Raw genomic sequence first — 72,089 nt, forward strand, 5'->3', positions numbered from 1 at the left:
GTAGTAATCACTAGGAAACGATTGGCATGCCAATAGGATTAGTATGTGCGCTTGTATGGGATTTTCACTTCGGTGCCTCTGTTTGCACTTCAGCGCCTCTGTATACACTTCGATGTCCTGTTCGCACTACGGTGCCCCTTTTTGCACATTTGTGCCTCTGTCTACACTTCGGTGCTCCTGTTATGCATCTATGATGCCTCTGGTGTGGTGTAGTTACTTGAGTATCTGAGTCAAGTTATTAGTTTATCGGGCTAAATGTTAATGGAATTTACAAAATTATTTATGTGCTTAAAGGCTAATGTATAGTCAAGATATTAGTAAATGTTAAATGTTCAATGAACTACTTGATCATATGTGAGTATAATTATATTGATGATTATACGGTTACAGATAGAAATTTATGCAGAAATATGAATGAGTTTGGATTGAATTATTATAGTACAGGAAGCATACGATGAACCATTTTCAGTACTAATCCTGTAAGTGCTTCGTAAATGAATAACAGGTATGATTAACCTATTTATTTAGTTTTCACATTGTTTAGTGAAAGTAAGTGATTCTGGGATGATATGTTTATATGAAACTTTGAAATTAAAGATGAATTACAGAATGATTATATGTTAAATGTGTAAGTGTTATGGTAAGAAGAAATGTTTAAGTGAAATGGTTATATGAAATGCTTATAAGGAAAAATATATATATGTATATGCAAGGCTACACCAATTATCCATGAGAGGTGTAGTGAATAGAAAACGAAAGTTAGCTTAATATATAATGAAAATTATGCTTAGTTGTTTATTCTAATATGTTCAGTAGTTAAGTTTCCTTTATACGAACTTACTAAGGATTATTGTTTACATTAGTTGTTTTCTTTTCCTGTAGATCATCAGAAGGCTCGATCGGTTCTAATCTCGTCGGAGCTCCATAAAACTATTCATTCGTTATATTGGTAGTTTTTTATTACTTTGGTTATGGTTCTAAGTGGCATGTATAAGGTTGAATATCTATTTGGTATGTTGTTGGTTGTGCCAAGCCTTGGTGTGCCTTACTGCTTTTATTAATCGTTGTGCATGGTTCTTTTGAATTTAGGAAGGAAATGAATAAACTTATGATGTTAAATTGATTTTATGATTAGTGTTTGAAATGTGGTGCCTAGGAATGGTACATTGGTTAGAAGCTTTAGGTTGATTGTTTAACATGTTTAAGAGTGTATTAAGAGTGTTTTGATCATAGGAATGTATGTGTTATTGGTGTACTTTGTTGGGAAATATTTGGTATTGAATTGAATTGAATTAGGGTTTAAATGGTGAGTACATGAATTGGGACACGAGCTGTCACATGACCGTGTGTCACACATGGCCACACCACACGGTCGTGTGTCTCAAGTTAGTGGGTTACACGGGCTAACACACAGTGTAACACTCTTAACCCGTATTCGTCACTAGAATAGGGTTACGTATCATTACCGTAAAAATAGAACATTAAATTATTCGATTCATTCATCAATGCAAACATAATCTAATTACATTCAATCACATTCATAACGTCCCTTAATCGAGCACTTGAGGCTCTAAAAATACTTTAAAAACAATCCGAGACTAAATTGGAAACATTTGGAAAGTTTAAGAAAAAGTCAAAAAATTTGGACTGCAAGTGTCACACGGCCGTATGGCCAGGCCGTGTAACAATCAAAATAAGGACACACAGTCGTGTCCCAGCCCATGTCCTTACCGTGTAACTTTCTAAGTTGGGTCACAGGGCCAAGCCACACGCTCGTGTGCCAGGTCGTGTAACTCTCGAAACAAACACGCACGCCTATGTGCTAGGCTGTGTAACATTCTATCTTGCATGTAATGGAACCTACAAGGGACACATGACCATGTCGCCAGGCCATGTGTCACACACAGCTGAGTCACACACTTGTGTCTCAGTCCGTGTGGACATGAATTTGCCCAAAATTAAGTCATTCTCAACACCAAATCATGCAACCACCTAAAGACCTTTTGTACATATAATCAAGGCATTAAAACATGACCAAAACCTACATGAAATGACCAATTCAATAGTTTAAGATCATTCAACCAATATGTCATACAAGGCACTTCAATTGCAAATGTAACACCCCAAACCCAGCCTGGACGTTATGGCCGAATCTGGAGATGTCACATAGTAGTGTGTTTGAAATCCGTAGCTTGTGTTGGGAAACCATAACTTTGCTAAATACATTTTCCGTTTAGAGTTCTTTCATTATTAGTTATTAATTTTAATATCGTGTTAATTAATCATTCGAAAGCTTTCGAAATGTTTAATCTATGCGGAAGCTTTTTAAAACAGATTTCTTAATCGTGAGTATTTTGTTAAAACGTTTGGTTCTTTTGAAAACTCGAGTTTTCCTAAAACTAGTAGTTATAAATTGAAAATCCCAAATTTAAGAAAAAATTCCTTAGAGGCCATATTTACAATAAAATTCCCAAATAAAATTTAAAATCATAATTAAGTACGAAACAGAGTCCAATAAGGTTGTGTGGCCACCGTTAAGTCCTACGCCGCACCGATCTGCCTAAGCCTAGGGATTACCTGTACAGCCCCACTTTTCGGCTTTTCGCCGTTTTCCATTTACAGTGTTACGGTTACACACTTGCTTCAATTTTGACGTCCAAAAACTCCCAAGCACACCTATACCTAAAATCGAAAATAAATACTAGGTTAATCATTTAAACCATCGAATTTATCTAAATCTCGAAGCAAAGTGATCATCTTTTGAATGATAAGCCATTACCTTATATTGAGTAGCAGGAATTCCCCGTCTTCAGAATGTTGGCGAGCGATAAAAAGCCCTTCGATAAACCCCTAAAACCAAAAGAATCCATATTAACACTTGCCCAAATCCTAGTTTAAAGTTAATCAAAATTAAAATTACTGGAAATGCGAAGAGAACGATGCACAGAAGTGAGTAGAAATAAAAAGGACCGGAAAAGGGAAAGGTAGCAAGGCGAAGGTTCGGCTAGGGAAAGAATAGGGAAACGTTAAGAGACTCTCAGCAAGAAGGGAAGAAATCGAAAGTTGAGAAGAAAACCAATACCACCTTATTTCACTTACTAAACAGACGGAAACGAAGGTTGCCACAAATGAATCGGTGCGGGGAGGAATTGAGGAATGAAAACGGTAGAGATGGGAAAAGAAATCTTTAGGAAGATGGAGAGAAAACTGACTCTCTTTTTTTCAAAAAGAAAAGAAATGATCAGATTTTGGATATTTTCCCCATAACCTCTAATTTCCTCAAACTTACCCCTAAATTCGCTCCCACACTTCCCTAGACCCCTCAAACACTCCTTAACCATCCACTACTTCCCCACACACCTCAAACACTTAGCATTTTACCACACCTAAAACTCCTACACTACACAAGCAGCAGAAATAAATCCCATTTGCACAAGCAGGGGTTGAAACTTCAGACCTCTTGCTCTTTAGCTCTCCACTTAACCACCGGACCAGCAGACCCATTCTGACATATTTTACCAACATTTAATTATAAGCCTACTGACTGGTGATAGGGCTTTTTTCAGAAGAATACAAAAAATTTCCCAAGATAAGGCTTGAACATAAGACCCCTCACACACACCCAGAGCACTTAACCACTGAAGAAGATACACAATTGTGTCATAAATATATGGAAACAAATATACAAAATTTAGGGCATTACAGCAAACATTCAAACATACCTAAACGTGTATACTTTACTACATTTTAGTCATACACATCTAGTTCAATATCATCTCAAAAACATACCATTTCTTGGTCATATCTAAACCAATTCATCACATACCATTATGGCCATTCAAACAAGCATTATAACATAGGCACATTAACACATACAAATATGACACCAAAAGTACCAAAAGGGGTATCAACCAAAACAACTAATACATTCAAGATCATACTTAACTATTTAAATATCCCAAAACATTATTATCAACATTCAAGCCTATTACATGCCATATAATCTGAAATAAATGTTCCGAAAACTACCGAATTATGTTGGATAGTGTGACTTGAGTGCCGATCCGATCGTCCAACCTTTTGAGTATCTACAAGAACATTAAATAACATAAGTAAGCTCAATGAATCTTAGTAAGTTCGACGTATTAAAATGATTAATCTTACCAAAGTAAACACAACAATTCAAAAAATGACAATTCAACCATGAAGGTTCCCTATCATCCACAATCTCAACCGATAAATCACAAACGTTCAATTCAATACTCAAATATATAACAAATCCATCAAATTCATTAAACAAATTACCTTAATGAGATTTTCAATTTTAAGAATGACTTACGGATAGGAGTACATTTTCAATCCAACCAAAACACATCAGATGCTCACACGAGCCAATCTCTCCGAAACACACCAATACTCATAAGAGCTAGTCCTTTCGAAACGCACCAATGCTCATCAGAGCTAGTCCAACCGAGACACACTAAACAGAGAGTATAACACGAGAGTTCGCAACAAATTTTGAACCTTGGTTTACTTGGGAAATATATATACATCACTCCATAACCATTTCCACTCCAATCCCCTATAACACACCATATCACGACTGTACTCTATCCCGTGTTCAATCCAATCCAAACATAAAATTTAATAACATTTCTCAAATAATCATTCATTATCAACAATTCAATATATATATTTTACCATTTTATACTATTCAACAATTCATATAGATGTTAAATTTTAAAACGTACGAACTTACCAAGACTGAATTGTAACAGTTGCAGAAGTTCAAGGACTATTCTGTAATTTTTTTCCTTTTCTACGAGGATCTACTGGATCTTGATCCAAAATGTGAAATTCTAAATTATCAACTTCCATTTCACATTCCAATCTATTTTACAATTAATACCCTTTTATTTTTTGAATTTACACAATTACCTCAAAATTTTATAATTTTTGCAATTTAGTCTCCTAACTCAAAATTCATCAAATTAACCATTTTTCTCAAGTCAAAGTTATAGCCAAATGTACTAGGCCCTTATATAGTCCCTAATAAACATCCAATTCACTATAAAACCCTAAAATTTTGACATTTTTACAATGTAATCCCTAACTCAAAATCTCACAATAATCATTTTAAAAATCATCAAACAACATAAAGAAAGCTCCAAATACATGATATTCATAAAAAAATTAACATTCATCAATGGAAACTTTAAAAAAATTTAACAGAATAAAAAACGAAGATATGGACTAGCTGGACCTAGTTGCAACGATCTTAAAAACATAAAAATTACAAGAAATGTAAGAGAATCACTCACATGCAAATAAATTAGCTTAAACAATTCTCTAAGATTGGTTTTTGATAGATTCGACTATGGAGGAAACAAAAATGAAGAAGAAAGTCTTTTTTCTTTACTTAATTTTGTTTTAATTTTATTATAATTACAAAATTACCATCAAATGTTTAACATTTCTATCATTTTTAATGTTAGTGTTGTCCAAACAAATTAATTAAGGTTAAATTACCTCTTAGGTTCTTCCTCATTTAAATTTCAAGCTATTTAATCAACTATATGTTATAATTACTATGTTTTTCACATTTTATAATTTAATCCTTTTTACTCAATTAGCTAACTAAACGTCAATATTTCCAAACCAAATTTTAATACCACTCTAATGACTCCATAAATATTCTAAAAATAATATTTATGAGTCAATGCAATAGAAATTTATGGTCCCAAAACTACTATTCTGTCACCACTGAAAATCGGGTTGTTACATATGGCCTGCGACACGACCGTGTATGCCAAGTTAGTGAGTTACATGGTTAGACACACGGGTTGGGGCACGGCCGTGTGTTCTTACTTCCAATGTTCACACGGTCTGAGCTATGTCACACGGCCTGGCCACACGACCATGTGACCCCTGCTTTTCAACATTTCAAATTTTTCTAAAATTGTTTATTTTGTTTCGATTTAATCTTAGATTATTCCTAAACTATTTTTGGGGCCCCGTAAGCCCGATTCAAGGCCCATAATTGTATTCATACCATGAATAGATATTGTTTGTTATATGTTTGTAAATTAATTGTTTAACTGTTCTGAAATAAAGTAAAATGTTTTGTTTTCATCGGTAACACCCTATAACCTTAATCCGGCAACAAAGACAGGATAAAGGTGTTACATGGAATCTATATATGCATTCGCTAAAGGATGCCCTAATCAACTCAAGGATGAAAAAATGGAAAATTAAAGTTTTAAGGACCTCATGGAAGTTTCATTTTAGGGGCATAACGACTCACCCTAAGCTAACTCTTAAAATTTGTCTCTAAAAAGAAATTAGTTATATATGAATAAGTGGCCTATTGTATTAAAACTTGTACTAATTTTCTTGTTTAGACTAGACCTTAGTTCCTAAAAATTATTTTATTTTATTTCATTCTATTTTGTTTTATCTACTTGATTTCATTTCTTTCTTTAGTAAGTAACTTTAACTTTGAATTTTTAAAGAAGGCGAAAGGTGAAAATTGTTTGAAGTTGGAGACAACACAACGGTGTCGCGACACCATCGACAATTTTAAAATTTAGGGGTTAACAATTACATGGGTATCGTGATACCCACTTAGGGTATAACAATATCCTAGTCGGGTCAAAACAAAAATCAAATCTCATGCATGTGACTCGTGTGTTTTAAATATTTTAAACTTTAAAACACCCAAAGAACCCCCAAAACCATAAGTTTTCTTGCCCTAGTTGTTTTCCCTTTCACTCCCTCACCTATTTCCCTTAAAGAAATCTTACTCATCTTTTCCAAAATCTTTTTCAAGTTTGCTTCTTGTCACACTTTTGCTGAGTTTTGTCTTTGTTGGACTGCAACAACGGTGCTGAACATCATCGCATAACTTGTAACTTTCAAACTTGGCCTAAACGTTATAGCCAAATTTCGAAAGCTACAACCGTCATAAGTAAAAGGTTTTCAAATCGCTAAATTCATTTTTCAAAAAACATGGTTTAGTTTAAATAAAAATATCGTCATAAAAATCTTTATTAAAACATGTTTAAAATAAATAAATGCTCTTAATAATTCAGAATATTACTTACTTGCTGATAGAATTTGATAAGAAAACTTGTCTTACTTATTTTCAAAAGTTATTTTGAAAAAAAAATCTATATCCAAAAATTTGCAGCGTATTAAATAAAATATTAGACTATTTTATTTCACAAATTATTTTTGTTTGATAAATCATGTTATGTATTAAAACCCAGTGATAAAAACATTTTAAATTCAAAGCTCATGCTTGCACCATAGTTAACATGTCAAAGTACTTAAAACATAATTTAAACAATCCAAAGTCCAAAACAGTCCCAAAAAAGTTTCAAAATACTTTATTTTAAATTAATTCGAGAATTTCCTTCAATTGTTGCATCCAAGTCCTATCCTTGAGTGTTATTTGAAAGTTTTAAGAAAACCAAAGGAGTGAGCTAATAAGCTCAGTGTAAGTTTTATATCAAGCTAAATAACAAAAACCACTTTAAATAGAACAAAATTATTTCCATTCATATATTAATCAAATATGCATACTTTTATGCACATGATTATGTCAATGCAAAGTTCTATAAAAATAAATATGCAAAATTTTCAAAACATCCTACCCATCACTGCTACACACTAAAAGAAGTTCCCCAAAACTTATCCATCCAAAACACGCCAGCACATATGTAGACAAATCCACCAAATTTGCAGACGTTGCCAAAACACATAATTGTGGTCAAGCCACCAAAATCGCAGTTAAGCTGCCAAATCACATGCATGGATAAACCACTAAAAATTGTAGATAATTAAACTATCACTTCTTCCTCCTTACAAAATAATCCCAACCCCATGAAATGCGACATAGCATGCAAACTCACTATCAATTCATTAGGCATGTTAAACGTGCAATCATATACAAATCAAATATCAATAGTCATGGTAAACCATGCTTTACAAAATGAACACATATAGGCCATGATGTCACATACCATGAGCTCAGAATAAAATCACATTTTAGCAATAAATAACATAACACATCAAAGATTTAAGTTTAAAACACATACCTTAAATCCACACAATCACATAACATGTTATTTTTGCTTCTAGATAGTATTTTAATAATATTTACTTTGTCATATAAATAACTTGATCAAAACCATTATTTCCACACATAACACTTGAATAAAACACATATCTTAATCTTGTCCAAAACGCGAATCCTAAACTAAATTGGAATATTTCAGTTCCAAATGAGTGGAAACTAAATTAGCACCTAACAAAATCAAATTGAAAATTAGAATCACTTATGTCAACTTGAAAGATATTGTCCAACAACCAATATTAACCAATTTACGCTACATACTTGAAAACAACACTTACCCTTAAACCTCTACCACCAAAACTCCAACTTGGATTCCCAAAAATATTATAATTCTCGAATTAAACCTTTTATCCAAAATGATCACTTGATTAAAGAATATTCAATTTTACTCCAAAAGCAATATAAAAAATAGAGCTTACTTCACCTTGTTACTTACACATTTATTTCCAAAGATCAGAAAGAATTGCTACTATTGTTGATGATCAAGGTTGTTATGAGGATCTAAGTATTGAAGAAAAAGAAAGAATAAATCAAATGGAATTATCATGAAAAACAAAATAAGATGAGTAGAATTGAAAATAAAAGAAATAGGAATAAAAAATACTTTTATTTGCCAATAGTTGGAAAAGATGGAAAATGATGAAGAACACTCCAAAAATGAATATAAAATTCGACAATATGAAGAAGAAAAGAGTCTATTAAATCTATGAGTAATGAGAATTATGTTATTTAGAAAAAAAAGAAAGAAAAATAAAGTATAGATGATATTCAAATGAGGAAAAAAGAAAGGAGAAGAGCTATAAAAGAAAACAGTTTTGAGGTGGTGCAGGGGTGGTGATACGGTGGTGTTATGGTGGAAAAGTGGTGGTTGGAAGTGATGGTATCAAATTGTTTAAACAAAAATAAAGTAAAGCAAAGAAAATAACAAGGAGGAGCAATCAATATGGGTGGCATAAGGTGGTGATCAAGGAGGAGAAAAGAGAGAAAAGATGAGTGAAAATTTCAAAGAAAATAAAAGATTGAGAGAAAGATGGGACGACACAAGCATAACCTTCCAACAAGGCATTCAAGTTGGAGACAAAAGATGTTAGAAAATTAACATCACTTAATTATGAAAGTTACACCATTGAAATTTGAATTATGGAGTTACAAAAAAATTAAAGTGGAAGTTACCATGCACATGAATGGACGGTTTTGCATGGAGAGAAAAGCTATTTTTGTTCAAAAAAAAGATGATAGCATGGAGACTTGAACTTCGTTCACTAAGGAGTTACTTAAGGTGCTTAACCACTAGGCCTCTACATAAGCTTGTTAATGATTTAACAAAAACAATTAGAATTTTGGGATGTGACAACCCATCACCATGCTCCCTAAATGTTACGATTTGTTTACTTCTATCTAGTAGTGTGCTAAATCTCTATTTCGTTCTTGGTATTTTGTGTACTTGTCCTTGTCACTTGTACAATGCCTTCTAGAAGACTAAGCTCAAAGGGTTCTCGTGATATATCAACGGAGTCCACAGAATGAAGCGATTGAAAGTTCGATCTCCTGAAAAAAATGAATTATTTTGAGAACTTCATGGGCAACCATTTATACAAGAATGTGGGTCCAACTCTGAGGATTATTTCAAAGAGGAGTTTTGAGGGCTTGTAAGATTCCAAAAATGGTGCAAATTTTGTCTCTAGCCTTAAGGGTTTGTGGACTCTTCGGTGGTGTTGGAATTTTACGCCAATCTAATTTTTTCTAGACCACACATAGTCATTGTAAGGGGTCATATGGTTGAAATTTCACCTTCAATAATTTCTGAGCTTTATAATGTCCCGCATTATGAGAATGATGATATCAAATTGCTTGAATTAAGAAACTTTCATAATTTTTATTTAGATGATATAATGATATATTTAACTGAAAGTGAAGGTGAATGGACATGGGACGAAGACACGAATCTACCACTCATGTTCGATATGACCCTATTAACTCATCTAGCTAAACTTTGGATACAATTCATTTGTACGAGAATTTATCCTTCTCTCAAGTCAAAAAATTTTGATCCTTTCCGTGCCATTTTATTAAATGATATTTAGCAGGAGAAATGTGTCTGTGTAGAGACTTGGATTTACAGATATATAATGCGTTGCATGGTACAATACGAGGCTGGGATATTTTTTCCATATTCAATCATTGATTTGTATCGACTTACTGAAGTCCCAATGGCACCACCTGAACATATTAATTGTCAAACTAAAAATCTAATAGGCAATCTGATGCGGTCCCAGCCGCATCATGTTACGACACAACTCAACGATATCGAGATTGGCCTAAACTCGAGGGGCCCAAGTTCAAAATGAAGCTTTTAATTTTATTTTGTTAATTTGGTTGCTAGAATAAGGACTTTAATTCATTTACTTTTGTGTCTTTAATTATGTTTTAGTTTTAATATCATTAATATGCATCTTTAATTAATGTCCTACATTATTAATTTACATCTCTTAACTATGACATGCATTATGTAACTCCCATGTTAGTTTAAGTCTGCATCATTAAATTAAGTCATGCATTAAGTAGCTCATTTGTTCATTTAGTCTGTATCCTAAACCTTGCATTTAAGCATCTTAGTTTTTTAATATGTTTGAGTTTGTTTATATAAGTATGTTATTTAATTGGCTGTTACATTTTAATACATAAATTAAAGTGTGTTTATTTTCATTTTAAATAAGGTGATTTAAGTTGCATGTTCAATTAATTTGTGTGAATGACTGTTATTAAATATGTTGTTTTTTAGTGTTTTAAGTTACTATTTAATCTTAAATATCTATTTTACAGGTGACTTTTCATATGATTAAATACTCTTCAAAGTGGGACAGTTTCAAAGCTTTTAAAAGAACATTAAGGAGGATGTTTAATGGACCAAAAGAGACTATTCAAGTATAAACGTTTTTGGAGTCTTAAGTCTTCATCATAGTGTCATTTAAGAGGATGTTACACAAGCTTTTATCATGTGGTTACAAGGGAGCTTAAGGGACATCAATCAAAGACATTAAGGATGCTTAAAGTCTTCATTAAGGAGAATTGACATGCCTTTTCAACTACTTCAAGTTCCAATGAAGAGACATGACTCATTGGCTTCTTTACATGAGTTTAATATGAAATTAAAGCTTGTAACTTTATTTAATTGTTGAAGGTGAAAGGTCACAAATAGGCATTTGAACAGTTAAAATAATGCCTATAAATAGTTTGTAAGAAGACATTGTTTGAGGTTAGATAACTTTTGCCAATTTGATTTATGAACATTATGTTCTTGAGTTAGTTTGTCTCCTCTCAAATTTTGTACAAGTCTCGTTGACTTATCTAGCATGCTAGTGGCGTCTTCCAACTTGTTTCTGAACTTATCACCATAAACTGGTATGGTGTTCACCAATCCACCATTCTGTAAATCCACCTTAACGACATAAGAAACAAGGTGACACTACGATATAGTGTTGAATCTTTCTTCCGTTAAGTTTGTTTTCCATCTCCACCAATTATCCCAAATTATCTATCATTTATTTCTTTTATTAAATCGAAACTACATCTTTCTAATCTTTCCATCCATTTCAAAAATCACTTCGTAAGCTTCCGTAAACCTTAAACAAATTTACACCTTTTTTACTACTAGAACTTCTCCTCGTCGACGATCGGGCAAACTTTATGAAACGACTCGACTTCCCGGGCTGGATCACATCACAATCCATTGTATAGGCAAATATAAGAGCTTCAGAAAGAATTAAATGGTGAAAGGGCCCAGAAGTATAGAGAAGAGGAAGAGTCACCGCGATCATCACTTAAAGAATCATGGATAAAGAAAAAGCTCTATCACCTCCTAATAAAGGTGGATGAGATAGTAGAATGGCGAAAGTACGGTTCCAAGATGATAGAGGCAATGAAACCATACGTCAAATGTTATGCGGGTAACTACAGGTTAGATGTCCCAACTTGGCCAGAAAAGCCACGGTTATGCAATGTTCAAGAAAGGTGTGGAAAAGAAAACCAAAAGAGCAATGGGAAGAAAATGAATAAAAAAATAAGAAAGAATGATTCAACCTCAAGCCAGGATGATATGGAGATAAAGTACACACTTGCGCATCTAACTAGAGGAGGAGTAGTGTTGAAAGGCTTAGGAGAGCAGTTGAGACGAGTTCTCAGGTGCACAGCGATAAAAAGCAAGGGGAAGCAACCATTGATCGAGGAGTCCAATTCTGACTCAAAATAGTTACATGTTTTCACATTTTATTTTTATTTATTTGTGTGACATGCAAACTCTTAAACTACACTATTTTTGGGACTTATTTTTTGTTTTATATTTCGTATTTTGGCTCTTTTAACCAATTTACATGATCCTTTACGTGCTATCAATAATTATATGTCATAAGTATGTACCTATAGTACAATTTCATAATGTCAAATACACTTTTGAATATCAATCAACAAATCTTCAATTTATACTCCCAATTAGCATGACTCAAACTTGAAGATTGCGCGTTCATATTGTGCAAATCAAATATGTTCATATGTGAATTATGATAAAGAAATATGTTCATATGTGAAAGATTTGGACGTTATGTTCACATGAATCAAATATGTTCATATGTGAATTATGATAAAGAAAGCCTATAACTTATTTGTGCAAATCAATTGAAAATGAGCCTTGGGGGCGAAAGGAATACGAGTGAGACGATAGACTCCAAAAAGGAATTGAATGGTAAATTAAAAGGTAAATGAGATGACTTAATGTCATTGACATGTGTGTATAGATGTTGAATTCATGATTGAATATGAATGATAAATGGCTTATTGAAAGGTAAATGGCAAAGGAATTGAATTGGTTAAAAATGATAAATGTTGAGTAGATTAGTTTTTCATTGCTATAAGAATGCTCATATGTACATAATATAATGAATTGTGTTGAATTATAAGATATGTATTGGTAGATATTGAGATTATGCATATTATGCTAAATTGCAAATGTTATGTTATAATATATTGAATCATGAAAGTACCACTAAGCTTTAACGCTTAGCACACAGTTTTGTTTATTCTGTGCGCAAGTATAGGTATTCTCGAAGCCCCGAGAAGTGCAGTCAGCATTTAGATCATAGCTTTCAACTCAACTGAATTTGTATAGCTCTTTTTCTATTTTGGTCAAATGGCATGTACCTAGGATTATCTAGTCCTAAGTTGGAAATGGTCAAATTTTTTGTAAATAAGTTGTGAATATATGGATATGGTTTTGATCATGCATGGAAATGGTACAAATCATTTGGTAATTGAAAATTGAGCATGTCTTGTTTGTGTTGGATGATCAATTGGGTCCTTAAGGCCAATTATTGTTGATATATGTTAGCTTCAGAATATCTGAAATTGGGAGTTAGTAGATTGTCGAGGATGTCGTAACTTCACACCTTGAATGTCACGACACTAGCTCTCTTTGTCGCGACTCTCTTGTTTGATATCGTGACATTGAGCCTGTAATATTTTGATAACTTTACAATTTGGTCCTTAGGTTGGGAAGTTTGCTCACTGTCTTCAAAGTCACGACGTCAAACCCTGGATGTCGTGAAATCAACTTGGGATGTTTGGATAATGTTGTAGTTTAGTCCTCGTTCGACCTTAGGATAGCATTGAGCTTTCATAAGCTCATATATGACCTAGAAATGATTATATATCGTATATCACACATGTGATACTCGTATCTAAGTGTTTAATGATGGAATTTGAATATAGTTGATCATAGTTGCTTCAACAACGAATATGATATCCTGTAACTTGAACCCGATTATCGGGTTAGGTATGGAGTGTTGCAATTTAAAATAATAAAAATAAAATATTAATATTATTTTTTAATTAAATTATAAAATCATTTGTTATTATTAAAAGTTAAATGGCCCATTTAGGCGAAATGAACTCAAAGCTAAAAAAGTTTTGTGAAATCGGGCCTTGGCATGGCCTCACCCATAAACACCTCTAATGGCAATAAGGTCTCTCCAAAGTTTTAGCTATTTATTCAGTCGATATTAAATCATATTTGAACAAATAATTTTTTAATTTAATTCAAATAATTTATATATCAAAATTTTTTTAATTAAATTTAATTATAAAGCATATTAAATATTAGTGTAAAATAATTTTTAAATAATGAAACAAACTCTAAACCGATTCAAATTAAAATTTAAAAATTATTGTAATTTTTTTTTCAAAATAAACTATATAAAAATTTGATGACTTAATTTATTACATTTTTATTTTGTCAACATGGGATCCATTTTTATATAAAAACCTTTTAATATAGTGTATTTTAAAATATATATATAAATTTAATTTGAACCGATTTAGAATTTGTATCATTGTTTAAAAATTATTTTACACTAATATTTTATATACTTTATAATTGAATTTATATAAAAATATTTTTGATGGATAATTAATTTAATTTAAAATAAAACACTTGTTCAAATTTGATTTAATATAGACCGGACGAATAGCTTAAAGTTTAAAAAGACATTATCACCTTTCATGGAGTAAATACCACTTTTTTTAATTTTTAGAATTTTTTATATTTTTCATATTTCTAAAATTATTTTAAAAATTTAAAGAGTTTTTAATTTTTCACAATTTTTTGCAATTTTTTATTACAAGTATGGAAAAAAAAACTTTTGAATTTTAAAACTTTTTTTTGTAATTGTTTAAGTGCTTTTAAAGAGTAAGGACCAATTTAACAAAAAACTATAAATGTTGAAGGCTAAAGAAGTAGTTTTACCTATTTTTTTATAACAATCATATCAACAATTCTTACAATAAAATTAAATTATAGGGAATAAGTTTTAAATTTCAAAAGAGTACATAGACCTTTGGCATATTTAAACCACTAATCAATCAAAAAATTTATTTGCTTAGTAAATTTGTTTTAGTAGGTATTTTATACATATACGCATAAGCATGTTTTATCTTAAATGCATGCATAAAGTCTTTTTAAAGTCTTAGATTTTATTGAAATTGTTCAATGCTTCATTGGTATATCTCTTATTGAAATTCAATATGTTTATGTCTTGTTTAAGTGTTTATGCTTAATTTTTTCAAGGACTATTTTATTAAGGGAGAGTTCTATTTTGAAAATGACTAAACGGTTTAGAAGGAACTTTTTCAAAATGCAAATTTCTCTTAAATTTTTGTTATATAAAAAAGGGGATATTGTTAACTTTGATGTCTCAAGCTTTTGATATAACAACATTTAAAATAAATTTTATATGTATTGTATTTCCCAAGTCGTTTGGTGAAAATATGGTTGAAAATTTTATCAAACATTTTTAAAGCATTTTCAAATACTTGCAATGTATTCAAAAATGTGTTTTAAATGTGTTTTAACTTATTTAAATATTTTTGGGTTACTACCAAAATGTTCTAAGGTGTTTAAAATGTTTTTAAGGGACTTTGGTATGCAAATCTTGAGACATACGACTATATGTCTCGAGACATAAAAACTTTGAAGCAAAACTCTGGTTCAAGGGCTGCATATTTATTAGAGACATTGGTTAGTATGTCTAGAGACATGTCTCGAAACATAGCCTGCCAACGGTTATTTTACAGCCATATCTCGAGACATCTTGCCAAATCTCAAGACATACATTGCAAGAACAATTTTTAAGCCGGAAATTAATGCTTCCAATGGCTAAAATTCATCCGCAATGCCCATATTATTGAGAGACATATCCAAGCATCCTTAAGAGAGACATATCCAAGCATCAAACACAAAAGAATCAACTTAAAAAAAAATTTCTTCACTTCTCTTGTACATATTATTGAGAGTTTATTATAAAATCTCTTCTTACTCTCAAATCTTTGTATTTAGAGCTTCAATTTGCAAACACACACCTACTAGGGGTTCAGTGCTAGTTTGCTCATCTTCTCTTTGTTGTAAAGAACATATTTAAGGTTTTTGTGGTATAAAATATTAAGTAGATTGTAAAGGGTTTCTAGTTGAGCCAAAAAAGTTATAGGGATTTAGTTGAGCCATAAAAACTAAGAGAATGTTCTATCTTAGCCTTGTGAAAAAAATAAGGATTGTAAAGGCTATACCTTTTCCTTGAAATGTAACAATTCAAGTATAGTGAAATGAAAAATCATTGGTTGAGGTATACCAAGGTAGTGGAGGTAGGCAATTGGAGTTGAAGCACTAGAAATTGAATTGTCCAAGCTTTTCTTCCCTTTCCCCATCATTTAGAATAATTTTGCAAAGAATTTTAAAAAACTAATTCATCCCTTCTTGATATTTTGGACCTAATAATGGTCAACAATCTCCACCTTACCACGGCCTGAATAGTATGAGTCAGTGTTACACCCTTTCTCCAACAAATGGGCTTTATATGGAATAAAATTCTTTAAACAAAGCCATACAAAATCTTTCACTTTAGGAGGAAGGTAGGCGTTCCAAATATGCGACCAACTAGCAACAACAAGGTTTTGCTCAATATTCATAAAAGAATTCACAACAAGCACATAATCGGATTTGACCGTATAACTACCTTGGTGAAATGCCATACAAGATCAGGTAACTGAAGACTAAAGGGAATGATCATGACTCGAGCTACGTCAAATGGAACCAGAATGCCTTTAAGAAAAGATTTATCTCAAGCCCCTCATCACTTTGTAACAAATCTTTCACACTTATATCTTTTATGCCTAGTAGCGGGGAGGACATAACATAAAAATCTCGATCATCCATGAGCTAAGGGTTGTGAAACACTCTTGTACCATCGCCACCAAAGTGCCAACGTATACCCTTTAAGAGCAACCGTTTGGCAGCATGCAAGCTTCTTCAAATGAAGGAAGGATTATGCCTTTCAAACAACTCTAGAAAATTGCAACGAGGGGAAGTATTTTGCTTTGAACACCCTAGTCAATAGAGACTTCAGAGAAAACTTAATTGATTCCTAACCTTCAATTAAGACATTAATTATATGTAATTTTCTATTCAAACCTTAATTAAGTATGATTTTTCTACTAAGATATTAATTAAATTTTATTTATTTTACTAGTTTTTTTTGTATTTAAGCTTTATTTTTATGTTTTTTTTCCTAGCACTTAACTTGGGTAAGAAAAACTTGCTAAGCAATTTATTTAGGAGTAAACTATACGGTTGGTCACTCAACTCTCATAAGCTTTTATTTTCTTTTATTTTGGGCATCAAAAATAAAAGTTTGCAAAATTAGGCTCTGTTGTTAGATGCTTTTATCATTTTAGGGTGGGTTTGGATGGGTGGTGTGTTTACCTGCGATTAGTGTAAAAACAGCGGTGGCGGTGAGATTAGATACTGTAGCGATATTTTAGCGTGAGACAACAAATAAGCTAAATACACTGCACCGCACGGCACCCAATCGCCCATCCAAACCCACCCTTAGTCACCGTTGTCACAACTTTTATCATTTTAGTCACTTGTCATAAATTTGTCATTACATATACTCATTTCAGTCACCCAATTTTAGTAAATTTTCATTTTGATAACTCATTTTAATTTATAAAATTATACCAAAAAATATTTTTTTATAGAATTAATTTAAATTTTTAAAAAAATTATGGATTTTTACAAAGAATTAAGCTATTCAAATACTAAGATTAAAGTCACATTTTTCACCAATAACTCAATTCCATTTAAAAACTCATGTTTTCACGGTTTAAAAAAAAAACCTAACTAATTTTTGTAAAACCCTATTTTTCTCTTTGACTAAAAAGGTAAAAGAAATAAAAAAGATAAAATTATTTTTAATTGTAAAAATTTAAGTTTTTCTTATAAAACTCAAAAAAAAAATCTATAAAAACGCACGTAATTCCATATAAAATTCTTAAAAAGATTAAAGAAAGTTAAAAATAATGAGTGTATATAACAAAAATGATTAAAATGAAAATAACATATAATGATGGTTTTTTATTTTCGGTATCATGTTTATTTATTTATTTTTAGTATATTTAATTAAAGAAAAGACAAGAGGGAGACTCAAAGTGAAGCAGCGTCCCTTTGTACTCGTAGAGAAGTAGATAAAGGTTCACACAGTTTCCGTTTGTCTCTTTGTCTGCACGAAAAGAAGGAATCAACACAACACCAACCAACCATAAACCCTAGCTAGAACAAATCACCTTTTTCACCTTCTATCTTCTTCTCCATCCTCTCTCTGTCTCAATTCATTTCCGTTTGTGATGGCTTCTACATCTGCCTCGTGGTCTCCAAGCTCTCCTCAGCTCCGCTTGGCTTTCCGTTGCAGGAATTGCAGGGAACCACGTCCGCTTCTCCTGCTTGATTATCGTCGTCCTCGTCTGCTCTCGGTTTCACTAAGCCGGACTAAGGAACTGGAACGACGTCGTAATGTTGCTTCGCGGATTGTGTCGGACTCCACTGCTGGGGCGGATACTTTTTCCGGCTGGTCCGATTCGGATACTGTTGAAGATTCCATTGGCTCGGGAGGGAGAAGAAGGTTTGGAGGTATTTATCTATTATACCTTGCACAAACAAATGTTCTCACTACTTCTCTTGGCTGAATTTCGGCTGTCTATTTTGTTTTCAAGAGTTGAGTAGAAGAGAATAAGAAAATGTTAAAGCATTTCTTGCTTGCTATTTGGCTTCTTAATTATGTTTTCTGATTAAGTTTTTAATTATGTTTCCTTACACTAAATGCTAGTTTACTGTCTGTCAATCAAAGCTTTTTCATAGCAATGAAGCATATATGAATCATATGATATTTAGGCATTGAATTTGAGGCATAATCCCGAAAATAGCTTTCGGGGTTGTTTGGACTAATTAAAATAGTTGGTTCCATATGATGGACTAATAACAATTCGTAAGTAGTTTGCTTTTAGGAATTATGGGAGCTGGATCAGCTGGACTTGTGCTGGTAGCAGGGCTTTCCTTTGCAGCAATGTCCCTAAGTAATCGAAGCACTTCCAGTAAGTGGTCTCTTTCAATTTCACTTGGTTCTATTTTACCATGCTCTTCTATCTATTTATATTCTGTTAATTTTTTTGGTTTCTGTGTTTATTGGACTTAATTTAGATGAATTGACAACAATCCCCGAGAACTGGTGTTGAAAGATTATACCATTTGTTGACTGCAGGACCCAAACAGCAGTTGGAACCCTTAACAGCTCAACAGGAAGTTTCATTTGATAACGAGAGTGAACAAGCCAAAGAAAATGGAATTGAAACAGGAACACATAAGGATCTTTCGGCACCTACAGAATCCAATGGCACTTCTACTGAAAATAATCTTGATAATGACAATGGGACCTACTTAGTAAACAGTTCGACATCCAATGGCGATAGTGCCCGTAACACCAGTCCTATTCAAGAAGGCAGGCAAAATGTTTCATCTTTGGATGGGGAGTCAGTTTTCCTGGACACAACTCCAATATCACCTAATTTGCCTGAATCTGATGCTGTGGGTGTCTCTTCTGTTGCATCAAGCCTAAGAGAGTCAGATAGCAACCTTGACATTGGTTCACCTGAAGCAACTTCAGAGGTTGAAGACAAATTGATTAGTGTTCAAGAAACTATTGATACTAACTTGTCTGACCCAATAAACCTAGACAATGATCTCAACGAGGGAAAACTTGAAGGAAAAGAGAATTCCAGTATCTCAGTGGATTCTTCTTCTAGTTCCAATTCAATCAGTGATCCTTCAATTGTGGGTTTCTCAGTTAGTTCAGAGTTGGAACCAATTTTAGAACCTCAGGCTATACCTGAAGACAATCTGGAAACCATAGATTCCTCTCAAACTGAAGAAAACCTTGAGAGTCTCAAAATGTCACTGCCCTCGGTTGAAATAAAGAATGCATCTCTGGAAGATAATAAGTTAAATGAGAGTGAGTCATCTCAAACAACCCCTGTGTTGGCACCTGCTCATTCATTAACAATAGAGCAAAGCAAAATTGATTATGATGGGATGAAAGATGGCATACCAGATTTTGAATCACCAACTCATAGGAGTTCCTTCTCCCCAGTTGGTATACCTGCTCCATCTGCAGTTTCTGCAGATCTACAGGTTCACCCGGGAGAGGTTCTAGTTCCTGCAGTTGTTGATCAGTTTCAGGGGCAGGCACTTGCAGCTCTACAAGTTTTGAAGGTATTTAATTCTTACTGAGATATAGAATTATTAAAGTATTCGCCCTTGCAGATAATATGAGAACTCGTGACCTATTACTCATATATATGTATCTTTTCCAGGTTATTGAGGCTGAAGCTCTACCTGGTGATCTCTGTACACGTCGTGAGTATGCTCGGTGGTTAGTGGCAGCAAGCAATGCTCTTTCAAGGTATATATGCCTTCTTGTTACTCCCATGTATGGCAGTGTGAAGCCATCAGGAATTAGCATGTAATAGATACCTTTATGCTTGTAAATTTAATCCTTTTTGCTGCTTGCAGGAATGTAGTATCAAAAGTTTATCCTGCAATGTACGTTGAGAATGTTACTGAACTTGCATTTGATGACATCATACCTGAAGACCCTGATTTTTCATCGATTCAAGGTTAAGAAGTGGACTTTATATTCTTGGTCATATTGGTAGAGTAACTTTCTTTTTTGTTATAACTATTCTTGCTAATTGAGTTGCATGATTCAGGCTTGGCAGAGGCTGGACTTATCTCAAGCAAGCTTTCAAATCAAGAACTGCTCAATTACAATCGAGGCCCAGTTTACTTCTCTCCTGAAAGGTATTACTGTTCAGACTAAACTCATTTTGCAATATAAGCCTTGATATTTAGCTTGGTTAATGCTCAGAGGAGGATCCTCGTAGACCCCTCAAAAATTTTGGAAAATTGGTATTAGGCCCACCAAAATTTTGTAATTCTTATTAGGCATTTTAAAATTTTTGAAAATTTTAACTAAGTCTCAAAATTTTTAAAAATTCTTATTAAGCCTCTCAAAAATTCTTAAATTTTTTTATTTAAACCACAAATTTTTTGGAAATTCTGATTAAGCCCTTTAAAATGAAACCCCTAAATTTTTTAAAATTATAGCCACTATTAATGCTTTCTCCAATGTTAATTTCCCACTATTTTATTGCCCATCTGCAAGGCCTTTTTCCATCTGTATTCTCGATTACTTTCCCACTGTTTTCTTAACCCATTCTCATTATAACTTATTTGTAAAATGTTAATAGAATATATGCTTAGCCTGACTAAAACCTAAAATCATGAGTAAAATTGCATTGCAGTTTTACATTCATTATTAATTGCTTTATTTTAGATGCAAGGGTACTTTACTTCCTTTTTGTGGTTTGCTTCTTATTTTCTCTTTTTTTTTCTAGCCCTCTATCACGCCAGGATCTTGTAAGCTGGAAAATGGCTCTAGAGAAAAGACAACTCCCAGAAGCTGACCAAGAGGTCGCTTATATTTTGAGTTTGTTTATATGTTCATTTCATCTCTTTCTTGCATGTTATAGTGGGTATGTTATTAATTTTACTGTTTTGTTCATGTATAGATCCTCTACCAACTTTCTGGTTTTATAGACATTGATAAGATAAATCCAGATGCATGGCCTGCACTTGTAGCTGACTTGTCTACTGGAGAACCAGGAATAATAGCACTTGCTTTTGGTAAGTCATCTCAATGGTAATTACTTTCTCTAAGTTTCATCATATTTTTAATGATTATATGCCTTTGTTATTGTCATTATCCTGACAGGTTGTACAAGATTGTTCCAGCCAAATAAGCCTGTGACAAAGGCCCAAGCAGCTGTTGCTATTGCAACTGGTGAAGCTTCTGACCTAGTAAGTGAGGAGCTAGCACGTATTGAAGCTGAATCAGTGGCAGAAAATGCAGTATCTGCTCACAATGCTTTAGTAGCTGAAGTTGAGAAAGATGTTAATGCTAATTTTGAGAAAGAACTTTCGATGGAACGTGAAAAGATTGATGCTTTGGAAAAAATGGCTGAAGAGGCAAAGCGCGAGCTGGAAAGGTTAAGAACTGAGAGAGAGGAAGAGAATATGGTCTTAATGAAGGACCGTGCTGCTATTAGTGCTGAAACGGAAATTCTTTCAAGGTTAAGGCGTGAAGTGGAGGAGCAGTTGGAAAGCATGATAAATGACAAAGTAGAGATATCATATGAGAAGGAAAGAATTAGCAAACTACGAAAAGAAACAGAGGATGAAACCCAAGAGATTGTCAGGTTACAGCATGAGTTGGAGGTGGAAAGAAAAGCCTTATCAATGGCCAGGTAAGGAAATAAACTTTATTATCACATAGTTTTGAAACAGTACTTCAACAACTTAATCTGGAGGAATGACAAATGATTCTTCAAATATATATATTAGATGCTTCATTTCATGGAATAATATTTTCAAGGATACAGAGTGATAGGATATTTTTGTTCTCTTGTATCTTTGCAGCTAAATAAAATGTAAGATGAAACTTTGGTTAATTCTCATTTCCTGAGAATTTGCATTTATCAGATTTCAAATAGTCATGCACATCTGCTCAATCGATAAATGTCCCCTTTGTTACTAGGCAGAACTGGAAAAGATGCACCAGGCAAGATGATCAATGTTGAATGATTCCTGACATTGTATAAATTTGAAATCTCTGTTAAAGCTGTAAAAGTTTGACCTGTGCTAACTGCTAAATGATTCTATTAGGTAAAGTTCTAGAGTCGAGAAATACATTTGGCTTCTATATGGTGGTCAAATTAATGTTTCTGCGGCATTCCTTATATATCATGAATAGCTTTGGCTTTTCTTCTTTAGGGGTCACTGTAATATTCAGTAGGAGTTTCAGTTATTGCCTCTTGTTTGTCTTTTTCTTTCGTTTGCCCCTTTAGTTTTTCTTCTAGATGTATGCCTGTGCTTGTTCTCATTCAATTATTAAACTGATTACTCAATTATGGTACAAAACTTCCTATAATTCAGGGCATGGGCTGAGGATGAGGCGAAACGAGCAAGAGAACAGGCAAAAGCCCTGGAGGAGGCTAGGGAACAGTGGGAAAGACGGGGAGTCAAAGTGGTGGTTGACAATGACCTCCATGAAGAGAGTGTTGCAGGAGATACGTGGGTAAATGTAGGGAAGCAAGTTGCAGTTGAAGGAACTATTAGCAGGGGTGAAACGTTGGTGGGGAAGCTCAAGACATTGGCAAGTGAAGTAGAAGGCAAATCTAGAGAGTTCATCGATAAGATTGTCCAGAGGATCCAGTATTTGATTTCAGTGTTGCGAAAATGGGCCTCCGAGGCAGGTGCAAAGGCTGAAGAATTGAAAGATGGGGCTGTGTTGAAGGCAAGGGGATCAGTACAGGAGATGCAGCAAACCACAGCAGGATTTAGTTCGGCTGTTAAAGAAGGTGCAAAACGAGTGGCAGGAGATTGTCGGGAAGGAGTTGAGAAACTCACTCAGAGGTTCAGAACATAGCCTCCCCAAGAGGTTCGTCCCCTTCCTTTCTTTCTTGGACACCAATAAGTAAATTTTGCAGCAGAGAAGCATGTAATTCTTCTTCCGATCTCTGGTCATTAGATGGTACCTAGTTATCAATCCAATGATGTTTGTAAAATGTGTACTAATAATTTAAATCTATTTGTTGCTGCTGCCGCTTCCTGTTAAGGAATTCAACTTGGAAATGTCCTAGTGAAGCTCATAAAATAAGCTAGACGGATGAACTCGTATTTTTTATTTGGATAAGCTACACCAGACAATATCGATTTTAACAGTTCAATCATTAGTGACTTAAAAGATAACTTTATCATTCAGTGAGATTTTGTAGGTTTTTTATGTTAATGACCAAAACATAAATTTACAAATGGTTTAGTGATCAAAAGTGTGGTTTATCTTTCTTATAGGATATTATAACATTTTTGCCCAACTCCCAACTAAGTCTGTTTAGACCCAATGATGGGCAGCTTCTAAAGCGTTTGATTGATGTCTCATCCCCCCTCAACGGGGCTCATTAAGCTAAATGCAACACAAGACAATAAAATTTGAGACCACTAATCGATTTGGTTTAAATAAACGACGAAAGATGCTCTCTTGACTCAATGATGAACTTCCAAATCCATACGGCTAAGAAAACAAGGCAATACCCAACATGTCAAGGACATGCAACTAAACACAAAAATTTAGCATACATTATAAAATTAAACAAACGAGATTCAGTGCATAGTTTTCAGTCTCAAACCAATACGTTAAAACATATGCTAAACAAAGTTCTCTAATGAAATCATCAAGGTGACTTGTCACCAGAGAGCTTCACTTCTTCTTTTCTCCACCTCCAGGGTGAGCCCTGCAAGGAAAGGACCGAGTTTACTACCATTTTCAGAATGCAAATGCCCCCTCAAAACATAAGACAAGGAATACTTGCTTGTCCTCGGATATAAGATATTACCTCATCTTGCGGAGCACACTAGACATCTCCTCACGCTTCTTCTTTGCCCTTTTGTGAGTTCCCAACTTTCTTTTAGCAACCTTGAGCGCTCGTTTGTCCTTACCAACTTTCAGAAGCTCAGTAATCCTCTTCTCATATGGTGCAAAACCAGCAACTTCCCTAATCAAGTTCCTCACAAAATGGACTCTTTTGCTAGTTTTCTGAATTAATTAGATAAATCAGGGCCACGACTTCAAGCTAAGAAAACACCAACTATGAAACAGACTTCTCAAAAGAGAAATACAAAGAACAACAGCAGATCTAACTTGACAACCTAAAAGTATTGCTACTTCTTCCCTATGCGGTTTTCTCAACTTCTCTTTCAATTGCTTCATATTCGATAACTATTATTCTACATAAAACTTAATCAATATATGACGTACTTACTCCTTTCCGATTAGAGGGACGTTGAGCCAACTCCTTCTTGGTTACAACATGTCCCTTGTTCAGTCCCACAAAGAGGCCAGTATTTGGCTGCTTGGTAGCCATTCCTGCTCAATTGAAAACAAATCCATATAAAGAAAACGGAAAACATAACACTGGAGTGGCATTGCAATCAATTCCAAATCCAAAACACAGATCATTCTGATTTCAGCTCCTGCTTCAGACATGGTTGATAAATAAAAGAATAAAAGACTTAACTCAGGACTCAAACCCTCAATTTATCGTTCTTTCCTTTATAAGCCTCTCAATCAAATATGTATAATCAACACACATGAAATGAAAAATGGGCTTCAAAACCTAAAAGCATAAACTTGCAAAATGGAACTAAAACACATGTATATATATACCCAAACATTTAATTTACAGAATAACAACTAGAAACCAAAGCTTGTAAACAGAAATAAAATAAAAAAAATCTATATAGTATCATATCATCCAAAAAACCCACCAACCGAAGCACAGCAGTTGATAAATCGCAACTTAAATCGTCTACAGTCGAGGAAACCAGCTAAAGCAGCTCAATATTTGAGTTGAGTCTATCATATTTATATTTCTACAGAAGTTGTGGTTTTAAGTTAAACTTGGTTCCCCGAGAAATCGAACAGAAGAAAACATTCAGAAAGAGTAAAGTAGAAGTGAAGAGAGAAGGATAGAGACGTACATGTGGAGACGGAGATCTGAGGCGGACTAAAATTCCTGATTTTAGGTTTATGGGATTGGGTTTTGGGCTTTTAAAGTATTAAAAAAGAAAAGAAAATTAAACATTTTCTAAATGAGACCTTCGCTTATTTGCAAAGGTAGACGCCTTCAATTTTTGAGATTATCCTTCATCATATTCTGATATTACGAGTTTTCCTCTCACTTTGTGCCTATCTGATGTGATTGTTTGTGATTTTAAATTATTCACAATATATGTTTGTAATTTACGAGTCTTGTTTTATCTAATCTTTTTCAGTTTGATTTAATTGTTTTTTATTCTTCGTTTGTTGTGTTTTATATTGAGTTGATTCTACATTGTACTTAATCGGACATATCTTTATAATTGTACTATATTTGTAACTGGATTAGAATTGAATTGATTCAAATTGAAACATAGACTTTAAATTTTTACCTTTAATCTATTTGTAAAAGATTAATCTAAATTTACCTAGATCCATTAATATAAGTTTTTTAAAATGTAAATTGTTGGTGAAGTTTTTAAATTCCAAAAGTAAAGTTAAGAGGTTGACAAGTGCCATATAGGGGTATAGTAAAATAGTTATAAAATAAATATTTAAAAATTTACATGGCAATTTTTTTAAGTTGTTTATGAAATAAAAAAGTACACTGCTACTGTACCAAATACTAACTTTATTAAATAATTTTTTTTATTTTATTCAACTTTTCTTTGTTGCAAACAAAAGCTACTGTTGCATTTATTAAGGTGAAAATTGAACAGATTCCTAAAACCCCTATTCTGTCGTGGGCTACATGTGTCTATCCACTATTTCACGTCTTTGCGATGCCTCGGGCACAACTTAAAAACAGATGAACGTTTAATGAAAGCTTAATACCTCAGTAAATTAGACAAACATACACAACTATCAATGTTAAAAAATCGAAACCCTAAATAGTCTCTTAAAAAAACAACCCTTCAATTTTCTTCAGAGAACTTATCCCCTTTCATGCATCAGAGCCAGATCCGAGCTTAGCTGGAATTCAACTCAATCTTCGGCTATTTCCCACTTTTTGTCCCTCAACCTCTCTATATTCCTTGAGTTCATTGGAAGACAACCCACATTAGAACCATTTTCGAACTCAGACCCTTCAACTTCGATTTACTCATTTCCAAACCCCCTCCTATCTCCAGCGATGAAAATTTCCACTTTCATTGAGACTTCTTCTATCCAATAAAATGAGCCATCGTACTAGCAACCTTTCACCGCCAATACATGTGTTCATTCATTAGCCCTTTGTGGAACATATCGAAAAGTAAGCCTTTTGAAACTCGATACTCTATTTTTTTTATCTCATTTATCAATTTTTTTATGGTTGAATTTTCATTGTCTGCAGTCTTTAGCTTCCTTATCACGATTAAGACGTCCCCTTCCATACACACCTCTCTGAAACCTAGGTCATTTACAAATGTCATTGCCTGTAGACATGCTCATGCTTTTACCATGGTAAGATCTAGTACATTTTCCACCGGATAAATACATGATGCCATAACTAAACCTTCGTTATTTCTAACTATAACTCCTGATATAGATCTGTTTAGATGTTGTTGGTAGGATGCGCCAAAGTTTTCTTTAACTAATTCCCCATCTGGTGGCTCCTAACTCACCTTTCTGTTAGATTATGCCTAGAGACCAATCATGAGATGATTGTAATAACATACTTGTTTTACCTCGTTTATTAATATCAGGCATTGCCATTATTATTTTAGTTTCTTTTCTATGTATATAAATAAACTGTTTTATAATAATGTCCTAAGAATAAAGGTTCTTAGTCGAGTATTATTGTGGGCTTGGACAACAATAATGCATTAAGACTAACGTGTATTTTATTGATGACAAAGTGTTATTATCGACATGAGATGTCAAAATCAATACATGAGTATGTGTGTTAGAGAACAGCATATTGGACTGGCCTGGTCTAAGTATGTATGTTTTTTGGATTATTATGTAACAGCCACAACATTACTCATAGTGATTACTATGTATATGATCCTCAGACTTGAGATCATCATTATCCCAACATCGTGAGTCATATATTTTGATACAGTCAAACGTCCACTGTAATTGATTGTTCTATAAAGGTTGATGTTGGATATACCACAATCTATGTAGTGGGATATGATTGATCAATATAGGATTCGTCCCTCTTACATATTGGGAGCAATATCTTAGGCCATTTGATTGAGTGAGACTAGAAATGCATGGCCATGCTCGAATAAGTTGATATGAGATATCATACTTATTTGTTTATCATAGTCTACTTAGGATATCAAGAAACATTAGATGGACTATACAAGTGTGACTATTCCATGACTTGTGTCCATTCTAGATATAAATGACAAAAGGATTTAATACATGAAGGGTTAATCATAGAGAGGTTATGTTAAATCATGACTTCTTGTAACTTAGGTAGCAATGATTCATTGCTAGATACCACTCATTGTTTGTAATATTAGAATTGTTCTAGTATTACTGCTAACATTACAAGAACCTACAGGGTCACACCCTATGGTTGAAACGAACAGAATCCAAACATAGTTGGTATTGTTTTTTAGTTGTCACGTGAATTAAACTAATTATAGAATTAATTTAATTGGGAAGTTAAATTTCAAACGAATTATATGTACAAGTATGTTGTACACATAATGAGAACATAGTTAAATTAATATATATGAATTTAATTCGCATAAAATTTAATTAAAAATAATTTACTGAAACCCTTGTTATAATTATTGTAATTATAATTTATGATCGAATATTATTATAATTATTGTAATTGTAATTTTTTGGTCAAACATTATTATAATTATGGTAATTATAATAATTATATTTAGTTAATTATTATAATGAATTTTGATTCATATTAAAATATCAACTATTCCCGAATTAGGAAATATAGGGTTTTTAAGAAAAACCTAATATACTCGAAATAAATAGAATGAGGTCTAGTATCAGTCAAATAGAATTTTCTCGCTGAAAAAGTTTAAAAGAGTTCTTGTCGTTTGTTGTTGATGCGATCTCAGCCGCATCATGTCACGACACAACTCGGCGACATCGGAATTGGCCCAAGCACGAGGGGCCCAAGTGCAAAATGAATATTTTAATTTCAGTTTATTAATTTAATTGCTGGAAATACAGAATTAATTCGGTCATAGTTAGTTAATTAAATTAGTCTAAGGTTCATAATTTTGTCATGGTTTAAACATTAATAATTTGATTTTTAATGTGTCAAAAATCTGGACATTTTAAATGTGTTTTAAACTTATTAATTCTGTCCAAATCTATACAACTTTATTACTTGTTTTAATTGGGACAGAATTAATACATGTTAAGAAGACAAATTTATTAAATGTGTATTAGTCTATTACATCTTTTAATTGTGTGTTTAATCATGTGTTTATTGTGTTTCCTACAGATTGTCTCAAGGTTCGGCTGGCATTCATGTTGTCTTAAATTCGGCTGGACATTCATGCATGTTCAGGTTCATTGGAGTTATTTAATTGGAAGCATGCACCCGCATGTGCATGAACAAAGGGAGCTAGTTTTCACCTGGAAATTCATGTATCTAGCTGATACATTGAAGCTAGTTAATGAATGACCATGCACTCGACTGTGCATGTAACTTAGGAGCTATTTTGTGCAACATTTAACTAACTTCCAAGTTCAATTCACCTGATCATGAATCGTGGCAAGGAAAGAAGTATGTGGCTGATCAATTACTTCATGCATGAGAGAATTCATGTACAATATTCAAGGGAGTTAAGCCTCATTAATTCAGCCAATGTACCAGCACATACATGCATCGAAATTGGGGGATGAATCAGTTGGATACAAACTTCCCATTTATGTATTTCAGACACATTAAAGCTTCAATTAAAAGAGATGCGTGATCCATGCATCTATCATTCGGCTAATACATGAACAAATCAAGGGGGAATGTGCTTCATAAATTCAACCATTGAATTGTGTTCTACATGTACCGAATAGGGGAATGAACTATCAAGGTCCATGACAACAATTCATGCACTCAAAGCTATTAATGCGTCTCATAAATTGGAGGTGCATGGTTCATGCAAGAGACATTCGGCCAAGGGGGATGGATATGAATTAAATATGCACAATTCATGGAACCAGGAGCTTTCTTATTGGTTAAGCATACATGAACGGGTTTTTGGGAAAAAAACATGTTTATTCAGCCATACATGAACTCACAATATTCATGAACAGAATTTTAATGCTTTTGTGTGAACATGTTTAAAGCTAGTGTGAACTACTTTAGTGCCGAATCTGATTAGTCATCTTAGGGTCTATATAAAGATTGTAATTGGAAATTTGTAAGGTTACTTAACTTTGATTATATATGAAATATATCCAACTTTGTGAGTTGTTCACTCTCATAATTCTTGGTGATTCGATCTGACTTATCTAGCTTGCTAGTGGCGTCATCCTATCTCTATTCTTGAACTTATCACTTTTGAGTGTGGCATTCATCCCTTATACCGTTGGTTCCTTTCTTGCTAGATAACGGGTCTCAGTTCTATCCAACTTTCCGCCAATCACCTTAAAACATTTAAGAATTGTATAACACCTCTAACCTGTATCCGTCGTCGGATTAGGGTTACGAGACATTACCGAACAAAACATAGTTCATATGTATAAAGAACATAACCAATTAATTCAAACTTGCATTATTAATCATATTACAAACACGACCCATGCTTCAAATTCATCCAAATCAATATCCTCCGTTCAATCAAATTTTCGAACCAACTAACATGCATCAAAGTCATACAATACGTGCTTTATAAATATAATTTTCGAACCATATGAATATCACATTCATAGTATTCAACTACCTAAATTAAAACCAAGCATGTATCATTTCATATGTGGTACCTAGCACATATATTATGATCTTCAATTTTATAAATCTATTTCATTAGCAAATTGTCAAATGTACATTTTACATACCTATGCACATTCGAATTATTAAGTCAAAACAAGACACACCATACGAGTTAAATAACATCCAAACATGAGATATTATCAAATATTACCAAACAATTAAATATGATCTTGTACTTTACCAATTCATGCATAATTTACCGTAATATCATTAACCATTTTCGGACACAAAAGACAATTTATAGTATATCCAAATCATATGCTCAATAACCAATCCAAACTACCTATACCAAGCCATTTAACTTCATCTATTCAGTCATCAATACAACCTCCAATAATCAAACCAATTTCACAACTCAAATCAAAGCTAATTATACCATTTCATAGCCTAATACAAACATCAAAATGTCACTTTATAAGTATCCATATAAATAACTAAACATACCTAAATCATATACTTTATTTACCATTTATGTCTGCACCTAGATAACCATCCAATAAATTATAAAACATATTCATACTTTGCCATCACAAACCTTACCTAAACAACCAATATGCAAGCAATCACTTATACATAACTTAGCTTATGGGAACGTATGCATTATAGTAAAAACACATCCATCAACTAAATCGTTACTCAACCAAAACATATAACCAATACACCATACACATATACCATGAAAGATACTTCTCAAAATAAGCTTATACCATGACCAAATATACACAAACATTAGCATCATTATCAAGCCATTTTTGCATGGCTATATATATATAGATCAAAATGAACCATATCGAAACTAGCCTATACATGCCATATATCACAAATACAAACTTTTAAAGTATCAAAATAGCGCTCGATAGTGTGACGATGTTCCTTGACAATCCCCGAACTCGAGCTAGCTTTATATAACTATAAAATAGAATAAAGAATAAAAAAATGCACAAAATAAGCTTTGAAAGCTTAGTAAATCATAAGCAAATAAATAGTCGTAAAAACATACATAATATATTTCAACTAAGCTGAATATAACTAGTCTCAAACACATATAGAAACACTTTTCTCATGTATTTCACTTTGTCTCATTAAACAACATCACTTACCTTTTTCTTTCAAAGTACATATCAATTTCACACATACTTAAATCATTTATCTCTTATAACCATTCCGTATTGTATCGACTTTTCCCATTGAACCATTCGAAATTTTTAAGGATACTCGGAAACACATATATCACATACAATGCCATATCCCAAATATGGTCTTACATGTTATCACATATCAATGCCACCGTCCCAGATAGGGTCTTACACGTAATCGCATATTGATGCCAATGTCCTAGACATGGTCTTACACGAAATCACACCTCGGGAGTCCTAATGCCATGACATTTGTATCCTATACTATTCCTAAGGTTTGTACGGGAGTTTTGGACTTCGTGACTCTGTCAATTATGGCTTGTTTTTATCTTTTCAACATTTGATACAATTCAATGATAATCAAACATAATTAACACAATTTAAATGCATTTATTTGCAAATGAACTTACCTCGAATACGAAACGAACGGGTCAAAACGACTATTCAACAACTTTTGACTTCTCCCGATCCAAATTCGATTTCTTCCTTTCTTGATCTAAATAAATTCAAATTTAACTTATTTAAAGACATATTCGTTCAATTTCATCCAAAAACACATAAATGGACATTTTGCACTTTAGCCCCTAACATTTCACATTTTTATAATTTAGTCCCTATTTCAAAACAACACAAAATACACAAAATTTCAATAGACTCATGCTTGGCCGAATCTTCCCTATGTCCCTACCAGCCAATTAATTCCATTCATTTCACATTTCAACCCCTCAATTTACAATATTCACAAATAAATCCTTAATTTAGATTTTTATAAAAAATTACTTTATAAAATATAATAATCTATCAACAAATATTTAATTTTCATCATAAAAAACATAGAAATTATCAAAAACAGGACATAAATCACATACTAATTGAAGCTTCAAGTAGAGGTGATCACGGACCGGGCGGCCCAGCCTGGCCCGACGGCCTACCCAAAATTTGGGAGGGTTCGGGTAAAAATATAGGCCTGAAATATGGGCTTGGGCAAAAAACGAGGTCCGTCCCCCCACTCCCCAGGCCATTTCCCCAATTTCCCCTTTTCCGCAAATCCCTAGTTTGACTGCCCTCCATTTTTTTCTCAACCTTCACCTTCACCTCCGGCAGCAGTCCTCCACCGATCCACCTCCAGTCCTCCACAGACCACGGCTCTACCCATTTCTCCCATTTCCTGTTTCCCCTCTTCCACAAATCCCTAACCCCGTGCCCGATCCACCTCCAGTCCTCCACGACTCCACCCATTTCCAAAATCAAAGGTTAGTTTTCTTTAATTTTTCTTTCTCTGATATTTACTGTAAATATAAGTTTGATCTATTGTAGTGGCTGTAAATATAAGTTTGATCTTTACTGTAAAAATAAGTTATTATCTACTCCTAAAAGTTAGGTTACAGATTAAGAGGATAATGTGTACACAGTTATATTCCTCCACTGATTGAAATTTTTATTGTTTCTTATCTAATCATATAATAAATTTTGAAAAAAATTAAACATGCGAGACTTACTGTAGAGCGTGGGTGTGGACTGTGGAGTCCCGTAGTAGTCATTTTCTCACCGAAAGCCCTGGTCGACACGCAAGCGTAGCACTAGCAGTAGCAGTAGCTGATGCTGGTTTCTCTTTGGAGTTTGGACTAACCCAACATCATTTCTTATTTATCCTATATTTCAAAGAAGCTTATTAGATTGTGATTATATGTACTCTCAAACCTAATCCAATGTTTTCTAAAACTTAGGACATGTCCAATTGGGTTTGCCAAATAAAATCCCCATTACCATAATTCAGTCAAATGGCCATATTTTCAACGTCAAGATTAACGCTAGCAACAACCTGTACGTACCTTAAGTATAGGCTTCAAAAGTTATTGAAAGAATAGTTGAATCTGTAACCTAACTATTAGGAGTAGATAATAAAATTACCGGATTGAAAGGGAAATGGAAAAGACTGTATGTAATTTGCATTTTGCAGTATATTTTTTCTGAGATCACATACAAGTATATTTTTTCTGCTTCTTTCATGCATGCTGGTTCACGGGTTCATTATTTCTTTGCTCTACTACATGCAAACAAAACACTACATTTTCTTCTTTCATGCATACTGCCACGGGTTCTATATTTTCCTTTCTTTCTTACATTTTTCCTTCATGAATACTCATGGGTTCCTTCTTCTGATACGTTGATAATGCTCTTTATATTATCTGCATAGCCATTGAAATTTGTTTCTGTAGCAATGTTCTCTGCATTTATATTATCTGCATATAATTCATGTAATGTAATATTATGCATAGCCATTCTTTCTTACATTTGTTTCTGTAGCAATGTTCTCTGCATAGCTATTGAAATTTACTGATTGGAATCAAACAATGTTGAGCTCCCGGCCCTTTCAACTGCCAAATTTTAATCTCATCTTTTTTGTTTTTGCTTTGTTTTATTGCAGAAACAAGCTATTGAGGCAGAAAAACAGCAGGCCTAGGCAGGTTGCTATCACACCCTTTCCTTCGAAACAATCAACCTTAGCTACTTTTCGTAAATGATGTGTGTTTTTTTAGCATTACTTAAAGACATGTGACAAGTTTGATCTTGTATCACAAGGCTAGAATAGTTAAATAACTAGTTTATTATCTCGTGCAATATAAGAGTTCGGTATTATACTATTATGTAATATGTATTAATTAAAATAACTATTATAAAATTTGTAACTTTTTGAAAAAGTAAAATAATATAATTCTTCACTTTTATATTTGCAAAGTAAAAATAATATAAATATATTACATTCACATATAGAACATTTTTTTTGGAGGTTGAAATAATCTTACAAACTAACACATGATTTTTTTTCTTCTAGGTTTGCTATGTCTTACCCTTTTTTTGTAATTTTGGAAAAAAATGAATAAATTTTAATAACAATTAGTTTTAAGTAAGTAAAAAAAAAAGGGGCCGGGCCCGGGCTTCCTATTTTTTCCACGGGCCGGGCCTGGGTAAAATCTTATGCCCATATTTCGGGCCGGGCTAGGCCCGGGCCTAGGAAGTGGGCTGAAATTTTTTTTGGGCCCGGCCCGGCCCGACCCATGAGCACCTCTAGCTCCAAGTGACTGAACCGTAAATAGCCATGGATGAATTCTTTCTTTCTCAATTTTCGGCAAAAACAAAGATGAACCTCCACTAATCTTTTGTTTTGTTTTAATTTATTAACATTAATTCAAAAATTACTATATTAACCTTTATTAATACATTGAAAATCCACTAACATATGTCCATCCATGTGCATTTACTAAAATTATGGTCTAATTACATAATAAGGGCTTTACATTTAATAAGCCATAGCAATTTAACACCTTTAACCATTAATAGGCAACTTTTACATTTTACGCGATTAGGTCCTTTTATCAAATTAAACACTCGATCGATAAAATTAAATCACGAAAATTTACTACCATCAAATTCACATGTTGAAAATGCCAAAAATAATATTAAAATAATTTTACGACCTCAAATTTGTGGTTCCAAAACCACTGTTCTGATTTAGCTAAAACCGGGCTATTACAAATCGGGTCCTTAATTTCTATTAAGGGTTTATTCTTGTTTTGAGTCCGTTTTAACCATCCTTTTATCTTTCTATTTTATTTTTATTCGTTTTTTAAGCTATCTTTTTAAAAACATAACCTTTGTTAAACCGAAACGAGAACTACTTAATTTACGATTGGGCAAACAAACGATTCAATTAGATCCCGTAAGCGAGTTCGTATCAGTTGTCACACTGGGTGGATTACGTAGAGGCCGAAACTTTTCGCAGCGGCTTGGAATCGACATACAATTGCGTAATCAGTTTCACAGCAGTTATCTTTGGTTTTCCAGACGATTAAAGGTAATCATTCATACCCTTTTCACCCTGATTTGTTCCTCACACATGGATCCTTGGATGTGATCACCAGATTTATTTTTTTCCACTACGCCATGGGGTGTACTAGTGTTCTAACACTTTCTTGCTTCCTGTGCAAATTTGGGTAAGCCTTCTATTTGCTCGATTTTCAATTTATATGAATTTATAAATCCTACGACATTCTATATATTGTCTTTTATCCCTTTATGATAAAGCTTTATTTCTATCGAACCATAACACCTAAAAAATAATGGGTAGCATTGTACATTCTTGTGAACTCTTACTTCCAAATTCTACTACTAACCATTGCTTCCAACTTTGCTCCTTACCTGTGGTCAATGGGGTTATTATCCCTAATCTTTGTAGGACCAATTTTGTGAAGGCACAATCTCTGAACAGATGGGTCATGGTCTTCTCTTCCTCCTTGCAAACTGGGCACAGTGCATTCTTTATGAGCCTTCTTGCTTTTAGATTACCCAGTGTGGGCATGTATTCGCTTCTAACTTTCCATAGATTTATTCGGATTTTACTGGGAAAGACTCGATATTTTTGTAAAATAATTGCTTGTATTAATGGCTTGTATTGTACTATTATTTCCCGACATATTTAGGTATTTTGTAATTAGCCATTTGTACCCACTCTTAGCTGTATAGACCCCATTATTATCACCCCTCCAAATCACTTCATCTGTCTGCACGCTGCTCACTAGTGGGATTGATAAAATCCTCTCCACTGGCTCTTCACTGAATAGCATCCTAATTACTTCACTTTTCTAGGTAACCGTTACACTATTAATCAAGTTAGCAACAATAGTATAATTAACATTAATAGTCTAAAACTTTACTCTACCATCACCAGGACCTGGTAGCCACGCATTGTTCCAAATGTTTACCGACGCCCCATTCATGATTTTCCAGCATGTGCCTTTCTCCAACAGAATACGAGCACTCAAATGCTTTGCCAGGTAAATGAAGGGTAAGACCCCAAATTTTCACTCATAAAATCCCCTTGAGGATAATAACTTGCCTTCATAACTCATGAAAATAGACTATTAGGATTATCGATTAGTTTCCATCCTTGTTTCGGCAACAGAGCTATGTGAAACTTTGATAGCTCCCTAAACCCAATCCACCATCGTGCTTTTGGTATGCACATAACACTCTAATTACACCAGTGTATGACTTTATTGGACTTCAAATTACGCCACCAAAATCTGCACAGTAAGCTTTCCGACTCCTGTCATAAAGATATAGACAACTTAAAACACTGCACTGTGTAAATCGATATGGCTTGCAAAAAAGATTTAATAAAGATCTCATTTCCCCTATCAACAGATTGCGCACACTCTAATTTTTCATTTTTTAATGAAATTTTCTTTAATATCAACGAAAGCATTCTTTTTTTGTCTTCCCGTCATAGTTGGCAATCCAAGATACCTTTTTGGGTTATTAGAGATTCACACTCCCAACACACTTCCTACCTGGTTTCCTACACCATCATCCACATTGCCATTAAAGTATATAAGTGATTTATCAAAATTAACAAGCTGACCCGAAACCTCCTTGTACTCAATCACCACTGATTTTATTACACTAACACCTTCCAATGTTGCTTCCCCAAATAAAATACTATCATCCAAAAAAAAAAACAAGTGTGTTACCGACAAGCTACTTCTTCCCACTCTCGCTCCACCAATCTCCCCTCCTTTTTGGCTACATTTAGTAAAGTAGAGAAACCTTCTGCACAAATTATCAATAAATATGGACTTAGAAGGTCCCCTTGCCTTAGCCCTCGTGTTGGCTTGAATTCTGCTCCTTGAATTCCATTAAGCGTTACCGTATAGGAGACACCCCTTACACATCTCATTATTAGAAATATCCATTCATTACAAAAACCTAATCTGCTCATCATATTTTCCACAAAATACCATTCCACCCTATCATAAGCCTTGCTCATATCCACTTTTAATGCAAAACAATCCAATTCCACTCCCTTTCTTCATTTTAGAAGAATGTATAATTTCGTATGCCACTAGGATATAGTCCATTATCTACCTACCTGGTACAAATGCTCCTTGTGTTTCCTCAATACAGAGATTAATTACTCTCCAGAATCTATTTACCATAATTTTTTAAATGATTTTGTAGAGTACGTTACAAATTCTAATTGGCCTGAATTGCCCTATATTCTTCGGTGTAGTTACTTTAGGGATTAGCACTATATTCGTTCTGCTTATCTCTTCTATATCCCTTTTCCCATTCAACACATCCAAACAATTTTTAGTAACCTCATTCCCCATAATATGCCAATTGTTTTTATAGAACAAGGTCGGGTAACCATCATTCCCTAATGCTTTAAGTGGGGCCATCGATTTCAGAGCTTCCACCACCTCATAATCCTTGAACTCAAAAATGAGTTCTTCATTCAGACTTTCTAATATGCATGGATGTATTTCAGCTAGTAATCTTTCACAATTTTACACCATTTTTTTATGAGAAAATCTCTTTGAAATAATTAGTTGCCAACCCAACCATCTCCTCATCCCCCTTGATCCATACTCCATTACCATCTTTCAAGTCTTTCACTATGTTTTCTTTTCCAATACAAGGTAAAACTGTGAAAAAAGATGTGTTGCGATCTCCCATTCGAAGCCAATTCGGTCTCGCCCTTTGTTCCCAAAACAGTTCTTCCTTATCCGCTTCCATATTTAATGCTAGCTTTACCTTAGTAATTTCTGCCAAATTCTCCTCCTCTTGGCCTTCTTCAATCAGCTTTCTTAGCCTTGAATTCAAGTCCTCCCTTCTTCTGTTCTAGATTCCTCTTTTTAATTTAGCCTACTCTTTTAAAAATTTACCCAAACTGGCAAGTTTTGTTGATAGTTCTTCCTCGTATGAATCCCACCCCTTCTTAACTTGATCCTCAAAATCCTCCTCCAATATCCAATCCGTGTCAAACCTGAACAAGGATTCTCCTCGTATTGAATTACCCCTCTTTCCTTCCCCCGTATCTACTAATACTGGACAGTGATTCGAAATACTATGATTTAGGTTAACCACCAAAAACCTTAGACAAAACTCCCACCATGCTGAATTTGTAACCCCTTATCTAACCTTTCTCTAATATTGTTCTCTGGTAACCTCCCAATTTCCCATATAAACCATTGACCTGAACAACTTAAGTTATTTAGGTCGCAATCTTCCCGCAGTTTTCTAAAGGCAGACATCTATGTATCTTCTTGTATACATCCCCCATTTTCTCAAAAGAAAACATCACTTCATTAAATTTTCCCATTACCATCCATGACAAACGACTATTCTCCCTTAACTGTCTTAGTAAATTCCACGAGTCTTTTCTCAAATGCTCCATAGAGGATCCATGAAAGCTTGTAAACCTCTAACACAAGCTTCCACTCTCTTCAATCACTTCAACATCTATATGTGGTTTAGAGAAACTTTTTAAACTAATGTTTATGTTATCCTTCCAGCCTAATGACAAACCTCCTCTCGATCTTTCAACACCCACATCAATCTCATTCACATAGCCACACTTCCTTCTTATTTTTTCCATACTTTTCATACTAACTTTTGTTTATATAAGAAACAATAGCTGAGGCTAAATTTGTCTCAATTTATGTTTGAGACGTTTAACTGTCTGTGGTTTCCCCAGGCCACAGACATTCTAGCTTAAGGTTTTCATTGTGACCAGTCGGTCTGCTTATTAGCGACCGCCGATATTTCATTATCCAACTTTGTATCTATTGAGACATTGTTATTTGTGTAATCCATTTGTTGCACCCTTTGTCTTTTCTTTCCTTCCACTAACCCCATCAGTCTATATTCCAGCTCTTGATTCACCTCTTTTAATTTAATATGATCTAGTCCTCCTCATTGCCTTCGACTCAGTTTTTTGCTTGTTTGATCTCCTTTTTTGATCGCCCTACTTGGATTAAACTCATCCCTCATTCTCTAAACTTAAAAGGCATTCTTACTTGAATATTTCCAAAATTCCTTTTCTCGTTCATTCCATCCATATCTATTCCTGTCTTGCCTCATTCTCTCAGTTTATGTAATAGCTCGTTTTTAGTTGTGTAAGAAACAATGGTCTCGAGACCATAATTTTGATGAGGGATTAATTATTTTAATGTTTATTTAATGTTTATAAGGTTATTTTAAGGTTGTATTAAATTTTTCGTTAGGAAATTTTAGTGTTTAAATAGTTAATTAAATAAAAAGGGCTAAATTGTAAAAGATATAAAACTTGGTTTCTATTAGTTAAAGTGGTTAGACGACTATCGAAAGGAAAGTTTGTGGACTTAGGTGGTAAATATACCATATTACATGTTAGTGGATGTTTATGGATAGGTTTTAGTGAAATTTCAATAGATTTAAAGGTTAATTATGTAAATTAATAATAAAATCGAATGTTAAACAAAACAAAAGGTAAAAATTTTATCATCTTCCTCATTTTTCCATTTCAAAACTGAAACACCATTGAAAAAGAAGATAAAGCTTCGGACAACCTATATTTCCATGCATGATCAAGATACGCAACAACCAGACTTAAATCGGGGAAAAGCTAAAGCTTTAGACTAGCATTCAGCTCTATTTTTGCAACCATAGTTACCAAGGTAAGCTCGTATTATACATATTATTATATTAAATTCCTTGCCATTTGTTCTACCTTATTAGTCAATGTGTTTGTGATTACATTTTGTTGATTGATGGAAATTAAGTTGTATTGGAGACATTGTATAGGGTTTTGAACCTAGCAGACTTCGTGCCTGTGTATGTAATCAGGCCTTGAGCCTAGTAAACTTCGTGCTCGTGTAGTGAATCAGGTAACTTTAACATGTTTTGGAAATATTATTACAAGTAACCATTGTGGCTATTAAGTTCAACGGGTAAGTAACAGTTGAAGAAATGCATGTATACAATTGATTGTTGTTCATGACCTTATAAAATGTTAATGATGAGAATTTATCATGTGATGGAAAAATGAATTCATTTCCTAGTATATGCTATGTTACATAGATGTTATGTTTACATGTTGGTTATTAACCATGTGGATTATGGTGGATAGGAAAGTATAATGTTTTTAATGTTGAAATGAACTTGGTTGAATGGTTTATCAATAGATGTTTGGTAAGTTGAAGTTAATCTTATGAGAGCTTACTAAGCAAATAATGCTAACGTAGTTGTGTTTCTTTTGTTTTGTAGTTTACCAGAAGCTCGACCGATTGAAACCTTGTCGAAGTCTTATCACACTATCTAGAAGTCATTTTGGTAGCTTTTGAATATTTTGGCTTTGGTTATAAATGGCATGTATAAGGCTTAATGTATAGGATTATATATGATAGATGTTGTGAGTATGTTATGTGGCTCACTTGGTTTGATCATGTCATTTGAGTTTAAGATGATGAAGTTGTAATGCCTATTAAGAATGTGCTTTTGGTCATTTTTTGATGGTATGGAAATGCATACCTTATGATATGTCTTTAAGTGTATGAAATGTTAAATGCTTGGTAGTTGTGGAAATGAGAATTTAGGTTATAATGTGATGTTAATTTGTCTTGAATTGAGGTGCCTTTGAATGACATATTGGTTAGAATTCATAGGTTAATTGATTTAGCATGTTTGGAGTATGTTTAGTAAGTGTTTTGGCCATGTGAATGTGTGTGTATGGTGTTTCTTGTTTTAGTAAGTGTTTTGGCCATGTGAATGTGTGTGTATGGTGTTTCTTGTTGGGCAAGATTAGACATGGAAATGGCTTGTTTTAAGGGTTAATTTTGGTGCACATGGCCTGGGACACGAGCTGTCACATGGCCGTGTGTCATTTATATTTTTAGGTGCATGCTTCACACAGCCTGAGACACGACCTGCGACACGGTCATGTCTCCCAAAACATTTTCGAGCAAAGTCTGGCACATAGCCTGCGACATGGCCGTGTGACCCAACATCGAATACCTACATGGTCAGGCACACGGCTTGCGACATGACCATGTGACCCTATCTCGAATACTCACATGAGTGAACACACAGGCTGGGACAGGGCTGTGTGTCCCTACTTCGAATGTTCACAAGGTTTGGACTATGTCACACGGTTGTGTGACCCCTGTTTCCCAAATTTTGCATTTATTCCAAATTTTTCTGTTTTGTTTTGAAATGATCCTCGAATGTTCCCAAACTATTTTTAGGGTCATGAAAGCTCGATTTAATGCCCAAATGTGTATGTTTGCTATGATTTTATTAAGATATTAAAAATATTACTTAATTTGAAATACTTATTCTGTTTTGAAGTTTAAAGTACTATTTTGTTCAGTAATGCTCCGTAACCCTAGTCCGACAACGACGATGAAAACGGGTTCGAGGTGTTACAGTTCATCCCTCAGCCATCTACTCGCTTTCGGCACCGCCCTCCTTGGTGGAGCCCTTAATGAAATATCCCACCCAAATTCTGCCTCCTGTGATCTCAAGGTTAATCTTATTGGGCAAAAATTCCGTTTATGCCCCAATATTCCACATAAGAAACAAAATAAAGGTAATTTTTGGTATTGAAAAATTGCATTTGTAGAATTATCCTTTCCATAAATATATGATTTTTCCTTTTCAATGGGAGACGAACATCCAATCTCACCCTTATGCGCATGAATTTTCTAATCCCCCTAGTTACTGCCACAACATCATAATCTATGAAATCACCAATAAAATTTCTAAGCTGTTGTGCCATCCCTGCTGACATGAATCCCAACGACAAACCATGGATTTGCACCTAAAAATTTGTATGATAAAGGGGAACTTGTACTGAATCCTCTCCCTTCATTAATTGGTAAAAAATAATTAGATGCATATTGAAAAACCAAGGTATGCCATCCAAAACCCTTTTTAGATCTAGCTCATTATAGAAATGAAATAACACTCTTTTGTCTTCATTTTCTGTGATTCAAACCCCGTTTAACGGATGGCATAACTCTGCTAGGATGTTCTTTATGGAGGGAAACTATACGATGCTATCTATTAATACTCTTCCCACTAGACAAAAATTGTATTCTTCTTCACTTTCATTGTCCTCTTCTTACCCTTGAACTAGTTCTTCCTCCTCATCGGTGATATTGAGTCTTGCTAGATCCTCTTCCATTGTCTTTGTTTTGATAAATCCTTCCTTCTGATATGATTTGAAACCTAAAATTTTTTAAACAAAAACCTTCTTTTATTCATTTTTTTAAACAGATCGATAGAGAAAAGAAAAAAACCCTAAAATGTGCTTAGACAAAAGAATTTATTCAACTTTTTAAACATAAACAAGTTAATATTTTTTTTAATATTCACATTATAATGTTATATATATAATTTTATACAATATAAATTACATAATATATAAAAATAAAAAATAACATATTATAAAATAAAATAAAATAAAGGTAGTGTCGAGCTCAGACCTTGTGGTTAAAGTCCAAGCCCAACTTACATTTTAAAGATACTAAATTTTTGTCCAAACCTTATTTTAAGCTAAATATTTGTGTGCAAGCCCCCTCAAATATTAAGTAAGTCGGTTAGGTAAATAATTCGACCATTGAATAACTTTAATAATATTTAAATATTAAAATGTTACTTTTTAAATTAATTTGTTGATGTCCTTCTAATAATGAATTCTAGTTGAAGATAACTCTAATGGTAAATGAATTAAGCTTTGAGGCTAAAGGTGGCATCCAAGTTTGTAGTTAAAGTAAAGGAGCAAAATAGCTTAAGCTAGTAAGAAAGTTGAAAGTGTAGAGAACCAAGAAGGAAATTGTACCAGGGTATTTATCAAAGTAGTCAATTTCTAATCGATTTCGGTTATCTCAATCGGTGCGTATCATTCAAGTAATAAATTAAAAAAGTTAATTCTATTTTTTGCATTAGCGAAAATTGTAGCTATACATGTTGCATCATCTCATTCCACCCAATTTTGATCGCATCGGTCAAAATATTATGCATTAGTTGGTGCATAATTAATGTTAAAGAAAATATAAAATTACTTTTTTTTTACCATTTGTAGTCATAAATAATAAAAACTTGTTAAAGTTTACTAACTTTAAACTATGATTAATGTAAAGTTAGCAACTTAAATTTAAAGTAGAAAAAATAATAAATAATAAAAAAGTAAAGAATATATATAGCAAACAAGCGAAAGGGATAATAAGAAAAGACAAAATCTAAAAACTTCACGAAAACAACTTCTTATGTATGCTTGTATTAAACTTCCATTTTATATACTTCGTATGAGATAATTTTGTTGTGAAATTTATTTTTGAAGAATTTTTTTTTGTTTAATGTATGAGATGTTTTTTTTTAGTTTATTTTGAATTTGTTGAAAGATTGAATTTTATTTGTGAAATTTATTGATGTGAAAAAATAGAATGTCGATAATGATAATGTATTGCAAAGAAAAGAGAAAGAAAAATAAAGAAAACACAAATTTTTACATGGAAATCTTTTTAGAAAAAAATCACAGACATATGAGAAGATATTCACTATGTTGAATTCGAATGACTACAAGAGGAGTAAACTATGTCTATTTATAAGTGTGTAAAACCATATTCTAATCAAAATAAAATAGAAGTAATACAGTAAGATTAAAACACCTCATTCAAATCAACATTAAACAAAGGAAGTATACTTCCATTCGAACTTCTCTTGAACACTTGTATTTTACCACTTGTATTTTATTTTATCATGAATTTGTCTCACATTTCTAACAATTGATGAATATTTTATATAGTTGACTAATATTTTTATATTTAAATTTTACTTAATCTCATTCAATTGATATTATTATTATTATTATTATTATTATTATTATTATTATTATTATATATTGGTGACATCTATAACGAAAACTTGTAAAATAAAAACCATGAGAATTAAAATGTTTTTAGCCTTTATATTATATAGAATAAATTTAAGCCTTAACTTTATGATTTAACCTACCTCACTAAAATAAAAAATACAACACCCAAACTTTATTTCTTTCCTTTTTTTTTCTTTTTACCATGCAATTATAAGGAATGGTGAAAAAAATTGGATAATATTTTCTTCCTAATTTAAGTTTCTTTTTTTTTTAAATAAAAAATTAGAAGTAAATTTGCAAATTTTTTAAAATAACTATTAAAACTAAAAAAATATATATTTATAGTAATTTCTCAATCAATACATTCTATAAAATGACTAAAGATATCATTTTCAGTTTTTTTTATTTAATTGGAGTATGTTTTATCCCACAATTTTTTTATTTTTTCTTTCTTTTAAATTTTTGTTGCTTTTCTTCTTCTTTTTTTCCTTTATGAAATTTCATTGATTTTTTTTTATTTTGATGAGATTGTTGTAGCTTAATAAATCAGCTAATTTATATGAAATTGCTGAAAAAATATTTAAAAAATTAGGCTATTTTTCTTAAAATTTAGCGATTTATGTTAAGTTTAGAGAGAAAAAAAAACGCATTCTACAGGGCAAGTTTTCACCTCCACATCAGTGAAAATGAGCCACATAGGACGTGTCTTGAGGAGAAAAAACAAAATCACGTCCAACAAGGCACATTTTCACTGCCACATCCGTGAAAACGCGCCTTATAGGACGTGCTTTCCTTTAACTATACCATTAAGAACGATAACTTTTCCAACGGCTAGTAGGGGTCCAACAGCCATAATAATTCCTATATAAATCCCTCAAGCATTCATTCTTTTCACCCAAATACTCCATACTCATTCTTCAATCCCCAATTTCCAATTTTATATTTTAAATCTTCAAATTTTCAATCCTCAAATATTTTTTAAATTCTTTTTTTTAAATTTTATTCTCTTAGATTTTATTCTTTTCTTATAAAATTTTAAATGGCAAATAAATTTATTCATTTGGATGACAAGCATATCTATGGTGCTCAATTAAAAATGCTAAGTAAATTTATTAAATTATTTAAATTTAAATTGTTAATTATTATGTTGTTTAGATTATTAATTTTTTATGTTTATATACTGCAATAGACCATTTTTCAGTGAAGCCGGAACAGTGATTTCGGGGCCACAAATTTGACAAGTGAGTTCGTAAATATTACTATTTAATATTTACAAGTTAAATATAGTATTATAATAAAATTTGATATGATAATTTATGTTGTTTGAATGAGTAGTTAAGTTCAAGTGGTATGTCCCTAAAGTCAAGTGGTTTTAGAAAATGAGGTATTGGGACCTCGTTTTTTATAAACCGATCCTGAAAATATTTTATTAGATATTTACGAAGTGTTATTAGGGTCATATTAAAAATTAGTTAAGAAATTTTAATGTTTATATAGTTAATTAATTGAAAAGGACAAAATCGTAAACAATTATAAAAGTTGAATTCTATAAGCTAAAGGATAAAATGGTTAAGAAATTTTAAAGCCATGGACTTAAATGGTAATTATACCAATTAGGGACATAATGGACAGTTTTGGATGATTAAAAGCATGAAATTTGGCTAATTTTAAAAAAGGGCAGATTTGTAATTTATTAATTAAATGATATTAAACAAACAAAAAGGATATAAGTGTTATCATCTTCTTCCTTTCCATAAAACCCAGCCGAGCACCATTAGAGAAGAGAAAAACCTTCGGCCAAGCTTGTTTTGAATGCATGGTATGTATTTGATGCCTGTTTTTAGTGATTTTTGTAACACCCTAAAATAGGGCTAGAAGTTTTAGGGGTATTTTAGAAATTTTAACCTTAGAGTGTTCAGAATTTTTGTTACATGATATATCGATAATGTTTTCAATTATGAGTTTTAGAAAAATCAAGTCAATTCTCGAAAAAAGGTGTTTAAAAGATTATCAATTTTGAAATAAGGACTGTTTTGTAAAAGGGTTAAAATTAGGAGTAGTTATAAAGCAATAATACTAAAGTTTTAAAATTAACATATTCTCCCCCTTCATCTTTATAAAACACACGTTAGATTTCTCCCATCCTTTGTGGTTGTCGTCCCTTGCTTTCCCAAACTTTTCTCGTTCAAGTTTTGATTCCCAAACTCTATTCCTTTGGTTTCTATTATCCTCCTACTCATAAACCGCATAGAAGTTAAGAGAAACACCCAAAAATACCACAGCTTTCTCCATTGTCAAGCTTTCAGGTTTTTTGGGTTTTTGATCAAACGCTTGGATTTTCATCGTCTAAGGTAACGATTTAACTTCTAATTAGTTTTTAAGGTTATCAAGTCTTTAAAACTGAAATACTAGCCATTAAATTGTATGTTTTGAATAAAAGTAAAAAATTGGGTTGTTGGTTTCGGTAACAACCCATTTTTCAGTGGTGTCAGAAATAGTGGATTCGGGATCACAAATTCGACGAGTAAATTCATATAGTATTTAAATTATATGAGTCAATAATAATTTTATAATGAATTTTGATTTGAGGAATTTTGACCAATTGAATTAAAAGTTAGTATAAGTAGTTCGGTTCAAAAGTCAAGTGGTTATTGAAAATGAGGTATTAGGACCTCGTTTCCATAATTTGAAATCGTAAATATTTTTATTAAATAATTAAAAAGTCGTATTATAGGTGACTTGAAGTTTGGTCCAATAATTTTGATGATTGATTACTTAATTTATGAAAAAGTACTAAATTGTAAAAGAGGTAAAAGTTAAACGCTATAGATTTAAAATGCTAAAGGGACCAAAATGGTGATTAGAACATGGTCAAAAATTCCAAGCGGTGGTGACATGATTAAATCCACTAAATTTTGGACTATTTTTTCATTTAGTCCTAATTAGTTTAGGATTAAATTGAAATAAAGTTTAATTAATCAATAATTAAAAATAATTGAAGGACCAATTGCGTAATTAAACTCTCATTAGATGATAATTATACTATAATCTCATTTGATTGACAAATATAAACATGATTTAGTAATTTCATAAGTTATATTTAATGGTTAATTTAGTAAATAATTAAAAAAGTAAGTTAAATTACAGAAATTAAAAGATAAAATTAGCAATTCCTTTCTTCTTCATGGGGAGAGAACTGAAACACCATAGCTAGGGCACAGAAGCTTCAACCAAGCTTGAGTTTTTCAATAAGGTGAGTAAACCTCGCCCGTTTTTAGTAATTTTTATGTTTTTGAGCTCGTATTAGCTCGATTTAGCTAATCCAGTGACTAATTTGTAAAATTGTTAAATGTTGTGGATTATGCGATTGATATTTTTGTATATTCTTGGAATTTTATGATGAATTATTAAGTTTGGTTTTTAAATAGGATAATTTTGTAAAGTAGTTTTTGATTATTTTAACGTTTAAGGACCAAAATGTTAAAATGAAAAAGTTACTTGTACTTGATGTGAAATAATTACAAAATTGAGTTGTAGAAAGGCACTTGAGTATTCGACTAAGCTGAAAATTTGAATAAAAATGGTTAAATTGCATGTTTTGAGTTAGGGGCTAAATTGTAAAAAAGTAAAATATTGGGGGTAATTTTGTAAAAATATTAAAAATAACTTAATTGAATAGAATGATTTAATTTTACTGTTGAAATTAGTTTATTGAATGAAATTATTATTCTAAATCAAGTATTGGTTGAAAATCGAGGCATAAAGAAGTTACAGAATAGTCCCTATACCTTATCGTACTACAGTTTAGCCAGGTAAGTTCGTAATATTTCTTTTATGTCAAAATGATTCCATATATATTACATGTTTATTATAATTAGATCCAACGTTAAACTTAACTATTGAATGATTTGAGAATAAATAATAAATGAATATGGTGAACACGTGATGTTTCTAAATAGCAGGCCTCGAGCCAGTGTTATCTATCAGGCCTTGAATCGGTGATTATTTAGCAGGTACTATGTACTGGTGATATAGACTGTAGCAATGGCTTAAGATCCTGCATGTGTTGTGGATTCTCTACAGCTTGTGTGAGTAGAATCGTGAGTCGGTCAAAGTTATGAAGTTAACTTGAATGAGTGATACCCTGAAATGAGATCTTACTAAACGATGACTCTAAAATATGATTTGGATTAATGTACTGTACAATACTCACCTGCTATGAGCTGTGATAGATAGGAACCCTGTTATTTAATTTTATAATTTGATTTGTTATGTTAAATTTGGTAAGATTTATCGTTTAATTTAACAAACTTACTAAGCTTCAAGTAAGCTTACTTGTGCTTTGTCATTGTTTTGTAGATTACATTTTATGGTCAGGAGATCGGATCAACTCGTAGAATCACACTATTTCGATGACTCTTTTGGTAGATTTTGTAAATTTTGGTTTATATGGCATGTCGTAGGGCAAATGATTATTATGTTATAATTCAAGGTTATGTGTGATGTTTTCTACTTGATGAATGAATGGTAGTATTTGTGGTATGATTATTAACCTTAAGTAAACTTGAGTAGGAGGTCAAGATGTTAAGTGTCATATTACGTTGGAATAAGGTGTTTGGAATGTATTAGTTGGTGTATATCATGGCTTATAGATAGTTGTTTGATAATGAGTAGAATGAGAATTATAATGTGTTTGGTACATGATACATTGGTTGGTTTTATATGAATGGAAATGGCATGTTTTGGTTTATTTAAAGTGTGTTTATAGAATTTTGAAATTGTGAAATAAGTTGGTATAGATACCTATACATTTGCATGAAGAATAGGCTTGGATTTGGTCACTTTTACACACACATGGCTAGGGAGACGGGCTGTCACAGGGTTGTGTGTCACACACGGGTAGCCTACACGGGCGTGTGCCTTGAGTGTGTTAGGTGCAGGGTTCACACGAGCTGGCACAAGGGCTGAGACTGTAACACCCCGAATTTTGGGCCTAAAAGAAATAGGTTTTGAGCAAGGGAACAGTTAGGAGCTGCACATAAATAGTTAGTTATGCAGGGAAATGACATAAAGGAATGTCTGCTTTAGTGGTTAAGTGATTTAAGAGTGTTTGGAAGTGTCTAAGAAGTTAGGGGTTCAAGCCTTGGCTTATGTAAAATTTTTATTTTAAGTAAATAAAATCCTTGGATCTAGATAGTAGGTTGTTAAATTATTGTGGTTAAAGTATGATACAAAGGAGTTGTTGGTCTAGTGGTAAGGCGTGTGTGGAGTGTACATGGGGTCTAAGGTTCGAGTGGTGGCGCATCAAAAAGGGAGTATTTTTTTGGCTACCTAATTCGTGTGGGTGGTAGAGTTGGATTGAAATACTGCTAAATGGAGTTTGAACTGGTCATAGAGAGAATTGATGAGGGATAGTTGGAGAGATTTGAGGAGAGAATGGAGTGTGGGTGGTATGTTTTCACGGTTTTCATCGCTTTCTCCAAACTGCATTGCTTCCATTCCTAACTGGTGGTGGTTGAGGTTGATTGGCACATTGCTTGGGAACCAAGGGTGAGATGATCATTGATTTTTGGGATAAGAGTGTTCGGAACAAAGGGAATCTACAAATTGCATCAGGTGTGTAACAACACTCTATAAACGATATCGGTGAAATGCCGAGAAGTGTGTGTAATCACACCCCCTTAACTGCAAATCGACAAAAATCAAAAAGTCAAAAATGACGGCATTTGAGGCCACATGAGCGTATGAACGCTCGTGGGCTAATCCTAGCCCACGAAACATGGTGCTTGACTGTAGAGGCCGCCATGAGCATTCTCATGGGCTTAGGTCGAAATGGGCTGTGTGGGCCCCACACGGATGAAATTCACGAATTGTGACAAATACTGGACTGGGCTATGTAGGTCTCATAGTCGTGGCAAAATCTGGGCTAAACGAGCTGCACGAGAGTGTGGGCCCACTTGGGACGAGTAATGGGTTTTGGGCCCATTTACACTATTATGACCATTGAAGTTACTTGAGTCGCTTGAGGCGACTGCGGACCTCTCGAGAGGTCGATATCTGCACCGAGACCCCAAAATAGGGTAAAATAACCGAAATATCCCTATAGGGTAAAATGATTGAATACCCTCATAGGGTAAAATGACTGGAACACCCCTAGAGGGTAAAATGATCGAAATACCCCCATAGGGTAAAATGACCAAAATATCCCTATAGGGTAAAATGACCGAAATACCCTCATAAGGTAAAATGACTGAAATACCCCATAGGATAAAATAACCGAAATACCCCTATAGGGTAAAATGATCGAAATACCCCCATAAGGTAAAATAACTAAAATACCCCTATAGAGTAAAATGACTGAAATATCCCATAGGGTAAAATGACTGAAATACCCCCATAGGGTAAAATGACCGAAATACCCTTATAAGGTAAAATGAATGTTATACTCTTAGGAGATAAAATGACTATTATGGCCTTATGTTATGTATGACTGATTTGCTCTATGATATTTGTGACTGTGATTGAGCATGACATTTTGCATACACGTATGATATTATGTCATGACATGTTGCATGGGTTGGGTTGTTATATTTGGAGGAAGTGTACTGTACTGTTAAGGTCACATGGGTCACCCAAAACGACTATGGACCTACTGGTGGCTTTGCCACATATACTGTTACTGGCAAATTTGCTACGATACTGATACTGGCAGCTCTGCTGAGATGTTATTACTAGCAGCTTTGCTGCGATATTGGCGTGTTGGCTGGGTGGGTCGATTTTATCCCCACATGGTGTGTTGGTGGTACGGAGTGGTGTGTTGGCTGGATTGGGATAGGTTGCATTATTGCACTATACTATTTCTGTATTGGGCTAAGGCCCACACTGATTCTATATTGGGTTAAGGCCCACATTGTTACTGTATTGGGGTAAGGCCCACACTGTTACTATATTAGGGTAAGGCCCACACTATACTGTCACTGAATAGGGCTCAGGCCCAGACTGTTACTGCATGTTGTTTACTGAATGACTGATAGGGGATTACACATTGAGTTTTCGCACACTCACCCTCTCTTTTTACTGTGTAGGTAATCCTCAGCCTTAGGCGGTTCGGTGCTGCGAGGGACTTGAAGGAGGCCACACAATCAATGTTGTTCACTTTAGCTTTTATTTTTATTTTAATTAATAAGTTGGGTTTTGTTTTTGTAATAAGATCTTTTACATGGTTTTAATTTTTAATTGGGTTTTTACTTTCATATTTTATACTGCTAGTTATTTGAAAATGGTTTTTCAAAACAATTACTGTTTTCAAAGACACGAGCTTTAACGTTAGAGTTTTCAAAATACTTCCGCGTTTTAAATCACTTAATATAACAAAAAACAGTTAACAAGGCAAACATATGAATAGGTGCTCCGTTAGATATTAATAAGAGGTTTCCAAAAATAAGAAACGAGTTTGTCAACAAGCTAAATTTTTGAGAGACACTTCAATGTGACACACAAGATACGGCCATAACGTCTGGGCCGGGTTTGGGGTGTTATAGAGACATGAGCATGTCGCCTAAGTTAGTGAGTTACACGGGTGAGCACACGGTTGAGCACAAGGGCATGTAGGGTAGACACACGGGCATGTGGGATAGCCACATGGCCATCTGTCCCTTATAGTGAAAATTTTCAATTTTTCTTGAATGTTTTGATTTATTCCAATTTGGTACATGAATGTTTCTAACCTATTTTTAGGGCTACAAAGGCTCGATTTAATGCCATAAATGTATGTTCTATTTCATTCTAAATCATATATGTATTTATGAATTTTATTTGATAATTGGATGCGAATTGATAAGAAAAGTTCTAAGATGTATAGTAATACTCTGTAACCCTATTCTAGTGACAGAAACGGGTTATGGGTGTTACAGTTTCAAAGTATTTTTCAATTATTTTTTACATGATTAAGAGGTTTTTAAACTTGTTTTGAAGTTTCGAGAAAGACTTCTTGAGTTGTAATGAATTTTCGAAAAATAGCCATAAAACATGTCGAAAAACTAGATACCATGAATTAAGTATTTTATTGCAGTTTAAAGGTTGAAAATTAGTCGTAGGTGAATTATAAGATGGAAGGAACTGGTTTTAGGCGAAAAAACTGAGTATAGACTGAGATATTTGAATTTAAAGTTTGTTATGTTAAAGATTTTGATTTCATGAGAACTTAGTTTAGCCTTATGTATTTGATTGCTTGTGGTGAGTCCTTGGCTGATTTTTGAGTGTATTGTGTGTAATTTATTGTGTTGAAGTTCTGGATTCGCTAGGACCATCTATGAGCTAGAAAAGTATAAATTGAGCTTTTGGCTTCTTAGTGAAAGAGTATTGGTGAGTGTTTGGAATCGTTGCTCGTAGATGAGAGTCATGTGTATTTGGGAATTTAGTAGTACCCTAAACCCCTACTCTAAATTCTGAGTGTAAGCTTTCTCATACCTATGTTATCTTGTGAACTATGTGCTTATGTGTTTGTGAGTATGTGAACTGAGTTGAGATGCTATAATATGTGACATATAGTTATGATAACTATTTTGGAAGTGCAAATTTGTACATGTTATGTATATGTTAAATGTTAGTGGCAGTGTTTTCCTAAAAATACAAATATGCAGTGATAGTGCACGGATAATCGGTAAGTGATATGTGTTTGATTTCAGATATTTTGGCCTTGTGATCTTGAAACCATTGAATATAGTTGGCATGCCATAGGATTATGAATACTCACCTATATGTACAGTGATTTTGGGTGTTGAGGCTCTAGGACATGTTGGAGGGATAAAGGAATATGAACTAAGCTCTATTCAACAGGACAAGTGAGGGGAAATAAGGAGAGTTTTAGCTGTATGCTTCACTTATGGGATATGTTCAACTCTATGAGTCATTTGGTGTGAATAGAGATCCGTGTATCCGATGTGTGGTGATAGTGCCCACTTTATGTTTCATACCTTAAGATCCAAGTTATCATTATACGTGATCGTGTGAAATGTGATACATGTTTAATGGATTGTGTTATATGACATATGCTTGATTGAGTATGTAAATGTTATGTAGATGAACTAATAGATAATGCATGAATAGGAATTATATGACACTAGACATAAGAATATTGAAATTGTATATATATATGGTCGTGTTGTGGATGTATGATGACATATTTGCGTAGTGGTTATTCTAATAATTCATTAAGCTTGTTTCAGCTCACCTACTTTTTTCTACATATGTAGATTAGTGATGTTTCAGTGTGGGCAGTGTGGTTTTTCCGAAAGAATTACCTAAGGAAGACTTGTTAATATTTTGTAGGTTTTCATTATTTCTTTATGTTTTGGGGAATAAGGCAATGTGGTAGAACTATTTACAGCCATGTTTGTTCTGTACATTTTGTAGGTTATTGCTTTTGTTTATGAGATCTATGAACTACAAATATTCTTAGGTTTATGAACACTGATGATGGCATGATGTTCTTGCTTGGATACGTTTTTGACGTTTTGAACTATTAAATTTAGTCGTTTGGATGATTATTTATCGAAGTATTTGATGCATGATGTTTAAGAACTAATTTGGAATGGACTAAATACTTTTGTATGTTGTCTTTTTTGGTTTGAGGCAGAGGTATCAATATTTATGTTTTAAAAACTATACCTCTGTGTTTTGGAATGTGCAGGAAAGTCAAAATGGAGATTTGGTACTGATAATTTTTGACACTATGATTTTTGTATGAGAAATAGAATGCAAGTTTTGTATCGATTTTCGAGGTGGTATTGATACCACTAAAAGAAAATATCGATACCCTAGGATCAGTATCGATACCTACGTGATTATTTTGGAAATTTTTCTTAGTGGTCCAAAAGCTTGAATTTTTAACACGGTTAGTTACATTGATGTATGTCCAACATGATTTAATGTTGATTAATGTATGCATGTCTTAAAACCTGTGCAAATGCGAAGAATAATGTGTGTCAGCTTTAATAAAATGACAATTGTAATGTGCAAGTAGTGAGGCGGTGGTGTGGCATCTTTATATTCGGGCTCGACAACAGGGTCAGGTATAGGATGTTACAATTTTTATGTTTTTGAACTTATATTAGCTTAATCTAGCTAACCCGGGGATCAATTTGTAAAATTGTTGAATGTTATAGATTATTCCATGGATGAATTTGATGTGTTTTTGAAGTTATGTGATAATTTGTTAATCTTGGTTTTTAAATAAACATATTTTGTTAGGTAATTTTTGATGATTTTAAGGTTTAGTGACTTATTTGTGAAAGTAGTAAAATTCAAGGAAAATATTATAATTTTTTTTATAAATATGGGTTGTTATAAGATTAGGAAAATATTGGCTAGCATGATTTATTGTTAAAAATGGTGAAATTGCAAGTTTTGAGTTTAGGGACTAAATTGTATAAAAGGTAAACTTTGAGGGTAATTTTATAAATTTTCATAATTAGGGTTATATGCTAAATTGATATTTTGCTGGAATGGGGTTAATTGAATAAAAATATTTATCTAGATCAAGAAATAACTCGAACAGACACAAATTGCGAAAAAGTCAAAGTAGCAAAATAGTGGTCAGTTCGTGTTAGAAGTCGTTATGAGTTCAGGTAAGTTCGTAGTCCTTGAACTCGAACTCTATTTATTTACTTTAATTAATTTAATTGTTACTTGATATATTATTATATCATATATATGTAATCAATTGAGTAGTTAAAGTGAAGAATTATGGAGTTATAAATATATGGTTATGGATTAGATCAAAGAATTAATCATAGTCATTTGATGCAAATGGTTGATTTATGAAATAGGAGATTGTGGAGATATATTAATTACATATGTATTTGTCGATTTTACCGACTAGTGCTGGGCACACTAAAATATTTGTAATGTTGGTATAACCAACCAATGCAGGGCACAATTATTATGGTTTATTCGACCAGTGCTAGGTGCAAAACATCGTCGATTTATCCGACCAGTGCAGGGCACAAAACATCGTTGGTTTATCTGACCAGTGCAAGGCACAATTATTTTCGATTTATTGACCAATGCTAGGTGCAAAACATTATCGGTTTAACCAAGCAGTGTAGGTCCCAATTATTGTCGGTATATCTGACTAGTGCTGGCTGTAAATCTTTACTACGTTATATTTGTCAGGCATTGGGTGCCAATAATGGTATGATTGTTGAATATGTAAAAAAATTTTATTGAATGATTTTGGCAAAAGAGCTATAATGGGAAAAGTTTAGAGGTGTTACACATATTTCTTGTAATAAAGCTTTAATAAGTAAATGGATACATAAAATGAACCATGATTTGGATTAATGATATGAATTATAAAGTTATGTGAATTTGCAAGGAAAAGATGAATCATGATATATGTAAGAGCAATAATTTTGAAATTGAAATGCTTGATATGTTATATGCCTTGTTTGGTTGGATATATATAAGCATTGCTTCAACTACTAACCTTGTGAGGTGTTGTGTATAGGAAAAAGGAAATTTGGCCTATGACTAAATGGAAATTTTCATGGTTGTTTAATTTAATACGTTGGTAAGTTTCATTTAATACAATAGTAAGTTTAAGTTCTTTATACGAGTTAATAAACATTAGGTTCTTATGTAGTTGATTTTCTCTGTTTCTGTACGTCATCAGAAAACTTGAACAGTTGGAATCAATGTCGAAGCACGACACACTATTCATCGATCTATTTTGGTGGATTTTGATTATTCTGGCAAATGGTTATAATTGGCATGTAATAGGGTTACAAGTGTTGTCTTGGTGATTGGTTTGTTTTCAAATGGTGCCAAGTTCATTTGTGTTCATGCCTTTTGATGAAGGCTTGCAAATGATATGTATTCATATGAGATGATAGTAATTATGTATGCCCTCATCAGAGCAAGAAGAAGATGGTAGTGTGATATGGTTATTTGGTATGTGTAAGTCTAGTTGTTGATTTGGTAGTGTTTGAGTTGAGCCCAGCTTATGCATGTTAGAAATCCTTATGGTTTGATTTGTAAATGCATAAGTAAGCGTTTGCTTGTAAGATATATTATATGACATATAATTAGGTGACTTATGACTACCTATAGCAATGAGTAAAATCAATAATGTTTATGTTTATATGGTGAATGACTCAAGTATGTGAGTGGCTTAACATGTATTGAATTGATGATTGATTTGGGGTGCCTTTGAATGAAATATTGGTTAGAACATATAAGATGATTGAAATGGTATCTTTTACATGTGTTTGAAGTATGTTTTGGTCATGTAAATATGTGGAAGAAAGATGTATTTTTGTATGCATGCATAGGTATTTAAATAGCTTGTTTTAGGGGCTCAATTTGGAGCATACGACTTGAGACACAAAGTGTCACACGGCCGTGTGCCACACACGATTGCTCCAAACGGGTATGTGTCTTTTTATTTGCAGGTGCAGGTTTCGCACGGTCGGGCACATGGCTTGCATCATAGCCATGTAACCCAAGTCAAGGAGTTATACGGTGGCCAATAGTGCGAATGCCCACATAGTCGTGTGATCCCTGTTTCACAATTTTTCATGTATTGCCTAAACTTTCTGATTTGTTTCAAATTGGTCCTTGATTATTTCAAAACTATTTTTTAGGGCCAATCAAGCTCGATTTAAGGGTGGTAAAAGTATTTATATCATAATTAAATTATGTTATCGAATATGAATATGTGAATTGCATGTTGATCCATGTGTCGATGTTTAAGGTTTTTTTTTGCACTATAATGCTCCGTAAGCCCAATCCGGTGTCAGTGACAGGTTAAGGGTGTTACATATACTTGGGCTGAAGATCATATTTTGGAGACAGACATAAACAACTTAGGTGAAGGTGCACTAGAGGTCGTTGATAAACACTTGTGGGATGTAGGCTTTTTATACCCAGGTCGCATGCTTGGGGGGCTAACTTGGATCTCCCACTCATTAGTGCTTTGATCGAGAGATGGAGACTGGAGACACACACGATCTATCTCCCTTGCGACGAGTGTACAATTACACTCGAGGATGTCAGTTTAGAATTCGGTCTACTGGTAGTTGGGGATGTCATTATGGGGCCAGTTATTAGTGTCGATCGGAGTGCAATTTGCAAGCAACTGCTAGGGAAGGTGCCGAACAAGTTTATGGGTAGACGGATCAAGATGAGATTATTGAAGGACAACTTTCAAACTATCGAGGCTTTAGCGAGCAATGTCCAAAAAGGAACAATTCGCGTGCACATTCATTTGAGGTTGATCGGGGGTATGCTAATGCCAGAGAAATCTCGCAATCTGGTGCATTTGAGGTGGCTACTACTACTAGCCGACTTGAAGGAATCGGGACGACTTAGTTGGGGATTAACGGTGCTGGCGATATTGTACTAAGAAATGTGTCGAGCCACGATATCAGATAAATCCAAAATTGGTGGTTGCATTCTCCTTCTCCAATCGTGGTCATGGTATCGACTGCCATTTTTATGCCCCGAGTGGAACTCCCTTACGAATTCCCACTCATCATAGGGTAAAATTCATTCCACAATATCCTTACCAATTTTTTTCATTGTTGTAATTTTGAAATAACATATTATTTGAATAGGTGGAACAACCCCATGAGATACAGCAGTATACTGACCGAGCTCGAGGGTATTCTACTAGTTTTAGATCAAGAGACCGAAGAGGAGGTTAGTTTATGAATTTCAAAGTTCTATAATATGTATTCTAGCACTTGAAATTAAATATTACGCACACAGTAAAAGTTATAAATCTGTAGTACAGTTTGTATGGATGCCATATGTGGATCCAAGGGTTCAAGACTGTGTCTCGGGTGAATTTTTGGCCAATGATAACATCTGACACATCAAATTGCAATTGGTCTTTTTTACAACGGTTGAGATGCACGAATCGGAATTAGTCATGTGGCAATTCGGGTGTACACAATGTATTCCACTGCCACCCCAAGAGCTCGATGACCCGTACAAAACCGACTTGTGGGGGAGACTCAAGGAAGATTGGTCGTCCTTCCACAAGAACTATATCGAGATATGGGAGTGTAGGAACGATTTCTTGCCAACGCATGAACCATTTCTCACACCAGAGTTGGTGATGTCTCTAGATTACATGGGTTAGTTTAGACAAAACGACAAGTTGTATCTACTGCTAGATTCAGAGAGGAGTAGGCAATGTCACCGTAGGAGGCCAAGACGAGGCCCATCAATCCTAGGTTAGGAGATGGAGATGTGGCGGGATCGACATTTACTCCATCTACATCGGAGGACATGATCAGGTTCAACCATGGAGGAAGGAGACGAAGTCAGCGATAAACTTCGATGTCCACGTCAAGGTGAAGCCGAAGTCGACGAGCAGTCACCAAACCAAAAAGTGTGACAGAACCCTAGATGTGTCCGATGCCCATCAGGTTGTGGCACACATTTGAGATGCCCATGATTAAGTTATTTTGTAATTTTTTATATACTTTGTTTTAAATCCAAAATGTACACTTGTTTTCAATGTACGAAACAACTTTATTAATTTTTTTTTATTTGTATGCAATCAAGTTGTGAGTTTAAAATTTACTATTTGAGTTAAATTTTACAATTCAAATAACCTAAATAACTCGAATAATTTGAATAACATATTTTATAAGTGAAATTATAAAAATTTCAACAAAAAATTCTAAAAAATTCTAAAAAAATACAAAGAAAGTTAAAACAGTTTTAAACTTGATAGAATAATAATTTTGGGGACCTAACTAAGTTAATTATCACTTGACTTGATTCGAAATAATTTCAAGTCAAGTTAGGATGATAAAATAGGACTCATCAACTAGATTTGTTTCAAATTTTTTCCACTCAATTCAATCGAGTTGGGATGATAAAATAGAACACGTACAATTTCTACATTTTCCTCGATCAAGTTTATCCTAGGAATCCTAGGTTGCAGGGGCTCAAAAGCAATCAAGATGAAATGGCCAAAGAGAAAACAACCCATGCAGGGGGCGTTTTCATCTGACATGGTAGTGAAAAAACTTCCAATAGGACGCATTTTCAAGCCACGTGTCTGATATGTCAAAGGAAAACAACCACTACAGAAAGTGTTTACATTGGCTTGTCAGATGAAATGCCCCATGTAGAGATTATTTTCTCTCTAGCCATTTCAACAACCCCAACTTGATTGCTACTGAACCTTGTAGCTCAAGATTCCCAAGATAATTTTTTTCCTTTATACCCCGCCCCTTCTTCATCCCCCTATCCACCACATGTCAATCTCCTTTAAATTATTTTTTTCTTTTTCTTGCATGTTGAAATTTTCGGGTTTAAAGATTTATTTCTCTCGCTTTGAGGGAGACGTAGTATAACACCCCTTACTCGGTTCAGTTGTTAGACCCAAGTAAAAAGATGCTATTGAAAAAAAAATCAACAATTGATAAATACTTTACTAAACAAAAACTAAATTATTTATCAATTAAATCACATATAATCAAACATATTAAAAATTTGACCTCTATAAGGACCTAATTGTGAAATCCAATCATGTATTAAGATCGAATTATAAAATTTTAAAGCTTTAAGGTCATTAATGAAAGTTCATAGTTGGTATCGATACTGACTCAATACCTTAATGAAAATCGATACCAAAAGTCAATTATGTTTCCTTTGCAAAACAAGGGTATCAATAATTATTTTATGGTATCAATATTTTGTGAAAAGTATCAATACTCAAATAAAAATTGATACCATTTGGCATTCTATTTGTTTTAAAATATGTTCATATGGTCAAGTATCGATACCAGATGCTAAAATATCGATACTAATTCCAAAAATGGTAAAATCTCATCTTTTAAAAGTTCATTTCATACCAAATTTACATACCAAACAAAAAAAAATAGTATCACCTATTCAAACATTTAAATTTCTAACAAATATGCCATCAATTGGCATTACAATTCACATACCAAAAAAATTCAACTCAATGTCACAAATCCACATCTTAAACATACATCACACACACCATTTAACCACTTCATCACATTCCATTATACTATAAGCCATCTATATTCACAAGGCATTCACAAGTGACCAAAATCACATATTTACATGTACATTTACAAGCCAAACCAAAACCATAGATACAAATAGGGTATAAGTAAGTTCAAACCACACCATATAGGCAAAATAACATAAAACATCTATTACATGCCATTTATAACCATCAACATAATAACCAAAATCTACCAAAAAGATGGATGGATAGTGTGTATGTGCTCTGACGAGATTCCAACCGATCAAGATTTTCGATGATCTACAAGACAAAGAAAACAACTACATAAGCAACTAGTGCTTAGTAAGCTCTCATAATCTTAAATGTAAACTTACCTTTTAAACTCAATTTATATAAAGTTGATGCATAATATTATTATCACAAGTTCTGTAACATCCCAAATTTTAAATTAATGAGAGTGCAAAATTATTTCAAAAATAAGGAAATATCCTAGTGGTTAGTTGATAAATGGAAAAGCATGGTATTAAATTAAGGTCTCAAGTTTGAATATTTTCTCTTACAAAATAATTAAATTTTACGAAATCCCTTGTTTTTTACTGTGTGTGCCATTCATGCCCTTTTAGATCTAAGTATAAATATTATTTTTCAAAAAAATTGATCAGCTTTAATCTCATTCTCCCCACCCTATCTTTCCCTATCTTCCTCCTCTACTCCTCTCTTTTCAAATTTTTTCTTTCTTCCCCATTGTTTCTATCGCCCATAGCTTCTAGATCTACCATCTTTTTCTTTTCTTTTTTTCCATAAGATCTTGCACGATTTCTCCTCCTCAATATTTCTTCCATTTTACCTTAACTTTCTAGGCCCAAATCTAAAATTTTGGATCTCTAAGCATGATTCCCATTGTTTCCAAGAAGTACCATTGCTGCCTCTATCACCTAGTTTGTGTAAGTTCTTTTTTCTCAATTTCTTGATGAATCTTGTGAGTTAAAAACCCAAGATTCTAGATATGGAATTCAGGTTATTTTTAAAGTTTTAAAGGTTATTTTTCCAGCCTTTTAAGTGTTTTTAAAAGTGCTTTTAAATCAGCCCCAATTTGGTCACCGTTGGTAGTGGTGCGCGCACCTAAAGGCTCAAAAAATGGGGTTGTTGTTTCTTTTTCTTCTTCCATTTATTTCCAGAAATGTCTTGGGTTCTTGAACCTTTCCTAATCAGACATTGATCATGTATAATTAGGAAAAAATCAATCTTGATCAATCGACGACTCAGATCTGACGATTCGGGAAGCGTATGTGTGGTTAATTAGAAACTAGTTTATAGTTTCGGTTTAGATATTGGGGAAAGATTAATTGATTAAATAAAGAATTTTATTCATGTATTAGCTACTGATTTTAAATTATTTAAATGTGTTAGGTTCCAAATTAAATACCCAAAATCAATAGTGAGGCCGAAAGACGTTCGTGCGTACGATTCGCATCAAATCATTGTAAGAAACCTAACTAGTTTAGATCTAAAAAATAGTTATAATTGTAATGGTTGGATTGAACCCATAAGTGGGTGTTTGGGGGCTATTTAAGAGTCATATTAATTGAGTTTAAAACTAATTTTTAATTTAGGTTAATTTTAAAGCTTAATAGAGAAATTGCAAGATTTACAAGTGTGTTGCGGAAGAGCGTAAAATAAGGTGTAGGCCCTAACTTAGAAACTAGAATGTTAATAATGATTTCAATGATATAATTGATGATTTAGCTTGTTTATCAGGCATGGCTAAATAGCTAAGTAATTAAATTTGTAAGTGGTCAAACCAGATACGTTTCAAGTCCTAACTATTTGGCATGTTAGCAAAGTTGCTAATTTAGATTGAAATAATTTTATTCTTTGTTTCGAAGGGTTTTTCTTGTGGGGCTTCGGGTTTTTCTTTTGATTCTCTCCATCTTTTTTACTTTCCTTTATCATAGTGAAATCTCCTTTTGCCCGTGTTTTTTTATCCTCTTTTGAGGAGATTTTTCATATAAAATTTGTGTGTTCGATCTTTTTGGTTCTTACTTTCTTCACTTTGTTCCTTGTTTAATCCGGTTTATCCCTTACAAACTGTTACCTGAGCTAGTTTGATTTCCATAGTCAACCAGTTTAGAGATGGCAGCGTTAAGGTTTGATATTGAGAAGTTTGACGGAATTACAAATTTTAGTTTATGGCAAGTTGAGATGATGGCAATACTGGTTCAAAACAGTCTGAAAAAGTTCATTACAAGAAAGAATCTTGTAGATATAGATTGTAACACCCCTCACCCGGTCCAGTCACCGAACCCGAGTTATAGGATGCTACATCAACCAATGGAATTTAAATCACATGCATATACATTTAAAGAAAATTTCGTGGCTAATTTAAACATTTAAACGACAATAGAAATAGTTTTAACCATAATTAAGGTTCATTTTTAATAAATCTCAAAAAACCACGTAGGTATTGATACCGAATGAGAAGGTATCGATATTTTTATCAAGAGTATCGATACTCATTTATGGGTATCGATACCAAAGCTAGATTCTGTCAAATTTTGAAAATGCCCTAACTTCGAGGTATCAATATTCGTATCCCGAGTACCGATACATTTACCAAAAATACCAAAAATTCACAAGTTAAAATGTTATCCACGCTCAAAACAATGTTCTACTCAACACACAATTATAGTCTAATTTAACTGAAGTTATTAACATCCTTTAAACATTTATCATGTCACGTCCATACATTTAAATAAGCATATCTAACATGTGTTATCAACCTTAATCTCAAACATCAATTTAGTCGCAAACGAAGTCCAAAACAACATCTATATTCTATCAATCCAATACCAAGATAAAATTAATAAAATAATGTTAATAATCAAAACAAAGACTCTAACCCACATTGCCTTTATTCAGTGAGTTCAAAAGAATTGCAAAAACCCACCTACTAAAAAATATTGACTTGCTTAAATCACTTCCTTCGCCGCTCCACTCACATAAAAAAAACTACTTATCTACAAGGTTTTAATGTAGAATATGTGAGCTTAAACAAGCTCAATGAATGTCGAAATAACCATAAAGCATACACAACATCAAAGGTTAAGCAAGAGCATACTACAAACATTACAACCATATTCTAATCGAGTCAAAATTACATGTTAATGGTTTATAATTCATAAAATAGCACATACTCTCACATACAATTACACACAATATATCTCATATATAAGTCATTTAATGATAATTTGGCACCTTGAGATTATGAAACATAAAAATAGGCTCTATCACCACACATTGGATAAACAAATCTCCATCACACTAATGAATCAAAGAGTTTAACATATCCCATAAGTGTAGCATAAAGCTAACTCTCCAACTCAACAACATATCCCAGTGAATGGAGCTTAGCTAGACATTTCCTTATCCCTCCAATTTGTCCCAGGGCCTCAATGCCCAAATCACAAAGCACAAGGGTGAGTACTCACAATCCTAAGGAATGTCAACTATATCCAATGGTTTCAATAGACCACAAGGAAAAAATATCCACAATTACAGATTTTTAATTACTGCTTTAATGCACATCATCATTGTTCATATTCATCCATTTGCATCTAAAACTTATACACAATGTATACTTATCAAATTCACATTTAATTACATTTTGAGTGTCACAACTATGTTCTTTGAGTTGTCACATATTCATTCACATATGAGTGCATTAAAATCATATTATCACATACCACATACCAGTATTCACTTACTTTACCTATCACGTTAGCACACGTTCCACAAATCGACATACAATATGCATATTTTCATAACAAGACAAAAAGTATAAGAAAGGCTTACACTCGAAACTTAGGATAGGGGTTTAGGCTTTCCCTAAGCTCTCGATTAATGCTATGAATTGCGCATACCAACAGCGACTCCGGACACTCAACAATCACGCTTCTGCTTATAAGTCGAAACCTCAAACAAGCTTTTCCTTGCCTTTAGACTTGCTCGTAATGGCTTCCGATTGATCTGACACTTTACACACATAACAAACACATTCTAAACTCATCAAAACAACATTGAAAAAAATCAAACAATAAGAAATACACAATTCAAGCCTTTCCTATTTCACTTCCAAAAACTAGCTAGTTTTGTAAAAAAAATTAAAGTTTCAACATCCTAATCTCAATTCCAAACATCCTAAATATCATTTACTTTCATAACCAAACCATTAATTTCACCTAAATCCATGATCCTAATTTTTTGAAAAATTTAAGCTTCCATGAACATGTAAAAGGGAAAAATGCTTGATTCTTAAAAATTTAGTTATGAACTATCAAATTAAAGTGAAATACCTTCTAATTAGGTTAGAATGAATCAAAAATCACTTTGAAATCATGAGTTTACTAGGGATTATAAGATTTTCCATTTTTTAATCCAAACATACTTTAAAAACACCAAATCTAAATATAATTGTTTAAAACTTGATTTGAATTAACAATGTTTTTTATTTAACCATAGAAAGTCAAAATATTACCTTGATTTGATGAAAACAATGATCTATAACTCTAATTTGATATTTCAACTCAAGAAGAACAATGATGAATTTGGGGAAGAAAACATGTTTTTCGCTTGAAATTAGGGGTTGTTTTGGTGTTTGAGGAGTTAATAAATTTGAAGGAATAAATTGATTTCAATAAAACTTTCTGATTTTAGGTTTTAGAAAAATTTTGAATGATTTGGGTTTTTGAGAAGACGGGAAAGACGAGGATTTCCCCTTGTAGGAGACTAATTTTAAAAATTGGGCAATTTGCCCTTTTAGTCACTTCATGTTCTCCCCTTTTTCAAAAAGGTCCTAAATCAATTAAAATCTATTTTGTTCAAATTAGACCTCAAAATTAAATTTCATTTTAAGCTAGTTAGTAAAATAAAAAACCAGAATATGCCACTCTAATTCTTTAACTACTAACTTACGACCCTAATTTCGATACCTAACTTAACCCACAGTTTAATGACCCGATTCTACTAACCCAAAACTACTAGGCTGGGTTTTGGGACGTGACATGGATCAATCAAAATGGGAAGAGCTAAATGAAAAGACTCTATCCACTATTCAATTATGCCTCACGAATAATGTGTTATAAGAGGTTTTGAAGGAGAAAACACTGTCCTTGTTATGGAAGAAATTGGAAGCCTTATATATGACAAAATCTTTGGCCAACAAGTTAGCATTAAAACAATGTCTCTACATGCTCAGAATGGCCAAAAGTGAGTATATTATAACTCATACTAGTAATTTTGTTACCTTCTTAATCACTTAAAGAATCTCAAAGAAAAGATTAACGACGAGGATCAAACTATGTTGTTTTTATGTTATTTTCCCTCTTCTTATAAAACTTTCATGCAAACTCTAATTTATGGGAGAGATCATATCTCGTTCGAGGATCTAAAGGAGAATCTTCTGAGCAAGGATAAACTCGATAACGAGTTAGGCCCAAACAAAAAATCAGACGGGCAAGCCTCAATTCTAGTTGCAAGAGGCAGACAAAAAACCAAAAAGACAGATCGAAACAGGTCTAAACCAAGGTCCAAATCTAGAAATCATGACAAATATTGTGGCTATTGTAAAAATGTGGCCCACGTTAAGGTAGAATGTTGGAAACTTCAAAATAAAATAAAAAGGGATGCCGAAAATGACGAGAAAGATAAGTAGAAAGCCAAAGTTGCTGATGCTAGTGTAGCCGAGGATAGAGGTTATGATTTCTTATTTGTGTCAACAAGCGAAAGCTCTCATCTCAGTTTCGAATGAATCTTAGATTCAAGGCACTCCTATAACATGTGTCCCAATAGGGACTGATTCTCCACGTATTGTTCAGTTGAAGGTGGAGTTGTGCTGATAAGGAACAACTCCCCATTAAAATATTCGAAATTGGAACAGTACAAATTAGGATACATGACAGAATTATTTGGACATTGTCAAATGCTAGGTATGTTCCCAATTTAAAGAAAAATCTTATCTCATTAGGAATTTTGGTTTCTAACAGTTGCAGGATAGTTATTGAGTCAAAGGATTAAAAGTTTCTTGTGGGGCTCTTATTATTATGAGAGGCCAAAAAAAGGGCATCCAATACATTCTGCAAGGGTCAACTATTACTAGTGCGGCTGTGATTACCGAAGAAAAGTCAAAATTGCCACCACGTCTTGATGAGAATAAACATGATGTCGCGACGAAACGACGTGACTCTTTCTCCACCAATTCCGATTCAACCAAACTTTGGCACATGTGACTAGGTCATATGAGTCAGAAAGATAGGACAGTCTTGTGTAATAAAGGTATTCTCAAAGACACTAGAGTTGGTAAGTTAGGTTTCGGCAAGCATTACGCTTTCTGGAAACAAACCCGAGTCAGTTTTGATTCAGCAGTGCACAGAGCAAAAGAGAATCTAGATTACATTCATTTCTATTTATGGGGTCCATCTTCAGACATCTAAAAAGGAGGTAATAAATATTTCCTAACTTATATTGATGATCACTCTAGAAAATTTTGGGTTTATTTCTTGAAATAGAAAAACTAAGTCTTCGAAATCTTCAAACAGTGGAAGACACTGTTAGAAAAACAAATCAAAAAATCTGTGAAACGGTTGAGAATAGATAATGGTTTTGAGTTCTGTTCGTCAAAGTTTAATGATTTCTGCAAACGAGAATGAATTGAAAGACATCAAACCATTGTTGGAACTTCGCAGCAAAACGAAGTTGCAAAAAGAATGAACAAAACCTTGCTGAAAAAGGCTCGATGCATTCTTTCTAATGCAGGCTTAGGGAAGGAATTTCGGGCTGAAGCCGTAAACCTGACACATTATTTGGTAAATCGATCTTCTTATCAGCATTGAACGGTAAATTTCCAAAGGAGATATGGTCAGGTAATCCTCCCAGTTATTCTAATCTTAGAATTTTCGGTTGTCCTGATAATGCTAAATATAGCCAGGGAAAGCTCGAACTAAGGGCTGTTAAATGCATCTTTCTAGGATACTCTACTGGTACTGAAGTTTTTAAGTAGTGGTGTTCAAAATCTGAAAAAATAATCATTAGAAAAGATGTTATGTTTGATGAATCTGCCATGTTTCAATAAAAAAAGGGGGACTTTTACTTTTAAAGACATAACAAATCAGAGTGTCTTGAGTAAGGTGGAGTAAAAATCTAAAATTGGGGGCGACGTCTTGACGAGCAAATGCCCAACGTTGCAATGACGCGACGAGAGATTTCATCTTGATGAAAAGCCACACGATGTCGCTACAACACGACAAAATTCTAATTCTTAAAAGTTTGAAGTTATTTCAAATCTATTTGGGGTTCCATTCAACCATCAGGTACCCTTACAATCTTAGTTAACTAATTATAAGTTGGTTTGAGATAGGAAAAGACAAGATATACGACAACTAAAAAAAATATTATGAAGAAAACCTAGTAGCTTCTGCTCTAAGGGTTGCTGAAAGCTTTAATTCAATCGATCCTTCGTGTTATTATGAGGTAGTTCAAGTCTCCTATTCTAGAAAATGGCTCATTGCAATGGTAGAAGAGATGGAATCACTTTAAAAGAACGAGACTTGGAGGCTAGTTGAACCACTTATCAATAAAAGAATCATTGGTTGCAAATGATTGTTTAAAAAGAAGGAAGGTTCGGGTCCTAACGACACTAGGTACAATGTAACAGCCCGATTTAGGCCTAGTCGGAACAGTGGTTTCGGGACAACAAATATGACGAAGAACAATTTATTTTTTATTATATTTTTATGGTCTACAATTTCATGGAATGATTTCATGAAAATTCCGTTCAAAAATTTCGACTTTTGGGCACTCAATTTAGCCAAAAGGACTAAATTGTAAAAAGTGCAAAAGTGAGTTTTACATGTTAGAAGTGTCCAATTGTTATGAAATTTTAAATTGGAGGTCCTTAAATGGTAATTAGACCATTGGTTAACTTTTTGGACAAAAATGGACAAGAGATAAGTGAAATAGAAAATTTTTAAGTTGGGGGCATTTTGGTCATTTACTAATTAAAAGAATTAAAAATGCCAAAATAGCCAAAAATTTGTCCATCTTCTCCATGGTGAACGAATCAGCAAGGGGGAAGCCATATTTAGGGTTTTCAAGCTTCCAAGCTCCATAGTAAGTGATTCCAAGCAGCGTTTTTAATGTTCTTTACGTTTTTAGAGTCCCGGTAACTTGATTTAGCTTATTCTAGCAATAATTTAACCTAGGGTTCATATTTGGAAAAATACCCATAAGTGAAATGTGTCTATTTTGATGTTTTATGGTAGAATATGAAGCTTAAAATTATGTTAAATAACTTTTGCTAGCCGATTTTAAGTGAAAACGAGTAAATTGACATAATCGGTAAAAATAGCTAATGTTCATAAGTAAGTGTTAGAGTGAGAATTTGATGTTGCCATACAAGGGAAAAATGTTCAGCATGTCATAAAACATAAGAAAAATGAATAAATTTTAATTTTCGAGCATAGGGGAAAAATCATAATTTTGTGAAACTTTAGGGCAAAAATGTCATTTTTCCAAAATGTGATTTTTGGATTGGATTGAATAATGTGAGTGTTAAATAAGTTAAATGTGTTATTATAATTCAAGAAAGACAAGGAATTGACTTTGATTAGTGAAAAAGAAAAAATGAGAAAAAGTGAGAAATTTCCCGATTGAACATTCAGAATAAAAAGGGATAAGAATGAAGTGACAGAAATGATCACATGTGTGGCATGGACTGTGTGTAGGCCACTATGTGAAAGTGAAAGTGATGGTCACGTGTGTAGTACTATGTGCAAGCTACTACGTGTACCAGAATGATAGGTCGCATGTGTTGTACTATGTGCAGGCTACTATGCGTACCGGATAGCTTCGATCACATGTGTAGTACTATGTGCAGGCTACTACGTGTATCGGATAGTAATGGTCACATGTGTAGTACTATGTGTAGGCTACTACGTGAACCAGCATCATTAATTATAAGGTGGTTGTTATGTGCTGATCCCACCGGATATCATTAATTACAAAGGGTGGTTGCTGTGTGTTGAATCCACCGTGTATCTATTATTATTCCAAAGTATTTATTGAGAAATTGACTAAGTAAAAATACATGAGATCATGTAACGATTAATTGTGATTGAATGATGAATATATGTGTGGAATTGAATTGAATAATGATTGAAAGTGAAAAAGTGAAATTATGAAAAAATAAAATTAGCAACAAAACAGTTTTGGACATTAACAATAGTGTGACTTTGAAAAATCACCAAAAATGGTGGAAATTGAATTAGAGAGTGAATAAGATATGAAATTAAATATTAATGAGTCTATTTTTACATAAAAGAAACAGAGCAAGCAAAACAGTTATAAATTTTGAGATATTTTAATTTTAGTGAGGCAGGGTAGATTGATTTCGGAATCCCCTGTTCTATCTTTGGAAAATAATTAAAAATTTTTTAAAAATAATTATGAGCTATAATTTATATTCTTATAATCTTTAATGAGTCTATTTTCAAAGGAAATAAACAGAAATATGATTTGAATTCTGTACAATGAGATAATTCATTTTTAGTGAAGAGAGGTCAGAGATGTTGAGCAGTTAAACAGGGGTGACTTTAAAGAATAAACTGTACTAATTGGCTATGCCAAAAATTCTAAAAAGTTTATGGGAGAAGATATGTGAGTCTAGTTTCGGGTAAAATTAGTGGAACTTAATTTGGAGCTTTGTAGCTCCAGATAAAAATAATTTAGTGACTGTAACTCGACTAGACAACTTTGAATTTAAATATAAGTGAATAGTGAAATTATGTATAATGCTATTTAAGCATGTTATATACATAAAGGATGTGGGATGGAGAGGAGGAGGAGGACAATAAAGTATATGAATGAATTGTGTATAATTGGTTAAATGTCTGATTATAATCGATAAATGTTGAAATAGGAGTGATGCTTATATTGTTGCATTACTCGTCATGGTAAGCTCATGAGAGAAAATAAAGTTTCATAGCATATGCGTGTGGTATATTTGGCATGAAATGATGCCATGAGTGGCTCATGAATTAACTCATATTTATAAGTTGATGCATAATTATAGTATTCAAATATATACATATTTGTAATATTTTGCTATGTGATTTGGAAAAAGGGAATAAATAGCATACTGAAAATTCGGCCATGGTGCTAGTTTATGTTAAAGGAGTGTTCTATGGCATATCTTAAGTAACGGAATGTTATGAATTTTGAGATTAATTTGCTAGTCAAATAAATGACAAATGAATTGATTGCGTATTCGTAATTTTGACATATGCTTGGTATATGAAACGTAATAATATATGCTTGAATAAACTTTAAGTATTCGAATGACATGGATTTGATGGTGATAAGATTCGAACATTGAATTAATGAAGTACAGGTGATGTATTATTGTTGTGTGATAGCTTGGTTCGAGAAATTGGTTAGGCAAATGGTAAGTGAAAGCATTTATGTGACACCCCTAATGTTACCCTAGTCGGAAAGTGATTTCGGGACCACAAGACTGAGTCATAAAAATAATTAACCGTCATACTTGATGCTTATTATATGTATATATGCATGTGTGAAAATTTCATGTTTGAACTTTGTTAATTGAAAGTGAATTTTAGTAATAGGACTTATGTGTGACACTTTGAAATGTGATGGGTTAATCTATAAGGATCTATTAGTGCATGTTATGAAAATAATGGGTTTGCATGTCAAATTTCCACCTATGACAAGTAGTGGCCGGCCATGCTATGGGATGAAATGTATTATAAACATTTTATGTTAGTGTTTTATGTTAGAAATAATAAAATAAAGAACATGGGTAATAAAATAATAGTGGTTAGTAGGGGAGAAACAAAAAAATTAGCTAGGTTGCTCCTCCATTGCGGTGACTTGAGGGAGGAAGAAGAAAGTTTGGTTGCTTTAATTTTTGGCTTAGAAGATGGCTAGAAGGAGGAAAAACTATGATTTTAGCTAGTTAGGTAGCTGAAATTTCAAGTAACTCGGTAATCCATCGAAGAAGAGGAAGAGGGCTGCAACAAAAAGAAAAATGGAGACAGTTTGCATGTTGAAGGAAACTAAGGATTTAGCTTGTTTAAGAGTTGTATCCTAAGTTGGAAAGTTTTCTACGCTCCCCTCTATCTTTAACTTTGTTGTAAAGAAAAATGATGATGGATTGTGGTTGGAAGGCATGGATGCGGGTTGTAGAAAAGAAAAGCTCTTTGATTAGTTGTAAAAGTTACTACTGTCCAATTTTGTGCCTTCGTTATGCTGTCCAAAATTTGAACAAATTAATGGTTCTATTTTCATGCCGATTAGGGGTTGATAAATTGAGTCTAATAGCTAAAATATTATGTTATTCTTACTAAGTTTCAGTTGTTAGTAGTGACGTAACAATGTGACAATTAAATGCATAAATGACTGCTGGAAACTCCAGCTTGAAAACAAATTGTTCCAGCATGTAAATGCTGATTTGAATGTGCTGTAATATGTGGAGGAATTGGTCTGCTGCATGTTTGAAATAAAAGAAAACAATGGTTGTTAAATATTAGTTTTTGTTGCTAG

At 33.3% G+C, this 72,089-nt stretch overlaps 2 protein-coding genes across 6 annotated transcripts; one reads left to right on the forward strand and one right to left on the reverse strand.

The window, feature by feature from the left end:
• Positions 1 to 18,154: 18,154 nt before the first annotated feature.
• LOC107917767 (myosin-7B) lies at positions 18,155 to 23,888 on the forward strand. Of its 3 annotated transcripts, none has more exons than XM_016847072.2 (10): positions 18,155 to 18,644; positions 19,019 to 19,105; positions 19,273 to 20,279; positions 20,381 to 20,469; positions 20,580 to 20,683; positions 20,777 to 20,867; positions 21,464 to 21,539; positions 21,638 to 21,752; positions 21,841 to 22,372; positions 23,061 to 23,888. In XM_016847072.2, exons 1-10 carry the CDS (start codon positions 18,362 to 18,364, stop codon positions 23,551 to 23,553), a joined length of 2,877 nt encoding a protein of 958 aa, XP_016702561.2. In that variant the 5' UTR covers positions 18,155 to 18,361; the 3' UTR covers positions 23,554 to 23,888. The 3 variants fall into 3 exon arrangements, with proteins under 3 accessions (XP_016702561.2, XP_016702571.2, XP_040954076.1); XM_016847082.2 differs by having other exon boundaries at positions 18,606 to 18,644; positions 19,008 to 19,105; XM_041098142.1 differs by lacking the exon at positions 18,155 to 18,644 and having other exon boundaries at positions 19,008 to 19,105; positions 19,212 to 20,279.
• Positions 23,889 to 24,241: 353 nt separating this feature from the next.
• LOC107917778 (60S ribosomal protein L36-2) lies at positions 24,242 to 25,878 on the reverse strand. Of its 3 annotated transcripts, none has more exons than XM_016847090.2 (4): positions 25,665 to 25,878; positions 24,947 to 25,050; positions 24,521 to 24,720; positions 24,242 to 24,418 (listed from the first exon to the last, which is right to left on the reverse strand). In XM_016847090.2, exons 2-4 carry the CDS (start codon positions 25,046 to 25,048, stop codon positions 24,385 to 24,387), a joined length of 336 nt encoding a protein of 111 aa, XP_016702579.1. In that variant the 5' UTR covers positions 25,049 to 25,050; positions 25,665 to 25,878; the 3' UTR covers positions 24,242 to 24,384. The 3 variants fall into 3 exon arrangements, with proteins under 3 accessions (XP_016702579.1, XP_016702596.1, XP_016702587.1); XM_016847107.2 differs by having other exon boundaries at positions 25,456 to 25,785; XM_016847098.2 differs by having other exon boundaries at positions 25,452 to 25,785.
• Positions 25,879 to 72,089: the final 46,211 nt, after the last annotated feature.

Source organism: Gossypium hirsutum, chromosome D08 (genome assembly GCF_007990345.1).
Source record: "Gossypium hirsutum isolate 1008001.06 chromosome D08, Gossypium_hirsutum_v2.1, whole genome shotgun sequence".
Taxonomy (NCBI): domain Eukaryota; kingdom Viridiplantae; phylum Streptophyta; class Magnoliopsida; order Malvales; family Malvaceae; genus Gossypium; species Gossypium hirsutum.

What these genes read in the sequence shown, in the direction of transcription:
- LOC107917767 (XM_016847072.2), top strand. Translation starts at nt 18,362, where the DNA reads ATGGCTTCTACATCTGCCTCGTGGTCTCCAAGCTCTCCTCAGCTCCGC. An exon ending in CAGCTCTACAAGTTTTGAAG is followed by an intron (nt 20,280 to 20,380) that starts GTATTTAATTCT and finishes TATCTTTTCCAG; the next exon opens with GTTATTGAGGCTGAAGCTCT. An exon ending in GTTTACTTCTCTCCTGAAAG is followed by an intron (nt 20,868 to 21,463) that starts GTATTACTGTTC and finishes TTTTTTTTCTAG; the next exon opens with CCCTCTATCACGCCAGGATC.
- LOC107917778 (XM_016847090.2), bottom strand. Translation starts at nt 25,048, where the DNA reads ATGGCTACCAAGCAGCCAAATACTGGCCTCTTTGTGGGACTGAACAAG. An exon ending in GTCCCTCTAATCGGAAAGGA is followed by an intron (nt 24,721 to 24,946) that starts GTAAGTACGTCA and finishes TAATTAATTCAG; the next exon opens with AAAACTAGCAAAAGAGTCCA. An exon ending in AGTGTGCTCCGCAAGATGAG is followed by an intron (nt 24,419 to 24,520) that starts GTAATATCTTAT and finishes CTTTCCTTGCAG; the next exon opens with GGCTCACCCTGGAGGTGGAG.